Source organism: Diadema antillarum, unplaced genomic scaffold (genome assembly GCF_040938485.1).
Source record: "Diadema antillarum isolate AM-2024a unplaced genomic scaffold, OU_Dant_1.0 seq00000150_RagTag, whole genome shotgun sequence".
Lineage (NCBI taxonomy): Eukaryota > Metazoa > Echinodermata > Echinoidea > Diadematoida > Diadematidae > Diadema > Diadema antillarum.
In genome coordinates, this window is record NW_027271223.1 from 659,109 (window position 1) to 723,609 (window position 64,501).

The 64,501-nt window shown below is 36.9% G+C and overlaps 2 protein-coding genes across 2 annotated transcripts; both read left to right on the plus strand.

Moving 5' to 3' along the window:
- The first annotated feature begins 1,314 nt into the window (after positions 1–1,314).
- On the plus strand, positions 1,315–19,949 carry LOC139727752 (uncharacterized). Its single transcript, XM_071638730.1, has 8 exons — positions 1,315–1,541; positions 2,562–2,709; positions 3,376–3,881; positions 4,641–4,745; positions 14,936–15,062; positions 15,477–15,572; positions 18,853–18,990; positions 19,779–19,949. Exons 1-8 carry the CDS (start codon positions 1,315–1,317, stop codon positions 19,947–19,949), a joined length of 1,518 nt encoding a protein of 505 aa, XP_071494831.1.
- A 20,536-nt stretch (positions 19,950–40,485) lies between these two features.
- Positions 40,486–53,652, plus strand: LOC139727753 (uncharacterized). The gene is made up of 9 exons (XM_071638731.1): positions 40,486–40,900; positions 41,933–42,126; positions 43,185–43,353; positions 45,438–45,730; positions 46,948–47,052; positions 47,702–47,837; positions 51,307–51,402; positions 52,578–52,715; positions 53,407–53,652. Exons 1-9 carry the CDS (start codon positions 40,796–40,798, stop codon positions 53,650–53,652), a joined length of 1,482 nt encoding a protein of 493 aa, XP_071494832.1. The 5' UTR covers positions 40,486–40,795.
- Positions 53,653–64,501: the final 10,849 nt, after the last annotated feature.

The window sequence follows — 64,501 nt, forward strand, 5'->3', positions numbered from 1 at the left end:
TGAGTCGCGCCATGATCCGTGCCAAAAAGCTTATAATGTAAACACGGGGTATTTTAACTGACCCAGTGAAATCCGAATCAAGCTATGTATACTTCGCGGCATTACACTACATTGCGTGGGCCTTGTAATAATATAAAAGTGGCCTGGAAACACTGTTTATCACGTTCTATTTTTGTAAGGAGATGAGTGGGGTTTATGGAAATGCATCGCAATGTCACGGAGATCGAGACGGGAATGTGGAGAAACATTCAATCATTTAGATTTCCGCGAATCATCCGATGAAGTCACATTTGAGTATATAATTTGTCAATCTCATCCTGTTCCGAATTCTGCCTCCTTCCAAAACGATTTCCTTAAAAAAAAATATTGCTAGTTTATTTCAGCGCGTGCAACCTATAGGGGAGGGGAGTCATAAAGATATAGAAATGTGGGACTGGCACATTTTTTGTTTCGCTCTCATCTTGTTAGTAAGATATGCATGTTATAATACATCGTTTATTTCAGAAAATGGCTTGCGGACCGTCCCCGAACAAACTCACTGGATTGTTTCATTTCAGTCAGCAACCAGCTGCGGAACTGAATAAAGATTCGGTGAGAAATAAAACCATCAAATTTCAATATGTATCCTTTATTCAGGCCTCGAACACAACAAAGACCGAGAGACTACCAACAGTAAGAACTATTCTTGAATGAGAAAGGGTGGGCTAGATCACATCATCGTTTCATCATTTTGGAACTGTACACCAAATTTTATGCAAGTATAAATTGTTACGTTCTCGAGATGCAAAATATCTCCCGAGGTACAAGATGAGATCCTCTAGATTCATGTTAGAAGAGATGAGTTTACTTACATCAAAAGTGTCCACTCCACAGAAATTTGAAATGTGTCTTTCAAGAAATAAAGACAATCTATACTGTCTTTAAAGCATCTCGCGTGGTCTCAGTAAAAAAAAAACAACTACAACAACAAAACAAAAAACCAAAAATTAAATAAAAGTGTTTAGAAATTCAAGAAAACTCAAAGCATACTATAACGATACCACAAAGGTATCAAAAAGCTTTGTTATGGAAAGGTTGTCTATCAAAACCGGCTGAGAACATGTCAGTTTAAAAATCATGTCTCTGACCTTGAAGTGGTGTAGATTCAGTTGAAAACATTGAAATTCACAAGAGTATTACTATGTTATCTCCATTTCGGCTAAAACAAAGTTTCACATTAAGACTCACATTTGCCCTTCTAAGATTGATTGGAAATAAAATGAGATCAAACATATTTTGTTACCAATCTGCCTTTGTATCCTAGCATCAAACAAAATGGTTTTCATTATCGGCATATTACAGAAATTAATCGCTAGTACATGGGAGCTTGATACCAGTAATGGATATCTTCAAGGGCTTGGGCCAGACGGAAAGAAACCCTTCTTGATCATCCCGAAAATCTGGAAGGTCACCAGACACCGATTCGACAGGGAGATTCTCTGCCTGGAATACGGCACGGAGTTAGATCGATCTCACGTCTTTCTACTCTGCACCCATAGGCGGTAATTACAAGAGAGAACTATATTCCAAATGACCGTATTTCCACTGTACGGTGTATCAGTCTGGCATCTCCACATTCGATGCTGGCAACTATAGATTAGCAACAAGAATGGAAATACAGTAGATATACATGCAATTCCATCGATTAATTAATGTATCTCAATTTAGATTGGAGAATGTCAGTTTATGACTGTAGCTTCAGCTACAAAAGTCCGATGGTAACACGTTGTGGTGGGAATCGAGGCCGAAATAATGATGATAACAATGATAATGATGATGATAATAATAATAATAATAATAATAATAATAATAATAATAATAATAATAATAATAATATGATAATAATATAATAATGATAACAATCATGACGATAATAATAATAAAGTAAAGGTGATTTTTTTCCCATAATTATTTTCACTTTCGCATTCTTATTACTGTTTTATCATTTTTATCTCGCAATGTTCTTTTCAAGCTGCTATGGATTTTGAATGAAAATTAGAAGTTGAAATGTTTGTTTTCAAATTTTAAACAAACAAAACTTTAATGAACATAATCTAAATATGCATATATATATGATGTATATATATGCACATATATGTATATATATGTATGTATATGTATATATATATATAATTATTATGTATACATTATAATGTATATATATCTAAATATATATAGTGTATTCATAACAAGATTCGTGATTGACAAAATTAATACCACGTGACTTAGTATTGATTTAACAATTGTGTTGACTCACATCTTGTTAAAGATATACTATAAAACATTTTACTTTCTATAATAGTTTATAAGAAATGGTTTCATATTTGCCCTCGCGCGATTCTACTTCGTTTTCGGTGAGATAAAACCACACTTAGACCTTAAATTATGCATTATTGGCGAAAGTAATGATATTCTAAACTGATTTCGAGCTCACGTAAATAATTCTTCATATATGACTGTATGATATTGTTTGTATGTTGATTACTATGTTGTTAACCATCATTATTCTGCTTATGACACAGTGATGCTGATAAGTGGGAGGATGCCCTGTGTAAAATCACCGGGCAGGAGCCACCGCCTAGAAGGAGGATGAATACTGGGGTGGATAAACACTACAAGAACAAGAGACGGAAGGATGGAATATCGGCGCCATTAAACAACGGATTTTCGGTGTGTTTACCATGCTGGCTCATTGATTGAGGAAAAAATGAATGACATAAAAAAAGATATATATAGGTCTATAATATAGCAGTATGTATGATGCACTGCATACGAGTACTTTGTGTTTGCGTAATTAAAGGGACATTCCAGACGATTTTCATAATTTCACATCATGTAGTACATAAATCGACAACTCCATGTATAGATTTGTGGAATTTATTGTGGTTCTTGAGCAGAGAAACAATACTTTGAAAAACCTTAAACAAATTACACTGAACAAGGATGATGACATAGGAGGTTCACATATTTCAGAAATGTAGCCATGTAATTCCATTACAATACCGCTTGCTTGCGAGTTCACCTGTATATAATCTATGCATGCCTTCTTCTTTTGTTCTGCTTCCTTGAGCCCCAACTCATACATTCTTATGGTGATTCTGCCATGTCATCATCCTTGTTCATTGCAATTTGTTCTAAAATTTGAAAATATTCTTATTCTTCACCCCAGTTATCACAAAATCTGAAACTCTGTCCTCAGTATAACTAATTTATAGTTGTTCAAATGTAAAAATCTGAAAATCATCCGGAGGTCTCCTTTAAGTTGTGAAAGTGAAGAGAATGAAAACTGGAATCATAGTGGCTTGAAGTAATGATATCCTTATCGAAAATACCCAGCTGCAGGCGGTCGAATTCAGCGACCAGCCGGATGAGCAAGAGGATGAACACGATGACTGCGATGACGACGAAAACACATCCGGTCAATGTGTTCCACCAGGAACGAATGGACGTAACGAGGCTCGGGTGCCAGACGAACAGCACATTGCTGATGTACTCGGAAGCGGAGTGGCACCCACCCCGGAGCAGCGGCACAGCAGCGAGGAGAAGCTTCATGCCACCGTGTGCTCATTTTGCAGAAATGAAATTGACTCTCTGGGTCAACGGATATCGCAGTCATCAATAACGGGCTCCGATTCGTCTAAAAACGAATCAGTATCGATGCCAAAGCCTCTCGTATCGGATCCTCAGCCTAATAGACTCACTGGACTTGATTGTAGTTCGCCCACAGTTAGCTGTGGCGATAGGGTACCACCTCTGCATGCCGACAGCTGCAGCAGCAGGTCGTACTCCTCCCCACTGCCTCTCCTGTCTCACCCCGGTGTGATTCACTCGGAAAACGTGAGGTGAGCTCTTCATTACCAGTGCTGTTGCGCTGAGAAGATAAAGCCTTTTCACTAGCAATAGTTCATAAATTCCTCTATGAAGAAATATGAAGTTTTATCAGGTCTATACATCGGAAAAAAGCCCTGCAAAATAGGAATCGATTCTGCGTTACTTTTCGTGAGTTGTTCTCAGTGGTTTGGTAGGAGTCCTACATAGCTACAATGAATTCACCAACTTCTCACGCAAGATGAAACTGGCAGATCCCGAAGATTTTCAGGCGATAGAACACCGCTTTGAGTCTCTTTTTGCCATGAAAGAATTATGTCTGTATTCCGAAGAATATGTGCCACAGTAGAAGAGATAGTTTTCAAAGGATCTTCAGTGCCTGGAGATAAGCTATGTATATAATGTAGCTATCTTGACATATTCAAGATATTGATTCCTTCACACTTCACAAATTTAGTCCTCATGTCTGGAATGTAGGTTTCTGCGTAGGCCGAATCAGTGCTAACCAAGACCTTTTTTAATCATTATTCATCAGTAGGACATACGGTAAAATGATCTATTAGCCTAAATTTGTTCCATTCACGAAAGGTGAATGATAAGTTATGAAAGCAGGAATAAAGAGAGAAGAAAAAAAAACAGAAGAAAACAAATGACACAGCGTATCAAAGACGATTCGTTAAAAGTGGCTACATAGAATGAGTGGACGATGTATGAAGGCGACATCTTATCTAGGAGAGTATTTCTTTTTTTAATCTTTGATTTGAATTCTACAGAAGACTACGAGAGGAGCGGGACGAGGAATCTGTCACAATACATGGGAAAAAAAGTGAACTCGCCATCATGGGTCTGAAGCTGTGCAAGCATGACGATTATTTCTAGTAAGTTTATTCTTCGTTGTTTATTACAGACGTGTTTGTCTTTGTCATGTTTGTTGTTGAAATTTGATGTGACTTGATTTGATTTGATTTGATTTCAGAATTTCTTTTTTTTTCATAAATAAATGTAATACAAAGTCAATTGAACGAACTAAGTGAGCACAGTGTTATTTAAATCTGACAGTTGAAACAGATAAATGATTAATTCAAATATCCAACAATATTCTGTCACATATCAATGCAAAATGATGTGTACCTGCCGTTCGAAAGACAGATTAAACAAATCTAGATATAACAGAAATACATGAGACCTATAAGCAAACACTTGACGAGGATGAGGGCCTTAGAAATGATGTTTAAACAATATACAACGTCCTAAGAATATATTCAAGTCACCCCTCACTCATTAAGCATTGTTAAGTCGGTGATAATGAAGCGAGATGTTTGTGTGCATATCAATTTGAATGACATATGAATGTTTGAGTCATTGTTGAATTTCTACTTGAAATTTTACGAGATGTTATAGCTTCATTATACACATGGAATGAATGTCTTCAACGACACTGTATATATTAATCATAATCTTTTCAAAGTTAATTTTCTGACGAATGTAAGTTTCGCTTATTTCATTTCATGTCATTTCATTTCATTTTGTCTGCAAAGTTTTTATAACATAGACCTACACAGCAAATGAGAATACGGCGTTCTCAGAAACAAAGCGATAAACTGAATCAAATTCAAATGAAATTTTATTTCCAGTAACACATGTTTGTTGTCATACAAATTCGATGAAAACAAAACGTACAATGTATTACGCTGTACAACAACAACAAAAATGCATATGGAACTAATTGTTAAAAATAATTGCGTGAATGGAAAAGATGGACCCACGCAAGCTTTTTGGAATGTGGGTCACTCAGTACATTGAATTTAAAATACAATAAATGTAAAGATACGGAAAAGCACACACACACGCACACGCACACACACAAAGGCACAAGACGCTCACAGTCAACAAGAACGTATGGAATAGACAGGACAAACAATGAGACAAAGACATCATCAACAAACATCAAATAATTAGCTGTATTATTTACTGTCATAATATCATACCAAGAGGTAATTAGAATTAAGTCAAATTTGCATTTAAGCGTACAAAGATCACAGGGGATCACATTGTGTATATACTTGATGACGGAATGACCTTCCTTTCTCTACCATTCTATTCAACATAATGGAAACCTAAAATGTCATTCCATGCATGTTTAGGTTTGCTGTAATAGATCAAATGAACCCCACATGGATGGAATGGTAGTAGTTTTACCAAAATCTTACTTACGATAAAAAGTAAATTGTGGGTTCCATGTAATTTGATAAGTTTTCACGAAACAGAGATAATGGTAGTTACTACTCTTACAGATAAGATGAAGACTAGTGACTACTTGTCATGAGACTCGATCCCATACACCTACACACAGTTTAAATATTGACTATAGATTGCGGTTTTTGACATGAAATCAAGGAGAAAGAAAACTTTCAGCATTTCCATCATTTCTTTATATAGTTTCTATAGCCTGAAAATGATAACCTTTAGGAGGGTACGGTTTTGGCTCCTGAAATATCGACTGAAACATTACGTTTATAATAGTTTCATTCATAAACGTATACTAACTTGAGGAGAATTATAAGTTAAAATTGATGATTTCACTATACGGTATTTAGTGGTGCGACCAATATCTTGAAAATTATAACAGAACTTAGCAGAATACCAACCGGCAGCTTTAAATTCAGTTTTAATGAAGTGCCTTTGTAAACCTACATGTTTTCCTTATTCTTTTGATACACTATAATGAAATAGAAATGAACTGCCAAACTAAATTTGGTGAAACGCCGAAAAGTTTCCTCACTTCAAGTCCAACTTCGATGATCTTTCGATGATGTCTGTCTCCTGTTACTCTTTTTTTTTATCAGCGTCAACTTGAACAGAGTGCGGAATGCACTTTAAAACCTGAATATGCCTGTGCTATTCTGCTATAATATGGTACTCTGAAACCTTTCCACTAATCTGTGTGGTAGTGTCTTTATCTTGTCACCTCTGAGGACAAAGTGCAGTTGATGCCCATAACAGACCGCGGTAAGGATGCATGTGCATGCGCAGTTCTATGATCATATAGATTTTGATTTTTACGCTTGAAATTAGATACAGTTGCACGCATTTGCACGTAAAGCCCGATTTCACAAAGGTATAATTTAGATCAAATCCATTGTCCAGTAGCCAGAACAAGCTTTTGATATGGGCGTGCACAAGAAAGTGCACAAATATTTCCTAAGATTAACCTTTACAACACCCTTACCCTCTTTTTTAGAACTCTATATTAACATTTGTTTTCTTTTCATGCATGCATGCACGCATTGATATTCGTTTTTCCGTTCGCTCGTCAGCTTTGGTCTGCTTCTTCTATAGTCATGTTAGTTTTGTCCATTCACCTACTCAGTATTTCAATCGTTCCTATAATACACAATATCAGAATTCTGTTCTGTTCTGTTAATGATTTCATGTATACGTTGCAATGTGTAAAGAAAACAAGAGGGAGAAAAGAAAAACAAACGAATACGACAAGTTCAAAGCCCTTATCTTTACGCAGAAAATCTTCCATTTTGTTTTTTTATGCGTGTCTTTATTCTAACCTCGTAACCTACTTAGTAACTGCTGTGCATTTCTCTCCTTTTCAGGAAAAAACGATTCTACGAAATTTCTGAAGGGATTTTGTTGTTATTGTGTGTGTTGTTGTTGCACTGATTTTTTTTCTAACTCTGTAAATATCTTTGACAATGTTTGCAAACGGTCGTTAAAGCTGGGGTCATCCAACAAGACCGATACCCACGAGTCATACGTTCCACTAGACCGACATTAAAAATAATAATAATAATAATGAGATCCATGAGTCATACAGCCCACGAGGTATGCGGCTCACGAGTCATACAGCTCATGAGTTCGACACTACGCAGAAAAGGCCCACGAGACCGACAAGATGAACAGCGCCATCTCCATGTCACTTACAAGTATGTGCTTGTACAGGGTGTTCCATGAAGGGAAAAAGTAACATACTGGCGGGTGGAACCTTTTTTATTTCGTATGCAGGCGAGAGATTATTTCATGAATATTCATTATGCAGGCAGTGGAAAGTCCCCATTCTCTCGATGCATAAAGCTCACCACGCCTGCAACTTCTACAGCATCGTGTACCAAAGAAATACCTCCTTGCGTGTACACACATGGACATGACTGTGTGTGTATGTGTGTTTGTGTGTGTGTGGGGGGGGGGGGTTAGGGTTAGGGTTAGGGTTAGGGTTAGGGTTAGGGTTAGGGTTAGGGTTAGGGTTAAGAATTTGTACACCTATGTACACACACATCCATACACACAGCACGCAACATCTGTGTGAACACTCAAATAATACGACGACTCACAGAACTATGCGTACCGGTACTTCAAGAAAATCGAGGCTTTTGCTGCCCTATGCCCCTACTAATGAATATTCATGAATGGGCTATCGCTTTGTTACGAAGAAAATGCACTGGGATACATCTTTATTTTTTCGTCACTCGATAGAGTGAGAGTGTGTAACTATTTATTGAACAGCGCTATGTACATATCAACGACATCGAGTATGTATTTCTACAGGTGTGGCTTTTAAGGGACAGTTCTGTCACACTACGCTAGCGACATTGTTACCTATTATGTTTTTGTTTTTCCAAATGAAATTGGACATTTCATGGGACCCCCCCCCCCATAAGAATAATTAATGAAAGGGGACAAGACGATGTATGGATAATTTTAGATCTTTGATAACGCCAACGTACTATTTTTAATAGGCTTTCCCAACTTCTTGCTAGAAGATGGGCTTGATGGGTTTTATGATTTGGTAGCCAGTTCGTTTTTGCGGATTAGATGGAGTTTCACTAAGAATTTTGCGTACTCATCTTTTTTTTTCTTTTTTCCCTAATCAACCCATCATAATCGAATCATGCTCAAAGACGGGTAAGGTGCAGTTTCCAACTTTTACTCTGTGAAATGTCTCTAACAGTCACATTTTCCACATGATCCCACTAGAATATGATAACCATGACCGTTGGCAGATTTTTATTATTTTTTTTAAGGGATGGAATGGGGAGTAAGAATATCTTAAATAGGTCAAAGAGTTAACATGCAAACGAGGGTGTTTGGGCATTTTTTAAATTAATGTGGCTGCCGAATAAGATATGTATGATTCTAGGGAAAAGGTTTATATGTATGAATAGCTTACGGACTCAACTTTTATATGACACCAAAATGTCTAAAAACAATTCATACTTGAATGAGCACTGCGCACTTTTGTAAAAGGGTATAAAAATTAGGCTGCACAGGAATTAGCCTTTTAAATTTGCGACAGGTGAGTTCGTTGGAGCTTGCAAAACTGAAGTTGATATGATAAATTTGTAATCAATTGCGATCAGTTTGTGTTTGCTGAGTGAATTTTATGATTTATTAAACCAAAATTTTGTGCATGAGTAAACCGCAGGTGCATTTATTTTATTGTAGCATTGCAAATCTCCCTGGTAGACTCAGTGGTGTGTTCAGGTGAGTCAGAATGAGGTGATGGTACATGTTGCAATTTCCATGTTACACACTCTTATTTTTTACATCTGTGACTTGAATGAAAACCTTCTCCCCACATTGCAGTTATTTTCAGATTAGTAGAATAGCTCATTGATTTACTTAATAACCAGATGGGGATTATGTAAATTCATTATTCAAATACATTTTAATGAAAAAGGAATGTCACAGCTACTGGCTACTTGTTATTCAGGTTGCCCATTGACCTGAAGAATAAAAAGCTGACATCCTTGACTTTCTTTCTTTTTTTTGACAATCCATAATTGAATATTCAATGTTACATAATCTCTACCTATCATATTAACTTCAGTTTTGTAAGCTCCAATGGACTCACCTCTCGTAAAATTGGAAGGCTAATTCCTGCGCAGCCTAATTTTCATACCCTTTACAAAAGTGAGCAGTGCTCATTTAAACATGAAATTTTTTCAGATTTTTTGGTGTCATATGAAAGTTGAGTCCATAAGCTATCCATACATATAAACATTTGCGCCAAAATTGTATGTTTTTAATTCGGCGGGCATTTCGAAAGTGTATAGTTGTTGTTTTTTTTTTAGACACACGGTATAGGAGGCGCTGTTCATCATATCGGCCTCGTGGGCCTTCTTTGCCTATAGTCAGGGCTGCACACTGGCGCCGGTCCGACGGTCAAAGACCGGTAAAAGTCACTGTCGGACCGGTAACTTTTCAGGAAATCCACAAGTTACCGGTCCGACATGACCAGTAAAAAAAAAAAGCATTGGTGAGGTCAGTAGAAAGGAAAAGAGCAGCCCCGATCAGGAAGAAACAGAATGCAAGATATTGCACTGTTCAACAAGTTTTACGCAAGTTTTCGTTTATGTCTACTGGTGCAATTTGTACAGTAAACATAGTTTTTAGCACTAGCAGTGGACCAGTAACATTCGCGCTCGCTTGCGCATTTGGCGCTGCTCGACACGCACTGCCATGCAAAGCACACGATGCAAAGCATGTACAGTGTAACTGCTTCTCGTTTGCTTGCGATCGGCGGTCATGCCAGACAAGAAACATTGATAGAAGCGCACGCATTTCTGGGTCATTTTACTTATGATTTTTTAACGCAAGATCGATCCGATCCCGGCTTCCCAGCAGCGTGGCAGTTATGTTAGAACTACATTTACTTGTGTCGATTTTTAGAAAAAGTAAAAACACATTCGATATTCAGGGAAACAGTAAATGGATCTGATTGCGTTTATTTTCATTTGCACAGTCATTTCACAAATTAATATTTTCATTCGCTCAGAATGTTCTCATAACGAAGATAGGCGCAAAAAGGATCACGAAATTGGCCCTTCCGTGTTCTTTTTAAGAACGCATGCACAAAATGTGTAGAGATAATACTAGGGAGAAAAAAAAAATCATGAAATCATGGCAGTCCCGCTTACATATTTCAGGTAGAAATCGTCCCAAAAAGGATTATGAATTCGACCGGCCGCGTCGTATCTTCCAAAAGATTATGTACGAAATGCGAAGAGATTATAGAGGAGAAAAAGAAAAAAAATAAAGGACACATTTTGGTGACTGCATCATAAACGATTACAGCCGAATAACAATTCATGAAATCAACGCAATCCTGTTGAAATTTGAGGAAATAATAGGCGCAAAAAAGGATCTTGAATTCAGTCCTGCATGCCGTCTAGGTTATCAAAAACGCATACACAAATGCGACGAGATTATCCGGAGAAAAATAAAAAAGACATTTTTACCCTGCTGGTGCGTGTATTACAAAAGATTACATCCGAAGTAATTCATGAAATCGCCACAATCCCGCTGATATTTGAGGTAGAAATAGGCGCAAAAAGGATCGTGAATTCGGCCGTATACCTTGTAGATAAGAACGCATGCATGTACGAAATGGGAAAAGATTAGCGGGAGAAAAATAAAGGACACATTTTCACCCCTTTTGGCGCTTGCATCATATAAATTACAGCCGAATAGTAATTCATGAAAATTTCGCAATCCCGTTGGAATTTGAGTAAACAATAATAGGCGCAAAAAGAATGTCGAATTCGGCCCTTCATGCAATGTAGAATTTTGAAAACGCCAAATACGAAGAAATTATCGGGAGAAAAATAAAGAACGCATTTTCAACCCTTCTGGTGAATGTATCACAAAAGATTACAGCCGAAATAATTAATGACATATCGCAATCCTGCTGATATTTGATGTAGAAATAGGCGCTAAAAGGACCGTGAATTCGGCCGTGACGTACAGGCATGTACGCAATGCGAAGTGATTATTGGGTGAAAAATGCAGCACACATTTTCAACCCCTTTTGGCCCGTGCATCATAAAGATTATAGAGCCGAATAATAATTCATGAAATCATCGCAAACCCGTTGAAGTTTGAGGAAACAATAGGCGCAAAAAGAATCATGATTTTTGGCCGTGTCGTATATCTGTTTAGAACGCATTACGAAATGCGAAGAGTTTATCCGGGGAAAATGAAGGACACATTTTCAACCCATTTTGGCGCGTTTATCATAAAATATTACTGCCGAAGTTATTCATGAAATCATCGCAATCCCGCTGATATTTGAGGTAGAAATAGGCGCAAAAATGATCGTGAATTCGGCCGTGTCGTAGAACGCATGTACGGAATGCGAAGAGATTATGGGGAGAAATATAAAGAACGCATTTTCAACCATTCTTGCCGGTGCGTGCATCACAAAAAGTTACATCCGAATACGTGAAATCGCCACAATTCCGCTGATATTTGAGGTAGAAATAGGCAAAAAAGTATCATGAATTCGGCTGTGTGGAACATCTGTAAGAACGCACTTATGAAATTCGAAGAGTTTATTGGTAAAAAATAAAGGACACATTTTCAACCCCTTTTGGCGCGTTCATCATAAAAGATTACAGCCAAAGTAATTTATGAAATCGTCACAATCCCGCTGATATTTGAGGTAGAAGTAGGCGAAAAAAGTATCATGAATTCGGCCATGTGGTGCATCTTTTTAAGAACGCACTTACGAAATTCGAAGAGTTTGTCGGGAAAAAATAAAGGACACATTTTCAACCTCTTTTGGTGCTTGCATCAGAAAATATTACAGCCGAAGTAATTTATGAAATCGTCACAATCCCGCTAATATTTGAGGTTGAAATGGGCGCAAAAAGGATCGCGAATTCGGCCCTACATGTCGTGTACCTTTCAAGAACGCATGCACAAATGCGAATAGATTATCGGGAGAAAAATAAAGAACCCCTTGTAGCGCGTGCATGAGAAAATATCAGAGCTAAAATAATTCATTAAATCGTCGCAATCCAACTGACCACCAAGAGCAGGTTACGCAGCAAGTTCGCGTGCCGATGTTTAGAAAAAGTCACAAACGCATTTGATACAATCTGATTTTGTTCATTATCATTTTATACCACACTGTAATTCACAAACAAACATTCAATTTTTTCCTATCTATTTTTTAATTTTTTGTGCAATAAATAATGCAAGTTTTAAAAAAATATATCAATCTGTAAAATGTACATGGGGGGGGGTACGTCCATAAAAAACAAGAAAATACGTTTGCAAGTCATTTAATGTTTTTTTAGGTTGTTGTTGTTGACCGGTAAATTTTCTGTTCTGACCGGCAAAAAATGGTAAAACGGGGCATTTACCGGTCCTACAGAGACAGGTTGGACCGGCAGAAAAAATGGGTTAGTGTGCAGCCCTGCTATAGTGTTGGTAACGAGCGCCTCTCTTGCGAAGCTCCGGTCTCGTGTGCTTTTTAAGTGTAGTGTGAGTTTCGTGGGCTTTGTTTGCGTAGTGTCCGTCTCGTGAGCCTTTTCTTCGTAGCGTCGAACTCATAGGCTGTATAACTCGTGGGCCTATTTCATAACTTGATGTCGAAGTAGTGGGCTTTATTTACTTAGTGTCGAACTCGTGGGCTATATAACTGGTGGGCTGTATGACTTGTGGCTGTATGACTCGTGGGCTGTATGACTTGTGGGCTGTATGACTCGTTTTCTGTATGACTCGTTGGCTGTAAGACTCGTGGGCTGTATGACTCTTGGGTTGTATGACTCTTGGGCTGTATGACTTGTGGGCTGTATGACTCGTTGGCTGTATGACTCGTTGGCTGTATGACTCGTGGGCTGTATGACTCTTGGGCTGTATGACTCGTGGGTGTCGATCTCATGACGTGAAACCGTTAGAGCTTTCATTGATGTCACTGCATGCTTGTCGAGCACGAATGAATAGATTTCATAACTCTATGACATTTCATTTTTATCTGTATATTATCTGTAAACCACACGAACAGATAAAAATATACAGCAGAGTAAGATTGTTTTGTACATTGTTTTCCTGTTGCTGTGTACCCTGGGAGTAGTGATAAGACATTAAGGTCATAGGACCTACTTCAAACATATCTGTTAGTCAGTCTCTAGTCCTATTATAGTGTAGGAGTTCTAAAGATTACCATAACTACCTCGATCTTGAAATGGAGATTGAATTATAGTTATGAATGGACATCCTGTTCATGAGTTCCACTATATACAGTATTATATCATTTATTGTCAATGATAAACATGACATAAGTGATCCATTTTACAAGCTTTGCTTTTTAGTGGACGTATACCACTCTTTTTCCATGCCTACTTTTTTGTTATCTTTGAAATCATGCATAAGTGTTCTTTGTTATTCTACTTATGTCATATGTTATTATTCTCATTACGATTATGTATATATTTCTTCTTTTCCTGGACTGAAATTAATCAACTAATTTGATCGTTTTATGAATGCTTAATATCTTATCTTATTGTGTTTTGTTTCACTCTTTGCTGCATGGAAATGAATATAAAATTGATTTAAATTGAATTGAATTGAGAAAAATATTAAAAGGGTTAGAAGAATTACATTCATTATTACCTGAATGATGAGATGACGTAAGCTTAGAAATTAGAAATAATGTTTGTCATAATTTATCAAACTGAATTCCCTGGAAAGTATTAATTGCACTCCGAATTTCACACTTATACTGTTGATCAAGGACTGTGTCAAACATAATATATGAGGATGCAGTTATACATATATATATGTATGTATATGTATATATATATATAATGTATATATATATGATATATATGCATATATATATATATATATATAATCTTTTTTTTTTGTTCTCTGTTGATTTGAAGTCAGAACTCAAGACTAGCAGCTGGTACTGTCTGTATAATATCGTAGAGTTTTTACCGTTTTTTAAATACGACACTAAATTTCTCTGACCTGTTCCTACAAAGTCATTATAGTCCTATATAATTATTATAGCATATAAGAGCGTCGTGTTGCTGCCATAGTCGTGATTCATGTTATGTCAATCATGGTACTATTGCATGGATTTGCCAGTTTGTGCAAATGAGCACAAGTGAAGAAACTTAATGACATCAAAGCTGAAATGTACAAACGTATCTCATCCTCTACCTGAAACAAACAAACAAACAAACAAACAAAAAACAAACAAAAACAAAAGGTCTTCACAAGAAACAGTTATCAGTTTCTTTTGATCTGTCTTTTTCTGTTCTAGTGTGACGGGATGGGAGCGCCGTCATCGTGACATCGGTTTTCTGGACTGCATTTTGGCAATCAATGCGCAGAAAGTCTGTAATGTGAGGGCCGTGCAAAATTTCATTCTCACCAGTGAAGAAGAGACGGTAAGAAAGTTTATCATTCCAAAATATACCATTCATGGCTACGTGCAAATACATTATACATGTATTATAATTATGAATATGTATACGGAGACATTTTTGCATGTATACTTTAAATATTATATTACATGATGTAATCGTGTTGATAATCATATTACATGAATTAAGTATGCATGATTTCGATACCCATGTATGTTATCAAAAGAACAATTACCTTAAAATGGGCAATTTTGTCTCATCGAAGCCCACCAGGCCCAGGGAAAATAAGGCTTTAAGGATAAACTATCATGATGATAATGCAGTGTATTGTATTCAATATAGATAATCCACCAGCCATGTGTACATTAATATGCATCACTTTATTAATATATTTATATATGAATTACAATCGGCTAATGGTCCTTTCGTTCTGAGCAGGTTACCCTTCGGATCCGGCGTTCTCCTTGCGGGTTACTCGTTGCTCTGCATGTCCGCTCACGAGAGGATCTTGGTATCAAGTTAGAGAGCAGCGAGGTATGAAGGTCTTCTATCCCTATTCAATTCAATTCAATTGAATTCATTTATTTTCATTCTTCTTCTTTTTTCTTTTTCAACAAAAACATAACACAAGATAAATCAGGTTTTACATCATAAACAAAGAACATTTGTCTTAATTAATAAATGGTATCAATAAACATAGGAGCGCATACTGGCAAAAAAAATAATACAAAGTCATGCTTCAGTTGAAAAAAAAGGAAGAAAGAATAGAGAGGTCCACTAAAAAGCAAAGCTTGTAGATTGTGAACCACTCATAAAACCTATGAATTACTTATTTACAAACACTTGTGACGAATATGATATACGACAGGACGGGACAAAACAGAAGAAACACAACAACATGACACAACTTGCCAGAATAGATGAAAAGTATGGAAGGAAAGAAAGAAAAAAAAGAGAGAATGAGAGAATACCTACGAGGGAAATGGAACAGAGGATGGTAGAGAATGTGCTTCATAGAGTTGGTGCTGCATGCAGCTGAGCAAGGATTGTAATGGCTACTTCTTTACGTAATAATGAATTCAGTGTTTGAATGATTGGTGGGTGGATGATGAACCCTGAGGTTAACAAAAGCTATAGCTGTTAAAGGAAAACAAATATCAGGGAGGATTTAATAAAAAAAGTTTCAACTTGCGCTTAAAAGAATACAAAGATGGGGAATTTTTATTTCAATGAAACTCATTAGATTGTCTAGTGGGATAATCATGAAAAGACTGGTTCCGTGGGAACATTGAATTAAAAATACTGGGAAATGCATTTACATTGTAATTAAACATAAACTGACCAAGTTGAAAAAAAAATACAAATCTTTAATTTTCAAAATCTCATGTTTAATAAATAATGGCTCTGTATGGGAACGTGGCGGGACGCCACAAATAATACGAATAACCTTTTTTTTTTGTAACAAAAGTAATTTATATAGTAAGTTTTGATGGGCACTACCTCACGCTAGGAGTCCGTAATTAAGATAAGGTAAAATTAGAGAAAAATACAACGTCAACAAATAGGACAATGGAATATGAAACTTAAGTCTATTAATAATACCACGAAAGTTTATCATCCACTGTGATACCAGGGAATTTTATATGACAAACTCGTTCTAACAAAGTGTCATCAAAAGCAATACCTGTGTCTAAATCTTCTAAAGAATTACTAAAAAGCATCTACTTATATAGTTTTCTGAAGATTAAGAGATAATTTGTTAGCTCTTATCCACTGAGTTACTTTTTTCAATTCGGAATTAACTATGCGTACAAGAGTATCTGGATTTTGGTGAGAAAAGAAAATATTTGAATCGTCAGCAAAAAGTATAAATGAGAGTATGTCAGATGATCTGCAAAGTCATTAATATAAATGATAAAAAGTAAAGGTCCTAATAAACTACCCTGTGGGACGCCACATTTAATGAATTCTAAACTCGAGCTGTCCTCGTTCAGAGATACATATTGTTTTCGGTTTTGTAGGTAACTCCTGAACCACTCCAAGGCCTTCCCGCGTATTCCATAATGAGACAGTTTATAAAGTAATATTTCATGATTAATTGTATCGAAGGCCTTGGAGAAGTCCAGGAAGATACCAATAAGATGAGAATGATTATCAATAGTGTGCGCAGCGTGGTCAATAAACTTTAAAAGAGCATGAATGGTGCTATGTTTCTGACGGAACCCAAATTGAGAATTTGTAAAAACATTATGCAAATTCAAAAAATTAATTGTTCTTGTAAATATCAATTTTTCCAATATTTTAGATAAAGATGAAAGCAAAGAAATAGGTCTATAATTACATATATCAGAATTATCTCCTTTTTTAAATAAAGGGAAAACCTTAGCTATTTTCATAAAATCAGGAAAAACACCACTTGATAAGGATTTATTGAAAATATATGAAAGTGGGTCAGCAATTGAAGATATAATCCCCTTTAAAATAAAATTACGGATATCGTCATAACCGGCACTTCGCTTGTTATTCATTGCGGTAACAATATCTATTATTTCATATTTTGTTGTTGGAACAAAAAAAAATAGAACTGGAATTGGATTGACCTAAAGATTCAGAAAAATGTATATTTGACTGCGGTATTTTTTCTGCCAAATTCTCTCCAGTCATTGAAAAATAAGAGTTAAAGATATTGACTATATCATTAGGATCTTCAAAAACTTTATTATCATGTCTTATCTTTATAATTTCTGATTTCTTTTTCGATATATTCATAGCCTGCTTCAACACCTTCCATGTATTTTTTATATCATGTTTATATTTTTCTAACTGAATCATATAATATTTTCTCTTTTCCAACCGTATAATCTTCGTTAAAATATTTATATACGAAGTGTATTTATTTTTTAACTTCTCAGTTTTTTTTCATTTTGAATTTATAATATAACCTATTTTTCCTATTTATTGAACGAAGAAGAGATTTTGTAATCCATGGTAATTTGGGGGAAGTTTTATAATTAACTGACTTTTCTTTTAATCTGGGAATATATTCATCTAAATGTCTATTAATTATCCCTGAAAAATTCACAAACGATACATTTATGTCATCATTATCATAAACACTAGACCAATCAGCCCTGTCTAGGTTAGCACCAAGACTAGCCAAATTTTCTGGTGTAGCTCTACGTCTGGATGAAAAAGAATGAAACTTATCAACACAATGTTTAAGGTCAAAACACGCTATAATGGGGAAATGATCAGTAATATCAGATAAAATTATGGAAGAATTTAAAATCTGCACGGAATTAGTAAAAATATTATCAAGGAGGGTGGCGGAATGATTTGTAACACGAGTTGGCTTCGAAATTAATGGCAAAAAAGAAATTGAATTGAATTGAAAGAAATTGAATGGCAAAAAATGAAATTGAACATGGTGCTGTGGCAACATAACAAAATTCTCTTGTTATTTTTGTTTGTTTTTGCCATGATGAACAGGATTGTCCGGGTGTTCTTGAAAACATTAGAACTACGTTTGACAAACGGCAAATATTTCATTTCTCTCAGCACGACGACCTAAAAGTCACATGAACACATTAATAGATTGGTAAATAGTTGCATAGTTTCATGTAGTAAAACATTGTGCTTCAAATAACGACTATTACGCTTAGTGAACACAGACCAGAAAATGCAGTCATCCAATGCGGAGGTCCGGTAACAGACACGTCTTAGTTCCCTGTAGGCTGTGATATTTTCTGTCATTTTTTTTTCATGCATGATTTAAACCGACATATAACCTGCATTTTTCCCTACATGGCACTAGATTGTTCACATGTCCCCTGATGGGGCTTTGCGACAAGTCTGCGACCCACTCTGTGCATGGTTTTCCGGCGAGCGGTGCAGGCGATCGATCACAAGCATCGGAGATCGGTTGGTCCCTCGTGGCGCCTCAACGAAAGAGGTAAAAATTCCTTCAGTGGTGTCCGAAATAATGGTGTACAGTTATCACGTGGTCTGCTTGGAGTCCTCAACTCATGTATTCTAGAGTTAGAACACTTTGTGCACCTGTGTTTTCTTTCATTAACATTTTGTTTGATGTTTTGTTTTGTTGTGGTTTTCAACCCTCTGTGATCACGTGAAAAAGTGTGTCCAGCTTTTGTTAGACACTATTAACTATCATTATGATTGTAAATGCTGTGTGGTCACATTCAAAGATGCTCTGATTCATTTGTTGGCGTTTTTTCAGTGTGGTATTTTCCCCGCGTCACAGATTGTTTGAGAGTTGCTGTTTATATCCTCGTACTATAGCTTACATAAGTAATGACATAAGTAAACGCAGCATATAAAACCAGAACAACGATATCCACAATTCAAAAAAGAAATACCACAACTGGATTATGCATTAATGATGAAAAAGTTCAAGGAAATAACATGAATAAATAAGATGGGTTTTTTTTTATCTTGAGGCTACACATCAGTGTTTATAATATTGTCTTCTCTGTCAAATATAACACCAAACAAAAGTTGTAGCACAGAAATTGTGATTGTGACATAAATGTTTTCACTGAAACGAAAAGATCTCTCATTCTATAGTAGTAAGGTTAACTCATAAAATTCAACTGTATCAGTACGTATCTTCAGAACTTAATCAAGACGGGCATAGATGAATTTTCAGTACATCAAGTAAGATGTAATCTCTTTTGAGAGTCGATTCTTATCAGTCAGTTCGATTTTTCTCTCTCACCACAGGTGGAGAGCAGACTGGATGACGCCATAAGCCATCTGACGTCATCAGAACCTCTAGTTCTCTATCTTCACCCTACATCCTTCCTCGAATATCTACAAGTGAGTGCCAACATCTCTTGCGAGGACACGTTGCTCAACCCAGTCTCGCGGAGACCGTCCAAGATCAAACCCTAAAATATTATCATCAAAAAAAAACGTATAAGCTGGTATACTGATGTATTCATGGGGATATTTCCGTCCATTCTTTCCGCAAGAAGCTCTTAAGACGTCATACATTCACTGACCTAGAGCGGTACGCTGCGGTACTCGTCATCAGTGTGTACACATAAGCTGTTGCTACGTTTGACAAGTTTGTGAAAATTTTTGGTTGTCAGAAGCAACCATGTTTCTAAATATAAGAGAAGAGAACTTAACTTCGTTACAAACGTCATATGTATTTACTATCAGTAAACTGGTGTATTGAAGACATGTAGGGAGGTGGAATCCACCTCTCTGCGCCATGCGAGTAATTTCCTCGTAACACAACTCTGCCAATCCTTGTTTGGCCCCGAATAGGGTAATGTACTTGTCGTTGATCTATAGGAATATGGGATTCTGATCCACAATGCAATATCAATAAACGGATGGATGCTGAAGTTCGTTTTGCTCTACTGGTTTACCCCATATGGAACAGTACTAAAGGGGCATTGACATTATCTCCATCGCTATTTCTTTGACCTGCGCACACGATTCTACCTGTCAATACAAACAAAGTCATGTAAATATCAAGTCTCGTCATAATATTATGTGTGTGTGTCTATTTGTGTGCGTGACTGCGCGCGCGCGTGTGTGTGTGTGAGAGAGAGAATGTAAGAGAGTACTGAGTTGAAAGGGGTTGACAGAGGTGCAGTAACAGGATATTCATTTAACTAATTTTATGTGTCTATTCAAAGTGCATTAATTCTACTCGTCATATTTAATTCTACTCATGGTATTCAGTTGTATCACACACTCGCAGAAGTTTTGAGGATTCTTATCGTAATGGTGATTGAAAAAAAAAATGCTCCAGTTTTCAACTGGCTATATACTATTACATGCGTGCTTTTCGACTCCGTATCATTAAAGTGCAATTCCCCTTCATGCTCCATCCAACTATTGTTAAAATAGTTAAATCACACAAACAGAGTGGTAAAAGATTTGTCGAGATCAGAGGTAAGAAAGATTCCATATGGAATGTTCCCGGTTTTCGCCAGATATCTGCAATAATTAGATAATGTATGTTGATGTTATCGACTGTCAACCCCCCTATTTCTTTGTACACGCGTTACGACAGGGGTTCTGTCGATCATTCAATTACTAAAACACAACAAAAGATATCTTATTTATTTCAGTTATAATACATATATATATATATATACATATATATATATATATATATATATATATATATATATATATATATGTCACTTAGAGACGTGTGAGGGAACATTCTCACCTCATCTCTTTTGCAGTGTATCATGTGGAAGCAACTAATAACTCGTAAGAATGAGTGAAATTTTGAAATGCCATTACCTGTGTGATTTGGCTCTGTCGGTAGCGCACCCGCCTTCCAGTACAAAGACTCGGGTTCGATTCCCCGGAGTCTATAGCTGAGCAATGTTTCGTGTAAAATCACACCGTCCCCTCTAGTAAGGGACAAAAAAACTTTGTCCATCGGATAGGACATTAAACGAAGGTCCCGTGTATGAGTTAGTCACAACTCACGCACGTAAAAGTTCCTACTTCATTCATTCATTCATTCATTCAATCAAGAGCAGGGTGTTAAGCCGGTGAAATGGTCCAACACCCTGGAAACCCACACAAGAAAAATGGACGAAAGATGCCGACCTCTCGTGGTTCTCCCGAGGAGACTAGCAATAGTGAGCAAACTGTATAGTACATTGTGCCATACGAAGAACGTATGTGTTTAGTCCAATTCAAGTGTTTATGAAACTTCTGCTAATCTTTGTGGCCGATTCTTAAATATTTATTGAGCCAAAATTGGTGTAGGAGTTCAATTTGCGTACACTTTTTAGTTTGGATATTTATGTTATATAGAGGCATGCACAATTGGTTTTGATATTCGTGTTATATAGGCATGCATAATTTATGTCAAAACTTCAGAATTGTACTTAAACCAGATTGTTCCACATTGAGTGTCACGCATGCCAAGAAAAGAAATGAGTATATAAACATAATACATACAACGGCTATATTCCCACATTTCAACTTCCATATCTCATTGTGTTGTGCACTATATACGTCGTCTTTTTGGTGTCTATAGAATTTGTAGATTATAATGGATTAGTTCCATATTTGCACTTGAAATGACATTGAAGTAACTGCGAGCACTTTCAGTTGTAAGTCTATGCACATCTCCAAAGATGCACTGGATCTCTAATAGAACTTGTTATTCTTCTTGTCGAAAGAAATTGATGCAGTAAGAGATGAAAAACGTGTTATATTGTATTATTATTGTCTTTCATTGGGGAATTGGTCACCATAGGGATTGATCCCCACGGTGAACTAACTCGTGTACGGATGTGGGTTTCTTTCAAGTATTACTGTGAAGTGTATGACAATGATGCAAAAGATTTCATGTGATTAAAACCCTGAAACACCATGATGCAATAACAGTCTCCCGTTCCTTACCTCGTGCTGTTCTTGACTCTTAATCATTTCAATCTGCCATGAAATTATGCAGGTTTCTCATCTTAACTCTACCTATCTGTATGGGCAATTCAAGCGCGCAGCTATCATTCCATAAACTTTAAAGCGGTTTTGCAGAAACGTCACTCGACAGTACCATAAATACGATATTTTAATCAAAGTAATGAATGCAAAACTGTCATCGGGATATGAATCAGCAATATATATATATATATATATATATATATATATATATATATATATATGTCTATATTTATATATATATATATTTATATATATGTCTATATATATATATATATATTTATATATGTCTATATATATATATATATATATATATATATATATATATATATATATATAGAGTGAAAACTTTTAGCAAAGAAAATGGGTTTTCATCGGGATTCGAACCCGAGACCTCCGGATTACTAGACCAGTGCTCTACCGACTAAGCTATTGAAAGCCCGTGTTCGGGTTTTCTTTGCTCAAAGTTTTCACTATTTGTTATTTGTTTCTGGTCAGTTTTCCCTCTCTTTGTTTCAATAATATATTACAAGAAATAAAAAAGCTTCCGTGATCCCTCGCATTTATTCCAAAGTTGATTTACATTATTTGGGTTTATGTCAGATTAATGTGTGTGTGTGTGTGTGTGTGTGTGTGTGTGTGTGTGTGTGTGGCTCATATACACACACTATAGCTTCTGACCACACGAGCAAAGAGAATTAAGGGTGTGGGACGAACTCCGAATTATAGGGCTTTCAATAGCTCAGTTGGTAGAGAACCGGTCTAGTAATCCGGAGGTTTCGGGTTCGAATCCCGATGAAAACCCATTTTCTTTGCTCAAAGTTTTCACTATTTATAATTTGTTTCTGGTCAGTTTTCCCTCTCTTTGTTTCAATATATATGTATATGTATATATGTATATATATATATATATATATATATATATATATATACATACACACACACACACACACACACACACACACACACACATATATATATATATATATATATATATATATATATATATATATATATCCTATACAATTGCTACAGCGCGACATGAATTCCTGCCTGAGTATCAAAGGCATATATTTTTCTAAATATCGTTTACGTAGTGTGACATCATATCAACCTGTCCAACGTTGGTGTCCCATAGATTTGACAAGACCCACTGACTGATACATCCTAGACTCAAATCTTATAACGGATTAGTCCCTTAACCTCAAACTGCGATGACGTGTTCTGATTTCATGCATTCAGTGGATCTAATGTTTGGAATAAAATCCCTGTAAGAATACAAGGACATGATTAAAGTCTTAATTATGGAAACTTTACAAAGTGCATAGTTTTGGGCAATTATCAACTGAACTAATTCTCTTTTTTACCCCTTAAGTCACATATATTAGTTATACACGTCTATCCTTATTTTGTAAACATCCTGTACGTATATAACATTTGTATGTAATTATGTAAGATTGTATGTATGATGTTACTCGTACTGATAAACAGATGAAAAAATGATATGTAAATTACCTTTATTCGGCCTGCAGGCTGCCAAGGTAATTGTTTGTTAAGCTCAAGTTCATAAATTCTTTAGATTAATAATGATTAAATTAATAGATAAATAGATAAATCGTCGCTTTGAACGCGTTACATTTACAAGAACCTAAGTCCAAAGTTAACAGCGCATTAACGTTGTTGTCACGTTGGGATGAGAGGAAAAATTTGCAGGAGGAAGTTCCTTCTATTATTTCTTTTAACTGCAAACAAACACAGCACCACACAAAACATTGCCCCAGCCCAGGTATGCAAACAGACATGCAAGTGCACTACTAAACGCAGGGCACTTCACACAAACAGACTGCATTCATCTCTTACTACTATAAGCGGGGACGGCCAAACATTTTATGATACTATTCTTCTTCTTGTGGTTTTTTTTTTTTTTTTTGGGGGGGGGGGAGTGCATAGGGAAAAAAGAGCACTTAAAGTTACACAAACTTTATACATACATTACAAATTATATATTAATATAAATTATTTTATACATCATATATATTTTACAAAGATCAACGTGACCTCCTCAGTCCTTCACTTCTTGCAATGTGTTAAATATAGAAACACGTATCATATTTGTGATCCCCCGCCGATACTATAATACAATGTATATCCGAAATTTTACTAAATTTGCTATATAATCATGTGCAGTTTTGATGAATTTGTATGCAAATGATTATACACTATACAATATGCCTGTGAAAATAAACATGATTGTGTGTATTACATTAAAGAGAGATCATATTTATATATCATTATGGCTATCACATGTAGATGTATAGCAGAAAGCTATGAAGAGCAAATTTCCCGTACTTGTATACCGATTACTTTCGCGTTGGTGGCTATTAAAGTACAACGATGATGCTACCTCCGAGTTACAAATTATATACAAACGACGCTTCTTGCGCCTATATCAAAATACAGTGTATACAATATTGTGACCAGAGAGATAGAAGAGAAAAACCTCCCTGGTGTGACAATGCATCCTTCGTGCTAAACGTTCCATTTGGGGTGGGGGGGGGGGGGGTGGGGGTGAGAGGAGTGTGAATAGAAGCAAGGATTGTCTGCTAAGCTTCTTTATTCCCACTTTAGGGATTCCACTTCCTCTTTCCCCTCTATCTCTGCCTGTCTCCCTCGCTTTGCCCTTGCTTTGTTCACCAGTTGTCAGATTAAGCAAAGATGTTAGTCGAACAACATCACCATAAGCTCTTTCATTCTTAAAGACATTGATCAAGTTTTCTCACAATAAATATGATAATCCCCATCCAAAGGTAATTAACGTATGCATACCAGACGAATTAATCTTATGTCATCGCCTTATAACTCTCCTGTTGCTTGTGAATAAACGTTCTTGGGATGTACAGACAAACTCACTTCTCTTCAATGATATAACAACAATAAACCTTCCCCCATGCCAAATCACTATTGCTTACTTATCATAATTCCAAATGAATTTCAATTATCAATTAAGTAGGCAAATTTTGTCTTTCTTGTTATTTCATTGTTAGAGAGGAAGTGTAATTAAGATTACTGTGAATTAGGATGAAAAATTCGAGAAGCAATGAAGTATATTATATCTCTTCTAATATGCATGTGCAATATACTTGCGGATATTACTTTTAATTAAAAAAAAAAATCATGTGAAACACTTTCATACTATTGTCAGATTATGGTGACATTTTTACTTTTGGGGGTTTTGTGATAATTTCTTTATCAATACCATACTTTAAGTTCAACGTCAAAGGCCATCATAAAATGATATGTTCCGTATGGTAATAGCCCCACAGAATACAATGAAATTTGGTGGCTTGAAAATGAAAAAAAAAATCAAAAACAAAAACATAAGAGATGTAAACATTTCATAAACATTAAGATATACAACATACCTGATACTATAGTAATCATGATAACATTCTTCGAATGTCAATTAAAGTACTGTATCTTGTAGTAAGACGAAAACATTGCAATTATTATAAATGATGAAGACTATAAACCTATGTGAAAATCGGCAGGTATGATAAAATGCTTTAAATGGCACGCATACTGCAATGTGACTATCAAAATGTCACTAAAACTGACATGATTATTCAATATTGAATTGGGGAATGCACAAGATTCTTCCATGACACCACATATTCATGAAATAATCATATTTAATGACAGCATTAAATACTCTTCACGACGGATTCAGCTAAGCCCTTGAGAATAAGGTCAATATTATAATAAAATGCCTTCTGAAGCATGGCCCCGCTTAACCCTATTCTAACTGGGCTATTTGAGACCAAGTTTTTACTGGGGGGGGGGGGGTCAATTTGACCCCCCCCCCCCTTCAGATCTCGGCCGCCGATCGCGCGATCGCCGCAAAATTTTGCCTGAACATAGAACCGGATGTCAAGTACAAGATTATATGGTCATACAATAGAAAAATTTGATTTTACATATAGCGGCAAGCGATTTTTTTTTCCGTAACCCTAACGCGTCGAAATTGCCAATAGTGTCACTTGAGCAAAGACTATCAGTGTACAAGTTGGTTTTTGTACGCATGTGCGTGGACTTCGGCGTTGGGTTCGTACTGTTACACAGTATACAGAGTACCATTGGCATGGTCGTCTGCTAACCACAGAATCAGATTACAATGTGAGAATGGGACGCCGTCCTTCAAGCAGAAACATAACAACGGGTTTGTGTGTATGGGTATGTGTATGCGCGTGTGTGAGTGTTTGTGTGTGTTTCCACTTCACATGTCATCGCCATCGCGCTCGGCTTTCCCTTAGGTGGTATTTCTGTAGTTTTGTTCGCCGCCTGCTGACACTTTTCCTGCTAGTGTCTCGCGAGACTTGCGTTACTAGGATCAGGGACACCTCCCTGCTAGGATCCATGCAAACTCGACGTCGTCATCAATATCTTGCAAAAAGTAAATTGGAAATCTAATTGAAGCTTGGAATAAATCATAATCAAAGTATTATATATACGTATCATAGCGACACGTAGCGGTATATAGGTTAGTGAAGCAACCTTCTTTGTCAAATTTGTAATCTGCTATTTACATGTAGATTAACGTCTATGTATCTTTTCATTTTATTTGTATTCCCATATACACTATAATCTTGTATATCTTTTGTGTCATGTGTAATCTTTGAGTATTGTATTCACTGGTTTGTTATATTGTTATTTATACTCTCTGTTTGCTACTCTCATACCCTGAGAGGAGGTTGAAAGAGTCAATAGAATTCACAAAATTCACAAATATTTAGGTCGGCAGCGATTGCTATTGTTAACATTGATCATGTTTATTAAGCCCCACAAAATCAGATTCGAAGAGGGCATTTGGTCTTGGGTAACATGGATGAACTCCTGACTTAATTTGGGTTTATCCTCCAACTTCACAATGCTTCAGAAAGGCGTAGTATAGGCTCCTTTTTAGTTCAGGTTCATTATATATCAACGTATATGATTACATTCTCATGCAATAACATCCATGATGAAGATGGGGGAGGGAAGAGAAACTGCGGGGGGGGGGGGCAGCTAGTAATCATCGATTTTGATCGATGAAATCTCTCTATAAATATTTTAATTTAATCAGCTTTAAAAAGGCATTTTGGATCGGCATTTAAAAATCAAAAGATGTGCTATTTCCATCAAAATCAATTCATTTTCCTAGTCCATACATGTGCAAATTGCTCTAGTATCACGATTTGAATTGCTCTATCAATAATTTTTTGATGTTCACTTTATCATTGCCAACCCTAAAGTCCTTCTCATCACTTACCATCGTCACCCCTACCATCACGACCATCATTGAAGGAAACCAAAACCCAAAAAGAAATGTGGATTGAGTGAAAGCAGCAACATTAGTAGAACACATCGGGCAATCGATGCAAAAGTTATGAATTTTTTAAGTTTGGATGTTGGAACCACTGGATGCATGACATCATGTGTGGGCAACAACATAAAGAAAACCAAAGAAAACAAATATGTTTTCACTTTTCTTGAGTACTGGAAGAGCATTTGATTAACCACTTTCAGAAAGTAAAGGGGGGATGATTACTACCCTTGACATGAATTATGTCAGTATCAATTAAGTTGATGGAATGTATAATTTTATCGATTTTTTTTTGGGTGGAATTCTCTTCATATTTTCTTTACATTGTTGCCCATCATGGTCTCTAGTAGTCTCTTTATTCAGTGATTACAACACAAAAAAATATATAAACGAAAAACTTTGCATCGATTGTCCGATTTTCCTCAACTTTCGCTGATGTATAATGCTAATGTTGCTGCGTTCACTCAATCCATATTGGTCTTTGGGTTTTGGTTTCCTTTAATATCAACCAATCACCACTACCATCATTGCTGTTATTAGATTACCATGCACGACCATAAACATCACTACTATCATTTCTTTTCACAACTGGATATCATCTTATCACCACGATTATCACTCGTATTACCATCGTATACAATATCACCACAAGCAATATATCTTCCACCACTATCAATACGTTTTTCCATGTCATCAATCCATCAACAACAACTTCACGAAATCTCTTTCAAAGTTTTCAGCATCATCATTATTATCATCGGTCTAAATAAGCATTGCGACTGGCAATATATTCATACTCGATCCCTCCCTTCAATGCGCACATGGCCTAGCACCCGTAATTGAAATGATGAAGAGAAACGATAGAATATTAAAACATGATTTGTTGGATTGTCTGTTTGCGCTCCAAAACTCGAGAGTTCTTGTTATACTCGCAACTTTTTATAAACTTCATGATCGATATATTATAGAAACAAACACCAGGCTTTAACTGGTATCAGATTCCCAGGTGGGTTCATGACTTTAAGTGTGTATAAACCATTTGTTGTCGACTGACACCCAAAAAGGGAAGCCATGCGTGATTTGTTGTCTCGAAGTCGTGCAGTATCGTACACTTTAGAGCTGTGATAGAAGTTTACCAGAATATGAAGTTTATCAATATCAGCATAGCCATATTATGTTTACTATGTGTGAGAGAGAGAAAAAAAATCAAACCCACAGCTCCGATTCTCAAGTAAAACACATTTGTAGAAGAGATTTGAAACGATCGCTTTATAATGTGTTATTTGGCACAAAATAATTTCACTTATTTTTTTATAATATTAATCGATAACCAAATTAAAATCAATTTGCCCGATATTCAGCCAAATTTAAGCTCTTTTCATTAAGTTGGAGCAACGAGCATTAGTTCAGAGTCACAGAGGCTACTTTCGAGTTTTTATGAAATACATCCATAGGAAACTGATAGTTATAAGTTTGAACGATGATAGCACCCAAAATATCATGGTTACAGTTCGTTATTCAGAAGTTCGTTATTCAGAAGGTTCTTTATTCCGAAGGTTCGTTATTCCAAAGATTCGTTATTCCGAAGGTTCGTTATTCCGAACTTTCGTTTTCAAAAGGTTCGTTATTCCGAAGGTTCGTTATGGACCCTATTTCATTGTCGGATCAATGAACCTTCGGAATAACAAACCCTATTTTATTTTCGGATTGGCGAACCTTCGGAATAACGAACCCTTTTTCATTTTCGAATAAACGAGCCTTCAGAAAGCAATCCCTATTTTTTTCGGATAAATGAACCTTCGGAATAACTAACCTGCGAAATAAAGCCACAAATGTTCGGATTAACATACCATTTTTGATTTTCGGATTAACGAACCTTCGGAATAACGAATATCCGAAACACACAAATTCCCTATACTTAGAGGTTTGTTAACCCTAAATTCAAGAAAGGTTCGTTAATCCGAACATTTGCGACGTTATTCCGAAGGTTCGTTATTCCGAAAATAAAATAGGGGTTCTATTCCAAAGGCTCGTTTATTCGAAAATGAAATAGGGTTCGTTATTCCGAAGGTTCGTTAATCCAAAAGTCAAACAGGGTTCTGGAATGGGTCATAAGACTTTTTTTGTTCAAAAGTTATCTGGATGTCTATAACGTACAAACGTTTTTCTGTCGGTCCTTAAAGAATTAGAAAGGTTTCTTGTTATTTTAACGTTTAAAAAAACGTTTTTATAACGTCCAATTGAAACGTTTTGAATACGTCGAAAATCTTCCAGAAAAATGATGTTCTGAAAACGTTTTGACAAAACGTCCAAATAATGAACTTTTAGAAACGTCCAAATGTCAGCTAGGACCCAGATTTGTATCATGGTTGTACTTTGAGGTACTCACATGCGCTATATTAGACCTTAACCGCCCACGATCTAAAAATGACGTCAAAATCACGTCTATTTTCCTTCTTTACATAGTTTTCGTAAAAAAGGCGTCTTTCAGACGTCTTCCTTTTTTCTTTTCCAATATACATCAAAAAGGCATGAATTAACGTGTAGATGACGTGCTCGTGACGTTATTCTGACGTAAATCTTGTCTTTAGAATTGTGATTTACACGTCATTTAGACGAATCTAGTGACCACCAATGACATCTTTGGGACAACTTCCATTTGAGCAAAAATACGACATATATTGACGTCAGTTTGAAAAATACGACATATTCACGTCAGTTTAAACGTTTATGATGTCAAGTATCTGTGTTTATTTTCGTCTATGCGACTTTGAATTAGTAATCTACACGTCTTTACCACGTCTTCGTTGTTTGTTTGTTTGTTTTCATTTCCGTCTTCATATAAAAATACACACATTACAAGTTGCATATACATTGCATATACGTACAGAAGAAACGGGGAATTGCCTGTTCAGTCATATTTATCAAAATATGTCTGTTCTTCCACAGGTTCCCTTCGTGTAACCAACCAGGCGTCAGAAAGACGTCACAAATATGACGTCTTTTAGATATGGGTTCAAACAACAATACGACTTATTGGCGTCAGTTTGAGACGTCTTAATAGCGTCTGTTTTCTTTGCTTATTTACCGCAAACAAACGACATTTATTACGCCTTTCTAAAGTCTAGATAATGACGTCTCTCTATGTCTTCCATTTGAGCTAAAAATATCTTATTTTTGACAGTTGACTGACGTGAAATTGTCGTCGTTCTGACGACAGTATATATGTCGCAAACTGATATAACTCTATAAAATTATAATTCCTAGGCCTTATCATATGAATTCACAAAGACGTCACAAAACTGACGTAAATTTAAAGCCACGTCATTAATATGACGTGGTAAATAGGTTGCAAAGCAAAGTAAATTTTATTTCACTAATACGTCGCAAATATGAAGTGAATAATGCGTCTCAAAACTGACTTGAATTTTACGTCTTTACCCAGCTAACACAAAGATGTTTTCTAAACGTTCTTGAAACATTGCAAGTTCGTTATTTGAACGTTTTGTCAAAACTTTTTTCAGAACGTCTTCTTGTGGAAGGTTTTCGACATATTTAAACGTTTCAATTGGACGTTATAAAACGTTGTTTTAAACGGTAAGATAACACTAAATGACTTTCCAAAGTTTTAAGGACCGACAGAAAAACGTTTGGACGTTATAGACATCCAGATAACTTTTGAAAACCCTCTAGAACGTTTAAAAACATTTTAAGAACGTTCAAAAAAAGTCTTATGACCCGTTCCAGAACCTTGTTTGATTTTGGGAATAACGAATCTCGGAATAACAAACCCTATTTCATTTTCGAATAAACGACCTTTTGGAATAGCGAACCCTATTTTATTTTCGGACTGACGAACCTTCGGAACAACGTCACAAATGTTCGGATTAACGAACCTTTCTTGAATTTTGGGTTAATAAACCTCTAAATATATAGGGAATTTGTGTGTTTCGGATATTCGTTATTCCGAAGATTCGTTAATCCGAAAATCAAAAAGGGTATATCATTCCGAACATTTGTGGCGATATTCCGCAGGTTAGTTATTCCGAAGGTTCGTTTATCCGAAAAAATAGGGTTCGCTTTCTGAAGGCTCGTTTATTCGAAAATGAAATAGGGTTCGTTATTCCGAAGGTTCGCTAATCCGAAAATAAAATAGGGTTCGTTATTCCGAAGGTTCATTGATCCGACAATGAACTAGGGTCCGTTACGAACCTTCGAAATAACGAGCTTTGTTTCAGTTTCGGATTAACGAACCTTCGGAAAACGAAACTTCGGAATAACGAACCTTCGGAATAAAGAACCTTCGGAATAACGAATCTTTGGAATAACGAACCTTGGGAATAAAGAACCTTCTGAATAACGAACCTTCTCAATAACGAACTGTAACCTTTCTTTGGTTATCTTTGATCTTCGATCAAAATCTTTGATTTTGTTTCATATATTTGTTTGTAGTTTCATGAAACCATTATTTGCTTTTTATGTATTTCTGAGGGTCCCATATCGTACAAGCTTGGCTTTTTAGTGGGACCCTCCATTTCCATTACCATTCGTGTAATATGCATATGTATATACCTTATAAATGCAATTATATATCGTTACTCATCATCACATGTATCTTGTTGATGTACGTTTATCGAAATTACTACAAATTTGTTTTGTTTATGCATTGAATATAATTTCTTCTGTTTATTTAATGGAAATGAAAATAAAGTTGAACTTGAACTTGAACTTGAACTTGAACCATGATATATATATATATATATTTTTGTGTGTGTGCTATCATCGTTCAAACTTATAGTTATCAGTTTCCTATGAATGTATTTCATAAAAACTAGAAAGTAGCCTCTGTGACTCTGAACTAATGCTCGTTGCTCCAACTTAATGAAAAGATCTTAAATTTGGCTAATATCGGGCAAATTGATTTTCATTTGGCTATCGATTAATATTGTTAAAAATAAGTAAAATTATTTTGTGCCAAATAACACATTATAAAACGATCGTTTCAAATTTCTTCTACAAATGTGTTTTACTTGAGAATCGGAGCTGTGGGTTTGATTTTTTTTTCTCTCTCTCACACATAGTAAACATAATATGGCTATGCTGATATTGATAAACTTCATATACTGGTAAACTTCTATCACAGCTCTATGTGTACGATACTGCACGACTTCGAGACAACAAATCACGCATGGCTTCCCTTTTTGGGTGTCAGTCGACAACAAATGGTTTATACACATCTAAAGTCATGAACCCACCTGGGAATCTGATACCAGTTAAAGCCTGGTGTTTGTTTCTATAATATATCGATCATGAAGTTTATAAAAAGTTGCGAGTTTAACAAGAACTCTCGAGTTTTGGAGCGCGCTCGGTAACCAGCTATTTTGTACGTGTGAATAGAGCTAGTGTTCTTACAAACAAACAAACCAACAAATCAGTGTTTTAATATTTAATCGTTTCTCTTCATCATTTCAATTACGGGTGCTAGGCCATGTGGGCAATGGAGGGAGGGATCGAGTATAAATATATTGCCAGTCGCAATGCTTATTTAGACTTATGATATGATGATGATGCTGAAAACTTTGAAAGAGATTTCGTGAAGTTGTTGTTGATGGATTGATGACATGGAAAAAAGTATTGATTGTGGTGGAAGATATTGCTTGTGGTGATATGTATACGATGGTACGAGTGATAATCGTGGTGATGATGATAAGATGATATCCAGTTGTGAAATGATAGTAATGATGTCTATGGTCGTGCATGGTAATCTAATAAAAGCAATGATGGTAGTGATGATTGGTTGATATTAAAGGAAACCAAAACCCAAAGACCAATATGGATTGAGTGAACGCAGCAACGTTAGCATTATACATCAGTGAAAGTTTGAGGAAAAATCGGACAATCGATGCAAAGTTTTTCGTTTTTATATTTTTTGTGTTGTAAGAGACCATGATGGGCGACAATGTAAAGAAAATATGAAGAGAATTCCACCAAAAAAAAATCAATAAAATTATACATTCCATCAACTTGATTGATACTGACTTATGTTAAGGGTATCATTCCCCCTACTTTCTGCAAGTGGTTAATCAAATGCTCTTCCATTACTCAAGAAAAGTGAAAACATGTTTGTTTTCTTTATATTTTCTTTATGTTGTTGCCCACACATGATGTCATGCATCCAGTGGTTCCAACATTCAAACTTTAAAAAATTCATAACTTTTGCATCGATTGCCCGATTTTCCTTAAACTTTCACTGCATGTGTTCTACTAATGTTGCTGCTTTCACTCAATCCACATTTCTTTTTGGGTTTTGGTTTCCTTCAATGATGGTCGTAATGGTAGAGGTGACGATGATAAGTGATGAGAATGACTATAGGGTTGGCAATGATAAAGTGAACATCAAAAAATTATTGATAGAGCAATTCAAATCGCGATACTAGAGCAATTTGCACATGACTAATGTATGGACTAGGAAAATGAATTGATTTTGATGGAAATAGCACATCTTTTGATTTTTAAATGCCGATCCAAAATGCCTTTTTAAAGCTGATTAAATCAAAATATTTATAGAGAGATTTCATCGATCAAAATCGACGATTACTAGCTCCCCCCCCCCTCCCGCAGTTTCTCTTCCCTCCCTCATCTTCATCATGGATGTTATTGCATGAGAATGTAATCATATACGTTGATATATATGAACCTGAACTAAAAAGGGAGCCTATATACTACGCCTTTCTGAATCATTGTGAAGTTGGAGGATAAACCCAAATTAACCTAGGAGTTCATCCATGTTACCCAAGACCAAATGCCCTCTTCGAATCTGATTTTGTGGGGCTTAAACATGATCAATGTTAACAATAGCAATCGCTGCAGACCTACATATTTGTGAATTTTGTGAATTCTATTGACTCTTTCAACCTCCTCTCGGGGTATCAGTAGCAAACAAAAACCAACTTGTACAATGATAGTCTTTGCTCAAGTGACACAATGGGCAATTTCGACGCGTTAGGGTTACGGAAAAAAAAATCGCTAGCGGCAATACGACAACCCTGCACCCTGAAAAGTCCGGTGTTAAATAGGAAACACCGAGCTGGTGTTAAATTTCCGGTGCTCATTTATGGTGTTAGATTAATACCTCCAAGTGTCATTTCAAGATATAGATTTTTGTTTTTGAAAAGTTTCTTAGTTACTGTTCTTATCGTTGATTTTGAACTTCTACAAGACGATCAAGAAAGTTCCGATGAAGTGCTTTATTTTTGAAAAAAGGGTGTGAACACATTTACACCACAGAAACACCAGTTGATGTGGTCTCCTATTGAAGCTGGACAGGTGTTATATCTTTGACATTAACACCAGCAATATCATATCAACACCATGCGGTGTCATTGTTGAATTAACACCAGCGCAGTGTCAAAAATATCACCAGCTACAGTGTCAAATTAACACCTGCACGAAGTATACCATGCAGGTGAACAACTTTCAACACCATCACAATATACTATACACCTGTGGGTGTTGTCCTATATTGACACTTGACTGGAGTTAGATTTAACATCCTTGGTGTTCAATCTAACACCGATGTTTTGCAGTGTGGTCGGTAGCTAGATCAAATGCATGCAGTTTTTTTTTTTTTAATCAAGTATACTGAGACAGGAAATATTCTCCCCTTTACTTGTTTACTGGAATAGAGAAAATTTACAAACAGTGCTTAATATGAAAAAACAAACACAAACGAGTAAGTCCTACCGTCTAAAACTACTAGGCCTACTAATCAGCAACGTTGAACCAATATAACAATTTAAAATATCCCGCTATAATAATTATGCATTGAGTTGTCAACAGGCTTGTGAAGACCCCGCCCCCCTCCCCCCCCCCCCCCTTTTACGTCACTTCAGAACATCCGGGTACATGCATGTGCAGTTGTGGTGCGATTTTACAACGCTGTTTATCACAGTCATACTCAATACGTTCATAATGTGCTGGTAAAGACTCGGTCGTACAGTGTAATAACATGAACCGACCCCGATATAGAGAACGTAAATGGACTCATTACTAAAATTGTGTGTGGTCCAACCGGTTCAACCGCATGGAGCCTCCATATCCCGGCAACCGACATAAATATTTTAGAGCTCAGACAGTAAATAGCAGAAGTCCATCGCGTGCGTCCGAGAAAATCTCTTCATTCTCTAGCTGCATTTGATTCGTTCTAGTGCAGTGTCGATCCGCAGTCGAGCTCACACCGAGTAGCCAATTCGAACAGATGCGTTTTCGTCGTTGTGATCATAACAAGTGCATCGATATTCCCGCCCAAAACCGTTACATTTAAATCCGCTGCTGAAGTACATACACGACTCATGTCATGTGGCATTATAGCGCAAACGATTGTACTTAATGTATAGTATAGTCGATATTGTCAAGTGAGGTGGCAACAATTCAACGGAGACTCTGCAACGCCATATAGATCTACACGAAAGTAAGTGATATATAGTCTTTTATTCTATAATACTGTACTGTTTTCTTAATGTCGAACGGCAAAAGGTAGGTCTAACTATCGTCGTAGCATGTAACATTTTCATATTCATGTCCAAGTCTGCATGGTGTGTGTAGCCCCGGAAGTTGCGGCGGAAGTGTAGTAGATTCTAGGTGTCAAAGACCAAAAATGATCTAGCTGTCCCGTTTAGCTGAAATGACTGGAAAGATTCTTCCCTAACAAACCCAAATATCGTGAATACGTGCTGGCCCACTCCTTAGGTTAAAGTTCACAGCATTTGAAGGGAAAAGATCCGAAGTTTTCATTTACAGTCACTTGATCATGATGTAGAATTATAGGCATTCGAAAAACGTTGAAAGATAAGCTTGATACTACTAACATGAACATTGCATTTTTTTTTTTGTGCAAACACTGCAGTAGGCCTATACCTTTAGTATTGTAGAAGCATAATATTAAAATCTGGTCAATGACCATGGTTGATATAGCTTCGACGGCCTGCCTTGCCACCCAGAATTGCATAAAATGTAGGCCCTGTTTATGAGGCAGGAAAAGTGTCAGAGTTAGATAAGTAAATAAAACAAAATTCCAGCCGTAGACATGCCAGAGGTACGCTTACGAGTACGCCAAAAACGATGTGAAGATTTTAGTCCTGCACATTTGAGAATTCCCCCAAATTTTCACATTTACTCGAAACTAAAATGACATAGTTAACTAATATTTAATATAGATAAGCCTAAACTGGTGTTTTATCGTCTAGGATAGGAAATACATGTACATGACTACTTTTAAGGTGTACATTCTTTTTTAAATTTCAATATGCTCGTATGCTCGTTAGACACCAGCATTATGGAACGATACATGATATGGTAGGAACTATAGACATATACTTATGTAAGTATATAGACAGAGACCCTAAATGAACCTATTTTATGAAAGTCATTTATTTTTATTTCAATATTGTGCATATGAATTGGGTGATTATCACCCAATTCATGTCTACAGTGTCACTGATCTTAGTTACTTCAAACGATTGTGCACGTGTTTGAATAATGTGAATTCTTCCTCTTCGTCACTGGCTAGAAGCATAGCCCATGTACCGTATTACGGTGATGTTCAAACAAATAATTTTTGTTGCAAATACTTAATGATAAGCCATCATGCACTTTGCGTTTACTTGAACAGTATCTTAAGCTCAAATTTAACATTTATTGATTCTTTCTCATGCAATGAAAACAGATTAAACTGGTTTTAATGCAGTTGATTAAACTGTGGAAAGAAAGAATTATTTCTATTCCAAATGTTGATAACTAGTATGCTGTGTTATAGGAGATGCTGGAGTACGCTACTGAGATTTTACAAAATTAGGTAGTTTCATATAATACAGTATACATGTTTTATTTCGCAATTATAAACACCACTTATAGTGGCAAATTATTTTCTTGCAGTGTAGATATTATACAAGTACTTTGTAGTACATGTGAAAATTAAGTCATACGGGGACTTAAAGGCATAATTTACCATAATTTGTGCAGATTAAACAAAAACCCGTGAGTTAGGGATAGAAAAAACCAATGTAAAAATTTGAACCAGTATATTGCGATGTTAAGTATTGTTGAATATTCCAGGCTAAACCGTCTGCAGTTATGGTTTAATGAGAAAAATAGTGATATCTCCTAATATTTTAGGCTTCATTGCACAAATTTTATATGGTAGGATGTTTTGTGATACAACTGACCTATACATAATATGCATCAAAACTAATATCTTGAACAGTTTTAAATCATTGCTCCCAAAGGTACACAGGACCTTTAAAGGTGATGATATCGTGACTTTCTCAATTTCCCATTATGTACTTCCTCCTTGTATCACTGTTTCATAAAAACATGTACAATTTTTAAACCTGCCGTACTCTCTTTTTTTTCTCATTATGAAATATTTACCATTCTGTTCGTCTGATTTGACTCTTTAGGCCTATAAGGGAGACTTGAAGGTGGATTGGATTTCCCAGGGAGTGGATTTCCACTTTTAACTTTGTGTACGATTATACCAAGGAGGTACTAGGCAAAGCTAGTACCTCCTTGATTATGCACCAGTTGGTCTCTTTCATGGCAGCTACCTTTGTTTCGACAGTCTGTGTTTGCATATCTGTTTGCAGTTCGATGGATAGCGATAATATATGTCTAATTCAGTGGCTAGATCTTGAACGACTGTTTACTGTCGAATGCGGTTATTCCGCACAATCAAGGAGGTACTATCTATGCATGTAGGCCTACATTATAGCTAACGGTACAACGTACATGTACTTGTATAGCTAAACAGTGGGGACACTACACTTGTATTTGTGGGAAACTGTGTATGTTGCAATAATACCAATTATGGTGCAAGCGCTGTTTTCTACTCCGCGTATCAAAGTTAGTGGGAACAGTAGTCCCAATTATGTCGCCCACGGAAGTTGGCCTATTTATAAACGCATATGACTACATGTACTTATTTACCAATTCGTCTTGGGTAAACTTGATGTAACTACAAAGTAATGATAAAGGTATCACCCATTAAAAAGAAAAGCCACGTATGGCCTACACTAATTATGTCAAAGGATCATGTGACTGCCAGGTTCATACTCATGTCTAAAGAGTCAGTATAATCATCCCGGTGGTGGATCAGTCTAGCATCATCTCTAAAGTCTCAAGAAACATTGATATAATCAAAGCTCTTACATAATAAATGTTACAAGTCAACATACAATAATTCATGTTTAAGGTTGGCATAAATTAATCAGACGATCAGGATGGAGGAAGTCCCATGTAGACATGATGTAGAGTTAAAAGTCATCCGTAGAATGGAAACATCATATTATGCAAATTAGATGTAAGGTAATAATATCACAGCCTCGCAAGCCTCCCATGCATAATATATATAGATATTTATATCCCTGCATTACGTACTTTTTCTTTTAATTCAAAGTTGGCTGTCTTTGCACAGTAGCATATAGGCCTGGATAAACTAAAATCATCTTCCCCTTTTATTCAAAACACAGGAAACACACACACAAAAGGGCATCACGTGAAAACTATAAGTATACGAATCTCTTCCTTCTTTTTTTTATGACGTCACCCAATAGGCAACTAACACAGCCAACATTAGGGAAACTTTCTGATACGGACTTATATAATAATTATGGCATATTACTTCCGTTTAGTTCGGCTGCTATTTGACACATAGCACGATTACAGAAAATCGCTGCTGTTGTGGGGTCTTTTATACGATATTTGACTTCCGTTTAGATGTTTTGCCGCTGTATTTAATCAGACAGGAGGTAGAATCACTTACCCCACCTACGAATCTATTGACTGGAATAATCTCGGTGCGGAACCTTTGGAAGTCATTAGCTTTCGTTTGTTCCCCGCCCCCTTCTTTTTCTTTTCCTTTTTTTTTTTCGAGTAGGAGCCAAAAATGTGCTCGGAGTAGACTGCAGTGTTACTAGAAATTGTGTACATTCCGATGGGACAGTTATTAGGCCATGCTCTCAACGCCTTGTACATTGTAGGACCTATGATGAGCTAGTGGAACGTTAAAAACTCTGTTTACTTACTTCCAATTTACTGTGCTGGATGAATGCATCTCCTTCAAGTACATTACTCCAACTGCTCGATCGTAAACAGAAGAAGGCCCCACGTAATGCTATAATCAGTGATAATCGGAATAAATGATTACGGGGCATGCTCCAATTTCAATATTCCTTTGCCTTGAACATCATATACGTCAAGTTGCTGCTGCAGCCGTCCTGAACAAAATGCAGACGAGCCTGTGCCCTCAAGACCTAAAAATGCTGGTTCCCCTACCTTAATAAAGAACTAAATTAACGCAATCATTTTGAACAATTAGTTCCTTGATATAAGCATTTTTTAAAAATCCATTGTACGTTTTGTTGTTTTCTTTGAATCTGTATCGATAACAAACATGTGTTATTGGAAATGAAATTTAATTTGAATTGAATTGACTTGAAGAACTCGCTCGAGTCTGTCAACACCGAGTCACGTTCTCAATGAACCCAAATCCAGAACATACTCAACTGGCAGGAGTTTCTTACATCTGCATCACCCCGCAGTCAGAATCTCGAACAGATAGTAGGTACGATCAGTGACAGAGGGTCTCAGTCCTTCATCATCACCATCTGCAGATTGTATAGTATATTATTCATTAGACAACGCTATTTTCTTTCTATCATGATTCTTCTCTTAAGCTGCTGTGAACCCTTGATTAGGCCCTGAAGTTTGTCATGTATAGTGCACAGCAATGCATGCATGATATTAATACTTTGTGTCACGCCTTGTTGAGTATTGTTCATAATAGCGTGTTAAAAATATCGAATCGTCGCTCTCATACAATACTGTTTCATGGATTCTTGTCTTGTTTCCTGATTATTTGATAGAGAAATTTGTCTGAACCGTGAGGTGCGGCGAAATGGAATATCAGGATGGAGACACCGCAGAACGGAAAGACACCCTTACCGCCGATTTGGGGTTTTACCACTCTCAAACATCGGATTTGACATCAGATAACCAGCAGGTATCGGATTATTGGCCGTACACTGAAGGAAAACAAATCCATGAAGGAAGTGCATCATTAAAATGTGACGCAAACATTTTTCTCAATAGGAAATGCTCACTATTACATGTATTTCAAATCGGTCAAGTCCACAATCTCAGATGCACTGCATATAGGCACAACTAGATACTGTGTACACTCGTTGGATATTATGGTACATGTAGTAGTCCAAGTGTATCGTTTTGTGTATGCTAACCATGCGGCCGTATGGCCGAAGGTCATGGTAGAATAGAAGCAAGTCAGGGTACATTATGTATTTTGAGTGAACATCGTCTAGAATAGTGCATGATACCACGTGCCCTCACCTTTTTTTTTTCTTGTTGTTAAGAAAAAAGTGTATTAGAAGAATTACCAATGCTATGTGTTGCCAAGTTACGCTGTATAGGTATTATGTGTAAATATTCCGAGATCAACTTACAAACCACAAGCGGAACTGAGTCACAGCAAAGGCAGTACCTTGTTCGCCTATAGAAATCTTTATCAAGCATTTGATTGGATATATTAATCTCTCCCGCAGTTATAAAAACAACAACAACAACACAACAACCGTGCATCAGTTGCCTTGAACTTTGATCCTATAGCTAGACATGTAGTGCCGCTGTACTGCTTCCCTTTGCTGATCAACCATCCCCCCCCCCAAAAAAAAAAGGTAGAATGAAATGCCAATTATCTATTTATTTAAACCAAAGACATTTCCCTTTTGTTTTAACTTTTTATGTATTCTTTTTGCTTCATTAAATACGTACCTTCCTAACTGCATCCATGATGTTATATCATACCTACAGCTGCTGCTGTTTACCTCCAAAATCGTTCATCTTGTAATGAAACTATATTCCATGTATGTTTATATATCCCATAAGCTTCGTGCTAACACATCTGCATTGCGAAATGTGAGAGAGTTTTGGCCATGGTTTTATACTCTCAGAAATAGCAAAATTATTAATGTGAAAATACATATGTGTAAATGTCTCCTTCCCTATCATTATTAAACAGACTAGCGGTCAATGCCACTGGAAGGCTACTCCGAAGAAGTTGTACCAGTACGAAAGTGATGGAATGACTAAATGCATGTCAATCCGACCTACGGAAGTAACGAGGAAAAAGGAAAGTGATAAAAAGTTCCTGTGCGTTAGATACGGCCCAGCCAGTAGCCCTCTCTACACCTTTCTAAACTTCACGGATTCAGGGTAAGGCGGTTCTCTGATTTCCTTCTTTTTCCTAATTTTCCTTCTTCTTTCACAATCACTCCTAATTCTTTTCATCATCCTCTGTTGAATCTGCTGTCGGTAATCTTGTCCTAAGAAAAGGAAAAAAGTGGAATGTGAGTTTACACTGTGATGCAAGACAGACTCACATCAAAATGACATACGATCATAGTAGTTGTATTCGCTGTCATCGAGTCTGTTGATCTTCATCTCTCCTTTGACACAAATAATGTCTTCGTTACTGCTAAATATTTTGTAACTGCCATCTGGGGAAGTTTGCATGATATAAATAAAAAAAAAACATACGCTATAGCCATGTTCAGACGTATTTCTAGTCGGAGTAAGAATTTATGGCTCGGCAATTAAAATTCAAATTAATGCCTATCTTACCACGACCCTTGTGTCCACACGACGGTCGTGGGAAGAAACTTCGACCAATTTATGTGCGAGGGTCGGTGTAACTTCCGGAAGTGGCAGGGCCGGGCACGTCGACCATGCAATTGTTTTTTTACCAGTGGCATTTGTCTTCTCCATTCTTGTTGATGGAAATTTTGGCAAGAGCGGCAGCTTCTTCGTCGCGATCGATTAGGTTAGAATTGCACTACACGCTCACGTGTACTCGCAAAATGTCAACATTGCGATTTGACCCAGGAAGTTTTACCTAGGTCGTAAGGTATGTAAGTTCATAGATACTCCGAAGGCTTGTCCGCACGGGCAATTTACTCCGACCGGCTAGTCGTGGTAGCGAGATACTCCTGAGAAAACTCAGGAGTATCTCGTTCGGAGGAAGAGGTCGTGGTAAGTTCCTCCGATCGGAGGAAGTTACCACGACCTTGTCCAGACGGGCACTACTCCGACCTATCCTCCGAAGTTACTCCGACCAAAACTGCCTCCGTCTGAACACAGCTTATATGTATACCACACATGAACATGCAATACTCGAAATAGTATGCATGTGCATGCACGCATATATTATTTTGTACATGTGTGAGTGTGTGTATCTGTGTATGGTTATAGCAATTTCCATTATTTTCTTGCAGGGAAAATATGGAAGACTGGGAGAATTTCCTCAGGAGGATGATAGGCGAGAAGATAAAAGACCGCCGAAAATCCACCCCGCTCGCAGGTATCCCGCAGATGCGCCAGAGCAAAAGGCCTCGGCTCCGTCGCCAAGCCCAATCTGCCGCCCAGTTGAGCACCATAGAATCAGTAAGGCATCCTCCATCAGTACAGCGGTAGAGAATGTCCCTGTAGACGCTGCTGTCATTTACAATTTTAATCTTGACAGACAGATGGAATTCTGATGCAATCAGAGTTAATTCTATTGTTTTAAGACATTATAAATTTTAATGATTTTGTGTGTGTGTTTTACTGATGTTCGAATTGTGATTTGCGTATCATTATCACAAAGGTTGATTTTGATGACGACCATAACGATTGAAGCCACAGGCAACTCAGACTGCGCTCCTTACTAAATCCAACGTCTCATGTATATGCAATCTAGGCAATGATCTATGCAATCTATGCAATGATGATTTCAAGTGACCTCACTGTCTACATGACTGTGCATCGCCAAAGAGCGCACAAATAGTATCTCGAGAGTTAAAGTTTTACTGACAGAAGAGTGCAGCACAGCTGTGTTTGGACGTTTTATGAGAAATGACGTGTAATGTTATGTTGCAACAGAAACACAATTCTTTGATTTCCCATACTGGTCCATATGATACAACTTGGCGCCTGCGTTGTCGTATGGGTGACGTCAATGCCCCCTTAAAAATTCGACGCGTTCCACTTCAGTTTCATGTATTTGTATGCCTCCGCCACGAAGTGGTGCTGGAGGCATTATATTTTCGGGTTGTCCGTCCGCCCGTCCGTCCGTCCGCCCGTCCGCCCGTCCGTCCGCCCGTCCGTCCGTCCGCCCGTCCGGTCCGTCCGAAATGAATTTTGTGGACAGCATAAACAGCGTAACTAAAAAAACCATGTGAGGTATCCTAATGAAACTTGGCATATGTGTATTAGGGGTTGAAGTTGTGCCTATGATGGGTGCACATGTTCAAGGTCAAAGGTCAAAAGGTCAAGGTCAAATGCTTAAAATTTCACTATTTCCCCCATATCTATGCAATACCTGAAGATATTTTCTTGAAACTTAGTGTATACATGTATTACCCAATTAAGATTCTCTGGTTGTAGTTTGGGGTCATGAGGTGAAAGGTCGAAAGGTCAAGTAAATGCATGTATGTTATAATTTCACTTTTTTCTCCGTATCCTGGAAATTGTTCAAGGTATCTTCATGGAACATAGTATATATGCATGTACTGACTGGCAGTGATTACCTAGGGAATTTGGAGTTCATGGGGTCAAAGGTCAGGGGTCAAAGGTCAAGGGCAACACTTCAAAATGTTACTATCTTCCTTATGTTTATGCAATACCAACAGGATTATTTCTTTTAACTTGATATATGCATGTATAACCCAATAGAGATTCTCTGGGAAGTTTTTTTTTTTTTTTTTTTTGCCAAAAAGTCAAAGATCAAGTGAAAGTGCTGAACTTCTTCCTCCATATCTCGAAAGTGGCTGGAGTTATCCTGAAACTTAGTACATATCTATACATGTTCTTTCTGACAGTGATTCTCTTATGAATTTTAGGGTCAAAGGCCAGCTGAAAATGGTAACAATTTACAATTCAATATAGAAATCGCACTTTTTCTCCATACCTTGCAAATTACTCAATGCATAAACGAAAGGGTCAGGTCAAAGTCCTTAAATCCCCAAATACATGCTCTCCTATTCATCAAAGTAAACCTAGGTCAAGGAAGGTGAACATTTTAACACATTTGTGACAAACATGTCATTTTTCCAATTTTGTGAAAATGTAATCACACATTGTCCACATGTACTATAGACCTATATTAGGAGAATCATGCATTATGGCGGAGGCATACCAGTCGCTATAGCGACATTTCTAGTTCTACATTATTTCAATGAAAATCATACATGAGATTGAATTTGAACAAAATCTGCATAATGATTTCACAGTATAATGATCACTATAATCTTTAGAGTTTAAACAAAATACAGTGTACATGTACAATGGAATCAAAGAATTCGATGGTATACTTATTTTTTCAGTTTAAGAGAAAGTAGGTGCTTGACAGTTGTTGCAGCTGACTGAGCTAGCTTCAGGGAGGAAAAAACGGAAAGAAAATAGTATAGAATATGAGATACTGGTAGTCCATAAGAATACCGTATACTGACGGCCATGTCTTCTACAATGCTGAAATTTTCGGCCAACAGGAGGTAGACCTAAATGAAACGGCATCATCCGAAGACGGACCGACCACCAATGGGGGGAACGATGAGGGAGGAGCGGGGATTCCTGAGGAGGACGACATCCACTGTCACGCCATGGACGACAACTCCCAACAGGAAATGTTGACATCGGAAGTCAGATCCAGCGAAGCGGGCATGGAGGAGGGCATGGATGTCGAAACTTCGGGCAGCCAGTCGTCGATGATGTCGCTGCCTGGAAGTCTTCACTCTCAGGAAGGGGATGACTACCAAATATACCACAAACAGAACGCCATCAGGTGAGAGGAAGTGACGAAACATGCTAAGACTTGTGAGTCATGAGAACACCACACCAGATTCAACTTGACCTTTATTAACAGAGTACAGTCACAGGAAGGCAACAGTTAAGGTTTCATCGAAATTTGACCTAGAATAAGTGCGAAAATTGTGGAATTTCACACGTTCCTACAAAACGTTCCTGCAAAACACATATGCAAATTAGATGATACAATAATGTCATTGCCCTAATATATCCTATCGTTTTTAGTTCACCATAGTTCACTCAACTATTGCGATCATTATACAAAAGATGTAGGCCTACACATTATTCATTCTGAGTCTTTTAAGTCCTCAACAATAATGATGGGGTTTTTTGGTTGTTGTTTCATTGTAAAACAACTTTCTTATCCTAATTCGAATGCGTATGAAACTTGTGCAGTGCTGCTCTTCTAATTATTTCTTATCTGTCATTATTAATATTTTTATTTAACGTGAAAATATTTTCAAGTAACGTTTTTCCCGTTTTTCTTACTCATGAACACGTTCGTACAAATAAAATCAGTGAGTTGTTGATTTTTGTGTTATTGTGGGGTTAGATTGAGAATTGACTAGAAATCTTCTTGTCACTGGGAAGTATCACCCGATCACGTGACACTGAAAGTCCTTCTATTGTTTACATCATTGTGTAGCATTTGGCCCGACATCCCTGTATGACACCTGACCTTTGAAAACAACCTAAATGGACTCCTTTGGTAAAGATACGTCGATGTAGGGCAATAATATTTGTCATTCAGTTGCAAAAGATAGGCCTATAGACCTTTTGCCATGCCTCTTCGTTTTGTTGCTTTTTGTTTGCTTTTTTGTTATCCATGTTTTTTGTTTTTGTGCTACGTTTTCTGTTTTAATTTCAATTCTACACACTTAAAATGGTTCCGTGACATTTGCTCCTGTGGCAATTGCTTCCATGAGATATCTGCACGCTAAGCCACAAACATAAACCTAACCCTATAATCTCAATTTTTACATCAAACTAAAGCTAAGACCCTACTATAACCCTAACCCCAAGTCCCTGGAGAAAATAAGACCGGAGCAATTGTCGCAAGAGCAAATGTCGTGTCACCACTTGAAATATACATGAAATGCGGCATACAAATGACTTAAGGATGTTAAACCACGCAGAATATTGACGGGCACAGACATCATGATATTGTATCCTTGAATCCCGATTTTTCCCTAGCGAGTTACGACAAGAGAGAGATGGGATGTACGTGGAAGTTGAGCACCAGTCCGACGATCTGCGTGCCATGGCATTGACTCTCGGTGACCATAATGGAGAAGTTTTGTAAGTACACCTACCCACATATCAGTTGCAGAAAAAACACGCAGTTACTTCAAGCTAATTACAAGATATAAAAGATAATATAATATATAAGATAATATATATATATATAAAAGATATATCAAGATAATTTCAAGATAATTACTCACACGTTTCCATCTTATCAATTCGAATAACCAAAGACATCGCAAGGTAAAAATGCAAGTTATGTTATGTCAAAGAAAATGTGCATTCGAATATTTGTGCATCATTGTAGGTAGATTTAAGCAATGAATGAAAGATGATGTCGCTGTCAGAATATCTTGGTTTGAAGGGATGATTGTGGGCGTACCCAAGTTATCTGAAAAATAATAATAGGAAAAAAAAGATTATGAAATATGAAAAGCACATATAGCAGCGTGTAGGTATAATTTGGCTACAAAAGTAATGATTAGGGTATTATGAACCAATACATATTGGTGTGCAAACCAGGTTGTAGGATTTTTTTTAAACATTGTTTACACGTCTCTTTCAGACAGGAAGTACTGCTGCCTGTTATAGCAAACGAGGAAGTCGACACAATGTTTTGAATGTTTTGAGTATGATACCATCTCCTCTCATCCCAACTTGTTGAGCTTTTAGTCTGAAAGTCTCTTTTCATCACCACTTCTAGTGTTTCCGGCTATAACGGACCTCGAAATGGCGAATTCAACATAGGGGATAAAATCATCTCTGTCGATGGCAAAATCACTGAGACAGCAGAGAACACCATGTCACTTCTCTGCAACGGCACCAGTGGAAAAATCAAGGTAGAATTCTTCTCCCGCTATCTGAGCATTAATATAACTATTAGCTACTAGCCTATAATAATTCATATACGTGCGACAACGACTAAAAGATATAAGACTTTAGCTCATCTCAGTCACGTGACTTTAGTGAGTACTTGCGACCGTTCTCAGTCCGGCGTCCGGCATCCGGCGTCGCATTTCCATATTCTTGAAAACGAGTTGAAATTGATCTTTTTATCTAACTCAGCAGGAAATAGTCAGGTGACCTGATGTGGACCAAATTCGCAGGAATTCGATTGGAAGGAGAGGATCATAATTTGTAGAAGTAGTGGTAGGAGGGGGGGGGGGCCTTGAGATGGAGCTCAAATACTCCCAAATTCAGTGAATTTATGATATTTTACCTTTTTTTGTTACTTGATAAAAAAGTTTGCTGGATTTCAATTAATATTCATATTTGTCAATGAAAATTACATCAAATAATGAATAAACGAAAAAGAATGATGCGTGATATCCAGCTTTGATGCACAATATAATACTAAACACATAAACATGACGGTCAATCTATGATCATTGTTATGAAAATATTTTATGTGGATTTAGGCAGGGAGGTGACTTGGTTAAAATCAACAATGGGAAAAGGGATTTCATTCGTACCCAAGATTAGGAAGATATTGCCCAATAGACCTACAAGAATCCCCGAATCTATTTCTGACTCGGTTTAATTGCCTCTGGTGGCATACAGGCGCGCTGCTCAGGCGTGTACTATTGACCCACCGGAGGGTCTTGTAGAGATTCTTTGTTTGTGTATGGGGGACGGAGAGGGGATGGTCGCTTTGCATACTTTGTGCACAACTTTGGTAGTGACCTTCATTCATTCATTCATTCATCTTTCCATTTCCAGCAAAAAGAAGTTAAATGGAGACATTACATCACAATGTATAACAAAAGAAATGTATAAGTTTGCAAAATATTGAAGGTATACGGCAAGGCTGGAACTAGGGAGGAATACTAAACAGGACAATGTTTGTAGGATGCACTACGGGTACCCTAACACGTGAATATAATAAATCGCATGAAAGATGTATACAGATTTGATAGATAAAAAAAAGTAGAATTTCGATACAAATATAAGACACTGAAACCTGACTAACCCGAATCAAAAGCCCTGGACAAATCCCTACACTATTAAAGTCACTGTCATGCAGCAGAGAAGGAAGAGATAAAGAGAGAGAGAGAGAGAGAGAGAGAGAGAAAGAAAGAAAGAAAGAAAAAAAAACTGATTACGTGGTGTGAAGATAAAAGTAGAGGACTACAACAAGACGAGAATTAATTAGTGCCGGTCAGCAATAACTGTTTCATTTCATGAGAAAATAAAGTTCGTCATTTCGGTTCTTTTTTGGAACCATTAAAGGACAAGCACAATTTTATGATTTCATACTGGTGATAATAAAACGTTGATTTGGTGTTGAGACTAATATAGACTTTTGTAAATAAGCATTTATTTCATCAGATTGATTTTATATAATAAAGGCACTTAAACCTTGGGACACTTTCAAGCTATCCCAGCGATTACGCCAATATTCAGGTCCACCAAAGACAAATGAAATTCATTATGATGAAGAGTTGAGTAACTAAGGAAAGAGTGGTTTCTTGCAAATGCGCTAGTGAAAACGGAAGGTAATGAATTATTGCTGAGTTTGTACATAATTGAATCAATCAATAATCATCAATCATTTCAATCATTTATGGTCCATATCAAGGATATTTGTTTTGTTTACATGCTTTTAAAAAAACCCAAAAAAGAATATACAGTACAATTACACAAACAACATTTTAATGAGACATGAGACACAAGAGAGACATCATTTTGGCAACATCATAAATCATGGAATACAACATATCTTATATAACATAATATCTTATAGCGACATCAGTATGCAAACATTTAACATATTAATGTATCTTTATATAAGTAATAAAAACTTTGAATACAACAAAACTCATATGGGTGGTTTATTTCTGTGCCTTGAGAGTACAATATACAAAACATTTTAAATTATTTATTTATAATCACCAAGATGAAGTGAAATATATAAATAAGTATTCTTACTCTGTTGAGATTCAATCTCCTACAACTTCTGATATCTGAACATAAATCACAAAATAAATGTCATCAACTACAATCATCCAAACATTCTTTACAACCTTCAAATCTTTCTAGGCCATACAACATTATCAATTAATCCAAGCAACCAATTTAATAAAATCCAGTCGTATCATAGTCACAATATTTGTTTTGTGTTCATACTTCTGTTAAAAAACAATCAGTATCATCAACTACACAGTAATACAAACGTTCTCTCCAACCTTATCTTTACTACCTTCAAAACCTTCCAAACTAAATACAACATTAAGCCCTATCAATCAAGTCCGTCAATTCAATAAATCCAATCATTATCATGTTCACAATATTTATTTTGCCTACATACTTTCAAAGGAAAAAACAAACATAATGATATATTACATAATCAACATTCAAATGACACGTATACCAGTTGAAAAACATCATGTCACCATTATAAAACATAGAGAATATCGTTCAACACATCTTACATCATCATCAGTAATCCATGAACAGAATGCACATTTGTATGTCCTGATAGGCCTGGTCTTAAACCGTGAGTGCAACTTGTAATAACATTAAATTTGAACGTACGACACTGAATTAATAGGGGTGATTTATTTCCATGTCTTGAGGATACCATAACATAATACACATAAAATATTCTACACATAATTTAATAACCGGATGGAATAAGGCACAAAAAAGAGTTCAGGTAACGGGATGTCCTTGCTCTGATTGATTTCAATCTCCTTCCACTCATCAACATGTTTTATTCGTCATGGAGTGGATGGGTAACATCGGCTATGATGGATAGGGGTTTATTCACAACCTTGTCTTTAAAAACTTTTTTGAAATCAACTCTGGTTTTGGTTATTTTTCCTGCCTGCTTTACAACTCTGTGCCTTGTTTCGCGTTGCTGAGTCACACGACACTGTCATGGGTAATTATGCTCTGAATGACTGATGTGAAAAAAAAAAGCCAAAGGGTTTCTGTTGTTTTATTTTATTCACATTGAAGTGTAACAGTTTTCATTTTTTTTTTGTTCTTCCCATGCAGTTCAACTGACCATCAGTATCAGTGCCCAGATATCTATAACTTTGTACGTTTTCAATCGGTTCCCCATCAAATACAATACATGTATTGGCGATGTGTGAGGTTTAAAGTCATTCTTCCTTCTGAAATCAAAGATCCTATGACAATAGTAGAGATCACATATCTTTGAAATTTGTTTCGTTTTGTATAATGGTATACCACAAAGGCGTGAGTGAGCTATAGTATAATACATTGGAACATCTTATCAAGTATTGGATGTATTCTATACATGCATATTTATTAGATATAATGTCTGATTGCGCATGATTATAGGTAAGACTGCAGCGTTTCCCTCACGGCAACTTGTGTGAGATTGACGACCAATGCGACGAGTGGGCGAAACTCGGAGTTAAACTTGATGGCAACAAGGTACGTCATCAAAGAGCAATTGCAATGAGAAGTGTGCTGTATGGAGTGCTCGGTATGTGGTACCATGAAGTAAGGAGGGCCTGTCCTTGTCAGGTATAAGTTAAGACCTGTTAGAGACTTCTGGGTTAAAACCAGGGATCTCCGAGCGGTTGCACACAGTGTGCCATCCCTCTTGACGTCTGGTTGCTTGGTGCTTTTACGAAATCGTTCATTAATGATAGCAACATCCCCTCAGCATCCAGAAATTGGGCGCAGGTCGACGGTCTCACTTGTCTCGGAGTGCAGCAATTGTCATTTTTATCTACAGAAACAACCGGAGCATTTCTCGCGACTTACATTCACTTTAGAAAGCATTGCTCCTACAAACAAAATGTCGCAATTGAAGCAATTCACTTACCACTAGCTGTTGGTATCTGCTGATTACAGCTGGCTGGGGTGACAGCTCCTATCAGTTACAAAGTTGCCCGCAAAATACGACACACTGAGTGTTAGGGAGCCAGCACCACGGCGTGATATCCCCTTCACGGCCTGAGATCCATCTGCCGCTCCTTTACACACTTTTGGCTTTACTCGCAGCGGTCCGAAATTCCTACCAATGACATGTTAAACATTATGAACTTCGTTACATGATCAAGTACTCATTTCTGAATTCAATGCAAATAGCCTCAATGGTCAGAACGTCTTGCTGTCCACTAGTAACACCATGAAGCAACTAGTTTTACACCTTTTACATTATGGAGTTCTCTCGGGACGAGATCGCTACCAGTCCACATTGAACACATTTTTTTTGCTGGGTTGGGCATCCGGTTGAGCACCCTGTCGGGCAAGTCTCAAATATTGACTTGCCAAGGGAAACCTCTCGGGGCTTGTGAATGTTGTTTTGATTGCTCTGCTTTGTTTTGTTGTTGCTTATGGTTTTCTTTTTGTTATTTGAATAGGGTTCTACGACTCTGTCCCTTACATAACTTACATAACTAAGGCCTATGCATGAGAATGGAATGCAGTGTGAAAGTCGTCCATTACCTTTACTAGGACACATCCAATACTAATGGGCATGGAAATTTTGGACGATAATGATGTCGGTACGATCAATGGTATTGAATAAGTAGTACTAGAGCATGCAAATCCATATTTTTGGGAAGTGTCTGAGGTCATCTCATTTTGTCAAATGACAGATTGTTTCCATGGCGAGAGATGGTGCTTTTCGTCGGGCATGCGACCCATCCTGGACGATCTTTGAAGGGAGTCGTTCCGGGAGGTCCATCACGGGGGTGAACGATCAATCGGCGCCGCATGACGCCACAACGAATAAGGTTTGTGGGGACCTTGTGCAAGAGTAATATACCGTACTTTTTTTATCCATGCTTTATAGGTGGTTTTATACGCCATAACGAGTCGAGTGTGTATTTGTTTCAAAATTCCTATTTCATCCACGCTTTCGTTCTTCGCTATTGCTACTTTTTTATTGTTACTTTTCCCTCTACTGGGGGGAGGGGAGGGGTTCGTCTCCAATAATTCAAAGCAATACTTGTGTTTGGCGTGAAATTATGCACAATAGGCCTATATTTCAACAAGAATTCACTCATATATGTGAAAGCTGCAAGCATCATCAGAAATATGAATACTAATATTATGCTCTGCACTTTGCTGAAAGTTAGACATGAAAAAAAAAATGTTATTCACGATTGTATACAGAGAATTTTTACACCATGAAAAACAGTCGAAATGAATGCGAAAAACAGGGAAAATACAATTATTGTATGTTACATTGTTATGACAAATTCTGTTCATCACTCCTGTTGGCTGTGATGTGGAAGTTGTTGTCATTGTAAGTGATTATTGCAATTTAGATTAATTACAAACACGTGTATCAACTGGGTTTTGGTGGTCTGTCGGGCCTGCCTGAAGATGCTGGGCTGCATGGCTGCATGCACGCACAAAACATATGAGATTTATCTTACCGGGGTTCGCTGGTCCCTTTCTTCGTACACACCTGTCCGCTAGGTGACGGAGATGATACAAGATGCCCTGAGGGAGCTGGGGCCTACAGTCATCCATGTCCATCCGACAGCTTTCCTCGAGAAGCTCCACACATGTACTGACATGGTCACCGAGTTTCGGGTCCATCCTAGCAGCGATTCTACAAAGCAGCAGGAAGACTGTGGCACTGCCACACTTCAGTTGGAACCGAGCCGGGCCTTCAGTCATCCAAGTCCATCCGAAGGCATTCCACCAGAAACTTCGTGCTGACATGGTCACCTGCAAGCTGTGATTTTGTCTGAGCTGTAATCATCAGGTGTTCCAGTCTCCTCTTTGGCTGGAAGACGTCTGCGCACCGGATGTGTGTGAAATAAGATGGGGGCTGCAGTCATCCATGTTCATCCGACAGCGTTCTTCCAGAAAGCCATGCTGACATGGTCACCAAGCCGTCAGTCTGTCCTAGATGCAAATCTAGAAGGCTCAAGTTTTGTCTGTGGCTGGAAGACGTTTGCGCACTTCGGTTAGAATTACCGAACCGGAGGATCCGGTCTCCAACCTTACCTCCATGATCCAGGTCCTGCTCTGCTGGTGGCATGGCGCTCTCACAGGCGCTCTGCGGTGATGGTAGTCTTTCTCACCTTCTCGCTGCATGTATTGCAAGAGAAGTGAGCAGATAGTCATCACGTGAGGCCTAGTCAAGCCAACAGCTAGAGACAACGAGAGGGCCCTTGGGGACTCGTTCGGATCTCTTCTCTGTCGCCATTGGTATCGAAAATTGCAATGCAACGCTTACCAGCAATGCTCTATTAGAGGAAGTTCATGCATTACGCATTTAGCTCTAATGGCCGATGGGCGAATATAGCATTGGCATTAGTCAAATCTGACCATAATTATTCAGAATCTGAATAATTCAGTAAGAGCATTGAGCTGTCTCCCTGCTTTTGAATGATAATCATATCTGCAGGTCTTCATGAGTCTCCTGCGCCGACGTGTTCCCTTCGGCCCTCTTCGCTCACGACTTTCAATGCTAATAGAACATTATCAGTCTAGTTAAAACTAGCTCTGAGCAACTTTAGTATAAAGTGAAAAGAGAGAGAAAGTGAAAAGTAGTGTCCGTGTGTCCCTTTGGCCAAGGTTCCTCATATTATATCTACCCTTCCTATCTCCAGCCAGTCTCTTGGACATGCCAAGGCCTTATATTAAACACTTGGTGAATTAGCAATGTCCATCAACATTTAGAACGCATGGAGGGAATTATCAGTTATAATTCTAGCCCGTTTTAGTTATCATCATACATGAATTCGTGCAGTCAACATTTATACTAATTTCTTTCTCTTTTCTTATTCTATATAGTGTTAGCCTTCATCAGAGTAACGTTTCGTTATGTGCGACGACCCGCCGTACTTCTCTGTATTTATTGTATTGATATGAGTTTAGTTTTTCTTCGTACACATTAATACTGCATGTGATCTGACATTGAAATGGAGCAAAATGTTAATTTCATTCAATCAATACCACATTATGTATTGACACATTGTGATGAAGAACCCATTTACTTTCTGACTAAAAATAATACAGAATATACTACCCACATGAATTTCACTGTGAGTTGTCTTTTGATCTGATCGTTCTTTATGCACGGCCTACACAAATGCAATTTTGTAGTTGTATATGTTGTAATGTACATGTATATGTAAATGTTTATACATATATTGTGCATATATGTATACTGTGTATATATATGTGTATATGGTATATGTATATACTGTATATATATATATGTATATATATATATATAACACATACATAGTGATATATACACACTCAGCAAAAAAAAAAGAAAGAAGAAGATGAAGAAAGTAAACACTTTTGCAAGCTCATACTTTTCATATAATATTTGCCTATGAAAATTAATGTATTACAACCATATTAAAGGTTAATTGCTATCCACCTGGTAGGTCAATAAAATGGGAAGCTTTACGCATCGGTGAACAAATTCGGGTTTTTTTTCTCTCTCTCTGTCTCTCTTCCAAAATACAAAAGTAAAAATTGCAAAAATTAACAAGTTGTGAGTGTGTAAGTTCTCTTCCATAAACACTGAGAATTAAAGACAAATTTAAAACAATAAGAACATGAATTGACAAATAAGCCTATGATCTCTCTGAATGTCTTTGTAGAATCATAGATAAAGAAGAACTAAAAGTAATGGAGGAAGAGGAAGAATCTTCTGTAAGATCAAAATTAAATTGACATAAGAGAAGAAGTATAGACAAAAAAAAAACGCAACTGAAATTGAAAATGATATTTGGTTCTTAAATTTGTCTCATGAATTCTCAAATTCCTAAATCAAAAGAAATAGATAAAGAAGAATCTGTCCAAATTACTTTTGTGGTTATACTCCCTGTGGCATTTGAAGTTTGGGTTGACAGAAAATTCTAATTTTTCTCATTTTAGTCTCCCCATTTTGCTTTGAAAAGACACACGGGAAAAAAAAAATATTTTTGCTATTTCATTTATGTCTCTCATTGTGTTAAATTGGTATTTTGTTGTCAATGTTAACTTGAAGGGCATTTGCAAATGAATGACATGCATGAATCACATACACACACACACACACACACACGTGTGGAAGCCTAAATATTTCAACATGGAGCTAAGAGTTTGAAGAATTTTAATGAATGTAATGCATAGACTCGTTGTTTGAATCGACATCTATAATTATTCAGGTCAACAACCTCTAAAGATCGGCATGACTAAATCGCATCAGCTGAGGAAATTAAAGTGCTTTCTGTCTCATGGAAGCCGACAATTATTGCTTTGACATTAAACAAAAGAGACTTGAAGACTGACTGATATTATGTTCTATTCTCTGTAACACTGCAATATTTTGTTTGTGTATGAGTGCTTGTGTGTTTTCTGTGTGTGTTGTTCTCCTTGATATGAATGTAATTTATGGTCAACTACTACTAACAGTTTACTATTCAGAAACCTGCAACCTAAAGCGGGGTAAATCCCCCATAAATCCCCTTTAATTCTTCCAGTTGCCCTATATACCATCAGCAACAGCGATAACAATCTTTACATCGGTTAATAATTTAATAATTATATATGAAATATATAGCAGGCTTTTATTACTTAAAATTGTCACAAAATTATGTATAGTTGTGGTGATTCGATTTAATTCTCTGCTGAAGCCGGGATGGGCTCCCCCACCTTCCTGAATATAGAGATATACGTAAATATGTATACACCTATATAAAAGTCGCACACACCGCTTTCTCGAGGGACCTTCCCTGACACGTTTCTGTCATCAGAACAAAAGATATGGTCGACTTGTGACTGCTTACAGATTTTATCATTACTATTTTTTACACAGTACTTCCTTCTACGTTTCTAAAGTGAACCAACATCATCCGATTTACCACAAACTTTTTGATAACTTCATGTGTACTTTGCTCATGCTATTATGTCAGTTATCATTCGGCCTTTATTTGTATAATGTAGAAAAAAAGGCGTGGAATGTGCAAAGTTCTAACCGAACTGTGTTCCCACGCACCACACAGCAATCTGTTTTGGCCCTATGAGTAAGAGAACGTTCAGCGATCAGTTGGCATGCTCTCATATCCCTCTTAACCACAACGCTCGGTGAATTTTACCCAACATTATTTAATAAGGGTAAGATTAAGCAAACTGAAAGAAAGGAGATTCAATAACAATCCCCGAAAAGTAACGAATTCTAAACATTCTCGTGTTTTCAAGAGACAGTGATATTGCTAGGGTGGCAAACATTTAATAAGATGACTTAATGATGCCATCTGCTATAAGACGTTTCCTTTGATTTTTTTTATACTTTATTTCCTGTTCATTTAGACAATCAGTGATATCAATTGAAATATTTCCTACTGTATCCTTTGCATCAAATCAATGCTATGCTTTAACTACGGTGTGATAAAATGTGATTTTATCATGTCGTTTGTATTTAATGCCATTTCTTAAAATCATCTGCACTTGTAAAATTCCACAATTTTCTTATTTTCTTTTGCTTTAATTCAATCAATTTCAATTCAGTCATAGTCTATATCCAATCAACGAAAATCAAAACAAAGTACAAAGTATACATGTCATGAAATGATATTGTTCAAACATTTGCAGAAGATTCATGTAGTATTCAAGATAAGTTATATATCAACAACAATAATTTGGAAGAACAATGCATATATACTTCGTGGGCGAGCGGAAAATAAATACGATTATGGAAAATAGTGATCCACTAAAAAGCAAAGCTTGTGGGACGTGGATCGCTAAATTAATGAATAAACAATATATTATTCAAAATTCTTTATAACTATTGTATCTAATAAAGATTATTTAAGTCGTCTATCTGTAAAGATATACATATAGTTATTTTAAGATACGCAGGTCGGGAAAAATAAAAAATAATAAAGTATCAATGCTAATGCCCCGACACTGTTCATTGAACTGCGTGTGCCGGGAAAATATGACAAGGACAACACACTCGTACACACATTCAATTATCCACACACATAAGACGCGAGACAGAAGAGAGAAGACGATAAAAATTTGCTTTGTTTTGTTTTGTTTTGTTTTGTTTTGAGTATAGGGACAATTATAGCATCCTCTAGACAACCATGTAAGACTGGGCAATGAATGTTATTGAGTAGACCCAAAATGGGCCGGAATGTTCGCACATACAGTTCCCATTTTCCTCATATTTTGGACCATCCGATGAATATGATTTTTATTCGGCAACAGGATATACACGACAAATGAAATTGACATCCCCCCCAAAAAAAAAAAAAAAAGTAAAGTGAAATGGATAAGTGAAAGAAGTTGTAAACGTGAGAAAGCTATATAAACATTCACATATAACATTGAGTGTGAGATATCATACAAGAGTTGTAGCCCGTTTGGCGAAGTTAAATGATCGACCCCTATACAATGAAGGCGTTAATGAGCCTGTTTAAAGAACTTACATAATATGCCTTCTGCTGTGTTGTGACAGTACGACACGGTTAAGGAATTCTGCGGCATGTTGATTAATCCTCATCAAACGGCTGGCGCAAAGACTATCATAGCCAACGACGGCTTAAAGTACCGTACCATGCCCCATTCACCCAATATTATTTTGCTATTGTATTCTCTGAGGGGTTTCCCCCCACGTGACGTGAAAACGAAAACAACAGCAAGCGATTGAAGAATACATATATCACAGCCTCAAATTTTATAAAATGCAAAAAAAAAAAGAGTCTGTATTGTCGCAAATGAATGATTCTTGCCTCGAAATGTTTCTTCTGCAGAGGAGTGCCTGAGTTATAGCCATCATAATGACAGGAGAGAAAAAAAACACCCAACCCCCCCCCCCCAAAAAAAAAACCCACAAACGATAGGCATACATACATGTACGTACACATTTGTATACATCTCGAAATTGGGGATCTTAGATAAATCCCGCCGATGTATACTCCACAATCAGATAACCCTGATCCGAATCTCATCTCGAGATTGGGATATTTTCACATTTTTTGCAATCGGATCGGGATGATCGATTTGCCAAAGTAGAACAATTTGGGATGTTTCAGTCGGGATCATCATCACCAGTTTAGATTGTGTCTGCGTCCCCAGCACTAGTACAAATAGCTGTATAGGCCTAATAGATATGCAAACTTTCTACGGGTGGGCCTTTATCCCGGCCTATGTTATATAAATAATTTCATTGATAACATTTGTTAGCCCAGTTCTCGCCCTCCGAAAATAATGACCCCTACTTACTTTTATGGTTGACTCATGGGAAACGAAGAGGGACTTCCCTTTAAGTAACGTTACACGACAACATGTCAATGAGTATATTCAGCAACTTTGCAAGTGTGTTGAACTTGGTTCCGAATGATTTGTTTGTAATGGTGTAATGGTGTTAAAAAAGGTTCACCAATCACTTAGTGATGTTAATTTGACACTGTATAGCTGGTGACTTTTTGTTTGTTTGTTTGTTTTTATACTGCGCCGGTGTTGATTTGACATTATACTGCCGCTAATTTCAGTGGCATAACACCCGTACATTGTGACTAGGAGTCCACACCAATTGGTGATATTGTGGTGTATTAATGTATTCTCGATCTTTTTTTCCCATAAATCACGGTCTTTGTCGGGAAGTTTTTGTTCGTCTTAAAGTTCAAAATCAGCAAGAAGAATAGGAACTAATATCCTATCAAAAAGAGTTTATTTTCTGAAGCGACACCAAGAGGTGCTAATTCAACACCACTGAGCACCGGAAATTGAACACCAGCTCAGTGTTTCGTATTTTTTGCAGTGTATAAGGAAGGGGAAAAAAGGGGGGGCAAAGTTTCCTGTTGAATGTCTCTTCTGATCAAAGTAGTATACATCGTTCAATATGACGCCATATGAACAAGATTGTTTGTGTGTGTGTGTGTGTGTGTGTGTGTGTGTGTGTGTGTGTGTGCATGTTTGTTTGCATGTGTATGTGGTTAGTACTGTCGTGTCACGGATCAAGAAAACTTAATGAACTGTATAATAGTAGTTACTGTTCTTTTTTTAGATGTAGCGACTGAAGACCTCTTTTCATTTGTTGCTCGCCGTCAGTTGCATACAACAGTGTACTTATGACAGCACAGTCCATGTGTATGTGTGTGTGTTGAGTATTGCTACGCATCGCCATCTATTTCGTTGTACAGCACCGGAAACCCCCTTTTCATTTTTTTTTATTCTCGCTTTCAATACTTGTATTGCATATGTTTTTGATGCAGTGCAGTAGGCTACTTAGTAATATGTGGCCATGATTTAAACTTTACTTCCGCGTCTGCACAGTGGAAAGGAATCAGCTTAAACAAACGAGATCGGGCACCGTGATAAACAAAAACGGAAGTAAGAAAACATTAATACCTTGTGGTGACAGATATTTTGATATTAGAAATTACATCATTTTGGTTTGCCACTGTTCAACGAGTAATATCGGCTACCGGCACTTGGCTGTATGGCCTATAGTAGGTGTCATCGACTTGTCATGCTTGTATAGTACTATTAGTAGGCTTCCTCCCTGCCGTCACCGCGCTGTCACCACACAAGTGCTGTCGTCGTGAATCGCCAGCTGATTACGGCGTCTCATTTGTAGCAGTCCCGTACGTTTGCAGAGGAATTGAGGTGAGTGTGCGCTGCTGTTTGAAACCACCCATTCTGAATGACGATACTGATCCTCAATCAGCTTTGTTTATAAAAATGAATACAAAAAATCATTATCGTAACATAAAATTTTGTTACCAGTCAAACCTATATATAAAACAGCTGAACTTCTTGAAATCCTAGAACAGCTGAACTTCTTCTCTCTCTTGAAATCCATCATGGTAAACTCGCGCTGTGCTTATACCTGGAAAATAATGATGTTCGATTCTTCAAACAGTGAGTGCCATATTTATAGTCTTATTATTTGCACGTTTTTCTGATTATAAACGCTGATATAATATTGTTCTCATTAGTTGCAGTATCTTATATGCACTTCTCATTTTCTTGTGCATCTGCAAAACGCATGCTTTTTAAAACTTATCGTTGTTTTTGAAGAGTCCATATATCTTTTATCCACTTCTCATTTTCTTGTGCATCTGCGAAACGATGCTTTATAAAACTTATCGTTGTTTTTTAACGGTCCATATTATCATACCCCGGGCTAAAACAGGAAGTATAATACTAGATTATTACGAACAAACATATTGGTTCCGATAAATCTTATGTGGAGTGTCATTTCAAAGTTGTGTTTTCAAAAATAAATAATGCATGTAATGAATTGTCAAATTCTTCTTTTCGTATACACCTGTAGAATACTGGCTTCTGTTTTTGAAAATACTAGTTTATTTCAAAATTATTTACTAGCAATATTTGTCGTGTCACTACCATTGAACTCGGTTGTTCCTAAAACATGTATGCCATTTTTCTTTACAAGGCAACTGCATGGTAAGCTGTGTATACCCGAAGATGGACAGTTATCACCAAGACAGCTGTGAGCTGGAGAGCAGATTACAAATTTGCGAATCTGATTCCCCAGAGGGAGTAAGAAAGGTAAGTTGACAGCTGATCCAATGTGATGTGATTGATTTTATTGTATTGTATTGTATTTCATTTGATTTAATGTCATCTTGATTCATCTTGATCTGACTTGAATAAAGGATGAGGCTTGCATTAGTAGAAAAGGGTTTATCGCCTATTTACTTCATATCCTGTGAAGCAAATTTAGTACAGAGTGAATGAATAATTTTATGTATATATTTAGAAAGAGAGAGAGAGAGAGAGAGAATAAGGGACAGCGCTTGTAACCACGTAAGCATCAACTGACAACAGTATCGCGGCTATACACAAAATAAAATAAAAAAGGAAAACATCGATTGTGAGAACGTACGTATCGTATTTTTACAAACGTTCAAGGATGTCGAGTCTTAATATAGAGAGTCACAGAAGCAGTGACCTCTGTAACCGTGTTAGTGGATACATTGAATGCTCGTTCTGATATAGGCCTATTACAGTTTAATCGGCTTGTTGATGCAGCATTTAAAGATTTCATGTATTGTCTTGATAAATCAATACATTTGGATATGTGGCGTTGACCTTTGTTCAGCAGTAATATTGTAAGTGAGATAAGACTGCATTAATTCTTACTCCTCTTCCCAATCTATACTCGCTGTGGGGGGGGGGGGGGGGGGGGGGGCTCACAGTTGAGGGTGTGTTTGGGCGTTGCCTATTGTGTAGGATGATGTGTGTATGTTGCTGAAGACATTTTTTGTTGTGATAATTTCTTTGCATGATTGGTTATGAGCTTATTTATTTGTTTGTTTTTTATATACGTGTGTATATACATTTAGTTTGTTTGTGTGTGTGTGTGATCAAGTAGCACCAAGAAATTACACGCTTCATTTTTCTTGTGTTTTTTTCTTTTTAATGTAAACATGAATTCTGCATTATGAATGAGCATCAAGGAATATATATATATATATGTGTGTGTGTGTGTGTGTATGTGTATGTGTGCGTATTTGTTCATTGTCTATATTTGATTTGATTTGATTTGATTTATTTATTCTCTGTATGCCATTTTTTCAAGTACTTCAACTTTCTGCAATTTCATTAACATAGTACAAAATAATGGTAGCATACTTTCAACAATTTTCATCTTTTTCGTCAATTATACAATGAATCTGTAATATAATTACATGAGTAACATCTTAATGATTTGCATACAGAACGATTGCCAAGAATAAGCACAAAGCTTGACTGTTTGGCAACCGATAACAAATAACATTACGATGAAGAAAAACAAGAGGGTCCAACATGATGCTCGTGGAATAAGGGTTAGAGAGAGAGAGAGAGAGAGAGAGGGAGAAGAATGGAAGGGGAGGAGATGATAAAAACCTCCCGATTTAGTCTCGCCAGATCAACTCGATATACCATTATACCTAGACACATACATACATGCACATTAAATTACAAGTTACAGTGATGTATTCACATAATAAGTGTTGCTTTTGTCATGTAAAAGTTACATTGAATGAGAAAGAGAGAGAAGGAGAAGAAGAAGACAAAAAGCAATCATCTACACAGCATAAATTGACGTTATAGTGAACCATAATTTGCCCGACACAACATGAATAATGAACAACAGAGAAGGAATGAATCCCAGTGGATCAGAGCACAGTATACTGCAGGTGCATCGTCAAGATTGACGAACCTTGCCGTCTGTGAATTATTTTCAGAGATGTAACGTAGAAAAAAAAATGGCTGAAGAGAAAACTGACACCCGTGGTAGTCAAGTATAATACATGATATTATTGTTGGAATAGGTGGCACCTGCATTATCTATCCCTTGTAAAGAGTGGAATGAGTATACGTTTTAGACATATTTTCCATTTATACTAAACAAAAGTATTTCAGCAATAACAGAATCAATCATATAATCATCTTCGGCGTTTTATATGTAGATTACTCTTTTTTACTGCTATACTACTTCTACCACAACTAGTACAACAACAACAACAACAACAACTACTACTACTCCTACCACTACTACTACTGTGCTACTACTATACATCTACATGTATATACTACTATCACAAGCATTTTAGCAGTCTCCTGTATTATAATGAGTATGATGAAAGGAATATATACAATTGTACACGATGTAGTTATTATCCATTCATTCATTTTTTATTTCATTTCCGGCCAAAGCATATAATTATTATTTTCCTGATTATCCTATCATGTATGGCCTATTGAAGACGAACAAAAAAAGTTGACGAACTGCTCCTCGTTGACGTCAGTGAACACCCACTATACAGTATGAAGAATAATAGCCCGCATGATTTACTGAATGCAATAGGCCAACATAATCCAAATGAACTCGAGTAATGTTCGGGATGAAAATACATATATTGTCGCTTCATAAGACATTTAGAATAGAGTTAAATCCGAGCATATTATCTAGAGCCAATGTTGAGTTGGCTTGCGAGACTGTTTTGTTAGTGAGTAATGGTTATGATGATGATGATGATGATAATGATGATGATAATGATAACAACAATAATAATGATGATGATGATGATAGTAATATAATGAGTATAACAGAATCGGAGATAAGTAGACGAGAGTATAATGACAGAAACCCCAATTAATGTTCTTTTTGAAGGCGAAGACACACATGACGCATCAGAACTGCAAGTTGACGTCGACAGAGCTGATAATCTCGAAATCGCATCTCACGCTGACAGACGTTGAAAGACTTGACGAAGAAAAGGAAAAGATGTTCTTGCTCTTGACGTGTAGGAGCCATGCCTCTTCGTCTAAGAAACTGAAATACATACTGATGTACTTCGAAAATTTAAGGTGATCTTGATTACCTACATTAATAGTTTCTTGTTTTTATTGAGCACGTCAAGTGTGTATCCCTTTGATTTATGAAGGCATGTACATACCCTCAGTTCATTCGAGTAATGATGATTCTTTTTCGTATAACAGGGTTCATGTATATTCTGTTCAACAAAATGAAGCTTATAATTATGCTGTTTGGGAACTCCCAAACAGCATGAGTTCAATACTCTTCTTTTTGTTC

What these genes read in the sequence shown, in the direction of transcription:
- LOC139727752 (XM_071638730.1), top strand. Translation starts at nt 1,315, where the DNA reads ATGGTTTTCATTATCGGCATATTACAGAAATTAATCGCTAGTACATGG. An exon ending in AAGCATGACGATTATTTCTA is followed by an intron (nt 4,746 to 14,935) that starts GTAAGTTTATTC and finishes TTTCTGTTCTAG; the next exon opens with TGTGACGGGATGGGAGCGCC. An exon ending in TCAAGTTAGAGAGCAGCGAG is followed by an intron (nt 15,573 to 18,852) that starts GTATGAAGGTCT and finishes ACATGGCACTAG; the next exon opens with ATTGTTCACATGTCCCCTGA.
- LOC139727753 (XM_071638731.1), top strand. Translation starts at nt 40,796, where the DNA reads ATGGAATATCAGGATGGAGACACCGCAGAACGGAAAGACACCCTTACC. An exon ending in CTAAACTTCACGGATTCAGG is followed by an intron (nt 42,127 to 43,184) that starts GTAAGGCGGTTC and finishes ATTTTCTTGCAG; the next exon opens with GGAAAATATGGAAGACTGGG. An exon ending in TTAAACTTGATGGCAACAAG is followed by an intron (nt 51,403 to 52,577) that starts GTACGTCATCAA and finishes GTCAAATGACAG; the next exon opens with ATTGTTTCCATGGCGAGAGA.